The 64,431-nt window shown below is 36.2% G+C and overlaps 5 protein-coding genes across 5 annotated transcripts; 3 read left to right on the top strand and 2 right to left on the bottom strand.

Annotated features, from left to right (window-relative positions):
- Positions 1-18,619: 18,619 nt before the first annotated feature.
- On the top strand, positions 18,620-19,195 carry LOC132065993 (uncharacterized). The gene has a single exon (XM_059459402.1). It carries the CDS (start codon positions 18,620-18,622, stop codon positions 19,193-19,195), a length of 576 nt encoding a protein of 191 aa, XP_059315385.1.
- A 4,539-nt stretch (positions 19,196-23,734) lies between these two features.
- LOC132067166 (AP-1 complex subunit mu-2-like) lies at positions 23,735-31,398 on the bottom strand. The gene is made up of 11 exons (XM_059460315.1): positions 31,116-31,398; positions 30,053-30,193; positions 29,618-29,680; positions 29,339-29,515; positions 29,166-29,269; positions 26,265-26,372; positions 25,793-25,889; positions 25,599-25,696; positions 25,326-25,467; positions 25,099-25,221; positions 23,735-24,087 (listed from the first exon to the last, which is right to left on the bottom strand). The coding sequence occupies exons 1-11, from the start codon at positions 31,242-31,244 to the stop codon at positions 23,989-23,991; spliced, it is 1,281 nt and encodes a 426-aa protein (XP_059316298.1). The 5' UTR covers positions 31,245-31,398; the 3' UTR covers positions 23,735-23,988.
- Positions 31,399-40,621: 9,223 nt separating this feature from the next.
- Positions 40,622-44,123, top strand: LOC132067167 (peroxidase 2-like). Its single transcript, XM_059460316.1, has 2 exons — positions 40,622-41,367; positions 43,129-44,123. The coding sequence occupies exons 1-2, from the start codon at positions 40,666-40,668 to the stop codon at positions 43,873-43,875; spliced, it is 1,449 nt and encodes a 482-aa protein (XP_059316299.1). The 5' UTR covers positions 40,622-40,665; the 3' UTR covers positions 43,876-44,123.
- Positions 43,951-48,639, bottom strand: LOC132067168 (protein POOR HOMOLOGOUS SYNAPSIS 1). Its single transcript, XM_059460317.1, has 8 exons — positions 48,222-48,639; positions 46,285-46,401; positions 45,480-45,545; positions 45,260-45,363; positions 44,977-45,173; positions 44,841-44,893; positions 44,692-44,719; positions 43,951-44,388 (listed from the first exon to the last, which is right to left on the bottom strand). The coding sequence occupies exons 1-8, from the start codon at positions 48,477-48,479 to the stop codon at positions 44,330-44,332; spliced, it is 882 nt and encodes a 293-aa protein (XP_059316300.1). The 5' UTR covers positions 48,480-48,639; the 3' UTR covers positions 43,951-44,329.
- Positions 48,640-52,796: 4,157 nt separating this feature from the next.
- Positions 52,797-60,718, top strand: LOC132067169 (glutamate--glyoxylate aminotransferase 2-like). Its single transcript, XM_059460318.1, has 14 exons — positions 52,797-53,045; positions 54,420-54,616; positions 55,154-55,219; positions 55,300-55,417; positions 56,032-56,113; positions 56,203-56,290; positions 56,441-56,599; positions 57,034-57,207; positions 57,301-57,432; positions 58,234-58,299; positions 58,418-58,482; positions 59,276-59,367; positions 59,457-59,613; positions 60,485-60,718. Exons 2-14 carry the CDS (start codon positions 54,503-54,505, stop codon positions 60,612-60,614), a joined length of 1,443 nt encoding a protein of 480 aa, XP_059316301.1. The 5' UTR covers positions 52,797-53,045; positions 54,420-54,502; the 3' UTR covers positions 60,615-60,718.
- The last annotated feature ends 3,713 nt before the right edge of the window (positions 60,719-64,431 follow it).

Here is a 64,431-nt window from a genome sequence, read left to right on the forward strand (position 1 = left end):
AAAATAATATTTATAAAGTATACTTGATTAGTATGTTATATATTAATGATATCTTGAAATTTTAAGATAGTAAAAGTGAGTCATAATTCTTTTAGTTCAAAATATGTAGTCATGCTATTTTAAAAATCAATTATTCTAAGAAAGATAAATATTAGGAACATAATAAATAACTTAAGAATAAAAGAAGAAAATGAGACTTTATGAAATTACTCATTAGTTTTCCCTTAAATTAACTACCCTTTATACTAAAACTAAATCACTAGTTTCACTAAATTCATCTAAGTTAAGAAAACAAATAAGACAAAGTGTTAGCATACAAAAGAAATCAAAATGCACAAAATAAAATAGAGGGAAAGAAAATTTAAATGGATTGAGCCCGTTTTCCGAGATAAGATTTTACGCAAGGTTTCCGCAAATTCCTAAGCCCAATAAATTCATATCGTTGAATGTTATTTTCGGATTTGGGCTTGGCTCGAAGGATTTCCCTTTTTTCTTTCTTCGTGACGACGGAGGAGGGGTTGACACGGAGAGATCATGTTGGGCTTTTGGCCCACACCAAATAGCGGAAATGATATAGGTCGAACTCGTATGCGATGTTCATGCACAAATACAAAGGAAAAGGATTAGTATATGATCATAAATAAGAAACATATTCCAAAATTAGCTCAATATAAATAAAATTGAAACTCCTACGTGTTATTTGAACAAATCCAAATCATATTTGATATTGTTTGACTTAAGATACCATTGGCAAACTTTGGCCTAAAAAAATGATAGATCGAGTCATTAGTTTATTTCTAAAACACATCAATACAAGTATTTCAACGAATAGGATATGGCAACTTAGAATATCTAGTCCCATATTCGAACAACTTATAGAAGTTTAAAGGAGGAAAGATCATTTTGGGTTGGAAAGTATAAAGTAACGTAGCATATTCCATCCTAGTCTAACAAAGAGTCAAATTTCATAGAGATCAAACTAATGTTACATGCTTGGAGATTGAAGTTATGATTTGAAACTCAATTAAAATGCACGAAAACGAGATCATTATCGGTATACTAACATATGCTATGAACTAAAACGGGACAATGAAGTCATGAAAGCAAGGATCGATTTTGCTTAAATAATAAGAAATAAATAACATAAGTTCACATACTAGTCATATATTAACCAAACTTATCAAACCAAAATGTTGAGCATTTGGAATTTTCCCAAGTCATGCAAAGAAATGAAGACTTGAAGAACTAAGTAATCGTTTCTTAAAGACAATTTAGCATAACTATAACACGTTAATATTCTAATTTTGAATCTAACCAAATAAACATAAAGATAAGCATTTTGAGCTCACTAATGGCTTGGGACTATCCTAACAAATATGTGATGAACGAGAACTAAACACAAAACTAAACTCCTATTAATCAACAATATGATATCATTTAACTATGATAAGCTAAATCACGGCGAACAGAGAAGCAAGCAAAAGAGCCAAACATCATATGCTTACGTTTGGACCATTTTGAATTGAGCTTATCGAATAAAACACCATTTAGAATCCTTAAATTTAACTATATAGACATCAAACCAAAAACGGACATGGTAAATAAAACGGCGTACTAAGCATTCAACGAATACATTAACTTAAGCATCCGGATACCACATGGTATGTTAAATCATATAAAACATAGGCTATGTCGTATTACATTCTGATTAAGACCATTTGAATGGGATTAATGTATTTATGCATATACGGACTCTCGAATTCAAACATTATCAAAACGCAAAAAAATGACTCATTTGCAAATCCCATTTTTAAACCAACACACATTGACAAATGTTTATTCAAATGCGAAAATGCGAAACACAAAAACACTAAATTTCCACGTTGTTCTACATTATCGAATCCTATTTGACTTCAATCTAAACTTAATATAATCTTAAACACACAAAACGTAGACAAAACTAAGTTAAAATTAAAATATGAACAAAACAAACTAAAAATAGAAATTATGCGAAATTAAAGGTGAACGGAAATAAATAGATGAAAGCTTACTTTTTTGGACGTGCGGTGGACATACGAACATTTACGAATCAACTCAATCTCGAAACTTAAAAACATACCAAACTAGAACCGAACGACGAATACTTTAGTCAAAGCAAATCTAAAGTTCAGAGCGGGAATTTTCAAAAAAATCTTTCAAACATAGTGTTTTGAAGGTGCTAAGTGACGGCTAAAAGAAAACCTTACAAAATAATTTGATAGTGAGGTCTTGAAAATCTTCCGTTCTCCCTTCGAATCTCTGGACTTAAATGATATTTATAGGTGAAAACTAGGGTTTTGATTCAAAAATGAGCGGGATTTCAAGTGATATATCCGTTTGAATTTCGATTAAAATATGTTGTCTCTTACTTGAATTAATTTTCGAGAGAAAGTCATTTATCCTTGTGTTGACTCGATTCTTTGAGAGAGCATACTTGTATGGAAAGGGAGTAAACCGATTTTCTTCGGTCTGAAAGCATTCGTTGTGAATTTGCCGGATCTTCGTCGGGTAGAGAGAGAGTGAAGGAGAGAGAAGGCTATGTTGCACGAAAATGGATAGGCAAATTCTGAGAGAGGAAATGGAGTTTTAGCTCTAAAAATGGGAAGAGAGAGATGAGAGAGAGTTGAGAGGAATTAGAGAGAGAGGAGAGAAGGGAGGAGAGAAGAGGATGGTCGAGAGAGAGATTAGGTTTTAGGGGGAATATGGGGCTGATTGCGTTGGTGGGTCGGGTGAAGGCATGGGCTGTCCATTAAGGATTTGTTTGGGCTTAGAAAATGGGCATATTAATTTGGTTGAAAAGTTTAGTTGAAAATCCTCTTCCATATTAATTCCATTGGGCTTCTAATTTAATAACTAGTACAATATATACTATGTAAAGACGATTAATAATTAGTATATAGAAAATAAATGATTTAATAAAGTAAGTTAATTTAACGAGTACAAATCCGAAAAAATGAAATGATGACGAACCATTTTGAAAGTTGTGATGAAGCAATGCTAGTAACATCGATAGTAAAATAGTGAAAATTAATAATAGCGAAAATAAAGTGTTTAGTTCGTCAATAAATTTAGAAGCCCGAGGAAATAAATTAAATAAAGGAGGGACAAAATTGGGTGTCAACAGATGCCCCTCTTCGACCGGAGACGATGTAAGAGTTTTCGGGCGAAGAAGTTGACGTAATAGCCAATTTTGTTCCGACCAATAAATATGACTTGGAAGAACTTGAGAAACTATGGTTTAGGAGAGCTGGTGGAAATATTATGGGATGAAAATGAAAGATTATGGAAACCAAAAGGTGATTCGATGAGCCTATGAATCTCGGGTCTTGTGAGAATCAAAAGGAACGTATGTTTATAGTTCAAAAAATGTGGGTCGATACACCCATAAGTAGGACGCTACGCTTTTGCCCCAGTGTTGAATTATGGTGAGACTGGGATATAGGAAAGGACGCAAGATTGTGAAAGGAGTTGCTTGAGTAGAGTTTTAGCGGTGGATATGAAAGAGAAATTAACCTACGTAGCACGTGTTTGTGGACATAGGCGGAGTTGAGTTCGAGAGTAGATTCGTGACCCTTGCTTGTGAGTTTGGTATTCCTCTTTAGCAAGTTTGCCCCAGTTCACTGCGTAAGATAAAGTTCCACGTTGCGCTGTGTCTCTGTAAGTTGTACTTTCTGTCAAAGATTGAAATTCATGTCAAAATTAGTAATAAAGTAGAAAGTATAAAATTATAAAGAGTGTATCATGATAGTAAATATGAGTGTGAGAATGAGGATGAAGCCGTGTGGCTTATAATGAGGCAGTGTGGCCCAAATGTCGTCTCTGGTTGTCTTCAGGGACTTGAATGAATGCACGATGTTTATGCTGAATATCTCCAGTTGTATTTGAAGACTTCAATGATAATAAGGCCTCCCGTAGCCGTCGATCTTCGGGACTCGATGATATCTCCGGTTGTCTTCGGAGCCTTGATGATAATCCTGTAAGGTTCAAGATAAAGTTGTTAAAGTTGGTAAGTGAATGATAAAGTAGAGAGTAAGGTCATAGCGTAGCCGTCTGGCTTATGCATGTGAGGCTGTGTAGCCGAATGATGCCCCCGGTTGTCTTCGGAGACTTGATGATGATCCCTCCGGTTGTCTTCGGAGACTTAATGTTGATTCATGTGAGGATGTGTAGCCGAATGATGCCCCCGGTTGTCTTCGGAGACTTGATGATGATCTCTCCGGTTGTCTTCGGAGACTTAATGTTGATTCCTGCAAAATTCAGGGTAAAGTGGTTAAAGTAGGTAAAGTGAATGATAAAGTAGAGAGTAAAGTTATAGTGTAGCCGTCTGGCTTATGCATGTGAGGCTGTGTAGCCGAATGATGCCCCCGGTTGTCTTCGGTGACTTAATGATGATCCCTCCGGTTGTGTTCGGAGACTTCATGTTGATTCCTGCAAAGTTCAGAGTAAAGTGGTTAAAGTAGGTAAAGTGAATGATAAGAATGTAGATTCCAAAAAAGAGAGGGAAAGTGATAATATAGCCGTTTGGTGATGATGTTGACGGTATCGTGATAAGCCAAACGGCGACACGTAATCTGATTTAATTCATCTTCAATCTCGGTAACCTACAAAACGGTATAATTGTTAATAAAGTCATGAAGTCATTGTAATAAAGAATGAAAGTAGAGATGAAGTTGGAAGTAAAGCCGTTTGGCTTTTAAGGCGAGGCCTCTCGGCCATGTTTGATGGACTTGGTGTTGATCTCGCGATTTTAGGTTCACACTCAAAGAAAAATTCTTAGTTTGGGAGGGGGAAGTTGATTCATGTTGACTCGAAGCTTGACGTTGTTGGCACTCCATTCGTCTTGTTTGTTTGGATCTTGTGATCTCCGTTCAAGCCTCGGTAGATGAACAATAGTGAAACAATTGAAAGAAAGTATTTCATTTGAAAGGTAGGTATGTAAGTATATGTATAAGGAAATGTAACTATATGTATATAAGTTGTAAAATACATATATGCAAATGGATGTATGTAAGGAAAGATATATATGTAAATATATGTATATAAGTTGTAAAATATTTCTGCCAACCTCGGATCGTGACACAATTAAAAAGTCATTTGTCTATACTATTTCTGTACGGTAGCCTTAATCTTGTCGATGTCTAACTCATTTTTGTCTAATCTTTCAAAATATGCCCCGAGTTTTTCTCGAAGGGTGTACTAAACTTATGTTGTGGTGTGACCGAACCTTATATAGGTTGCCTACGTATCCCGCCAAAGGAATCAGGTCAGAACGTAGTTCGTAGGACACGTGGAAATGGTTTGAAATTTTCTAATAAAGGGACCGAACCCGATGTGGATTGCCTACGTATCCCACCAAGGGAATCAGGTCGGCGTAGTTCTGTTACGTAAATGGCTAAAGGTTTGTTGGATTTTATCTAAATGTGTTGACTCGTCTATTGATAGTCTACGAATCCCGCCGAGGGAATCGGGCCATGTATAGTTATTCTTAGGTAATAAGGATTTTGGATCTTTTGTTGTAATGCAACCGAACCCTATGTGGGCTGCCTACGTATCCCACCACGGGAATCAGGTCAGCGTAGTTCGTACATGTATTAAGGAAAGGTTGCAAACTAGGTTGTCTAACCTAATGTCGTACTTTGATTTCTTCTAGCTTTGAGGTTGGTGACATCACCTATCGGCTATTTCTTTTTTTCCAAATGGAATCTTGTCTTGTCCTCTAATTTCTTTGTTACTCTCTCGGGGTGTATGTTGTCTATTTGTTTATGTCACAATCATAGAGTTGGCAGATTTGATAAATAAAGTAGAAAATAATAATAGATGATTAAGGAAAATCGAAATGCATTCATAGTTTTTGCAATTTAAGCTTCCAAAAGATGAGGCAAAACAACAAAAGTTTTAGGGCACAATTTAAGCCTCGATTTTAAAATTGTGCTATCTCAAAAGTTCACTACATGTTCAATCTACCAAGATTCCCGGCGAACCAGGGACCGAGTACAAGTCCAATTCTTCAGAGTCTCTCCTGGTTCGGCACCCTGAATGGTCGGTGTCTCGGTGTTGTGAGTAGTTGTAGCAACAATCTTCACTGGTGCTTGTTTTTGGATTGTTCCCGCGGGAGCAGCAAAAGTTGATGTCATGATGGACTTTCCCAAATCTCCATCTTTTTCAACAGTGATCATGTTCACGTTGGCATTTTCATGAGCAGGTAGAGGGTTGTTGTCCACATTGGGCTGAGCTCCAGTAAGTTGGATCGCTCCTTCTTTGATTAAGGCTTCAATTTTGTTTTTGAGGCCGTAGCAATCCTCGGTGTCGTGCCCAGTAACTCCAGAATGATATGCACAACGTTTAGAACCATCAAACCATCTTGGAATGGGATCAGGAATTTTCCTTCGATCGGTTGTATCACACCTGCTGCTTTCAATCTTTCGAATAATTGAGCCAAGGGTTCAGCGAACCGAGTGTAATTACGGGTGTTTTTGGTGTCAGTGTTTGGACGAGTTTTGGGTGCGGTGTGTGGTCGATTTTGGTAAGTAGGAGCTTGAACAGGTCGATATGGACGTGGGTTTTGATGTGGAGGTGCTCGGGGTTGGTAGTAATTTGCTTGGGTATTGTAGACAGGGTAAGGAGATAGTGGAGTTTGGTAAGGTTCAACGTAATGGTAAGGGTAGAAAGGTGGTTGTGGATGGTTAAAGTATGTAGTGGCTTGGCTTGGCTTGGCTTATGTCCTTGGACATTCATGACTGCAGCGGCGTCTTCTTTCTTCTTTTTAAGCCCACTGATAGAACCAGATTGAATGGCTTTGTTTACAGCTTGTAAAGCGGTAAGATCTGAATTTTCCCGATTTGATGCCTTCTTCCAAGGCTTCTCCCATTCGGACAACTTCTGTGAATTTCTGTCCCATCATACCTATCATTTTCTCATAAAATATGCCAGCTTGGCATTCAATGAAAGTAGCGGTCATTTCTCTGTCATTCATCGGAGGTTGAACCCTGGCTGCTTCTGACCTCCAACGAAGTGCATACTCGCGGAACGACTCAGTGGACTTCTTGGTTAACTTAGTCATATAGACTCTGTCTGGTGTAATGTCAGTGTTGAAACTGAATCGGTCCATAAAGTCTTGGGCCATGTCACTCCAACCATGCCATTTACGAACGTCCTGTTGTGTATACCAATTAAGGGCTTCACCGGATAAGCTCCTGATGAATAGCTTCATCCTTATGTTCTGGTCTCTACCTACTCCAACCAGTTTGTCACAATAAGCCCTTAAGTGTGTATGAGGATCACCAGTTCCATCGAAAGTATCAAACTTTGGCGGTTTGTAGCCCACAGGTAAATCAACATCAGGCTGCACGCACAGATCCTCATATTCTACACTCTTAGTTCCCCTAGCAACTTGAAGGTTTCTCATTGCTTCTTTGAGACTGTGGATCTCTTTTAGCAACATATCGTCTGCCCTTGCTTTTGCTTCTTTCTCCATTTCCTCGTATTGATCTACTTCGGGTTGGAACCTGACTGTTACTGGGTTGGTATAGGCTTGTGTTTCCGCTGCATATACCGGAGGAACATATTGTGTGTTAGGAGTGGCAAAATGTGCCCTTGTATATCTTTGGGTTGGATAAGTTTGGACGGTTTGTTTTGGACTGGAGGTGGTGTGTTATAAGCGGTGTTTGTAGGTAGTTGGTTTGGTGGGTTTTGAGGAGTAGTTGTAGGTGGCGGATTAGTGTTGGTAGGTAATGGAATATAAGGAGTGTGAATTTGCGATTGATTTGGTGGGTTGACGGGTGGTGGATTAGGAGTAGCGTAGGTATTATAAGTAGGTGGTTGATTTTGCGGAGTAGTATAGACGGATGATGGATTTGGTGGAGGAAAGTTGTTGTTGGCGGGTGCAGTATTTTGTGGAGGAAAGTGTTCAGGGACTGGAGATTCAAGTGATGGAAAACGGGGTGGATTTGGTGCGACAGTTCTAGGTTCAGGAGGTGGACTTTGGAGTGTAACGGATAAGTTGGTCAGGTCCCTAACCCGATTTAGTTCGCTACGCAGGTCCTCAATTTCTTGAGTCAGGTGGGCGATATGCTCGTCATGTTGCATAGTAGTTCTGAGTTCAGAAGTCTCAGGAGGATCGCTAGAGATCACAATGTTTTCTAAACCAGTTGAAACGGATGCGGCTGGATCAGTCATGATGATTTCCTTTCCTTGCACAACCCAGGTACGTCGAGGTAATGATGACGTTTTTGATCTTGTACGGTAAGGATGGTCGGCCAGCTCGAGTGTCAACACGAATCAACTCTTTTGGGAATAATAAAAAATAAAGAAACACAATAGTGCAAGTGGTGTCAGTCTAGGTAAAGTCATGATTACGTAAAGTCAAGTAAGTCATGTAGCAAATAATTCATCAAATAAATTCAAACAAGTTGTCAAACAAATGTACATGGATACATCAAACAATAACGCGTCCTAATATGCATGTGACCTCTTTGTGCCAGAGGTAGGCCTAACGTTTGTTTGAAGGGTAAAGTGTGCCATAATACGTCATTCCATTGCTTTTGATTAATTAAACAAATTCTATTTCCCAAAATAAAGTACAAAATGTAATATTTATTACATATTAAATGAATACAACATAAAGTTTTCCTAATCTAAGTAAAGTAAATGCAATTTCCTATATCTAAACGTAAAGCTCCATTTTGTGGTGTCCTTGATCTCCGTCACTTGTTGTACTCCGATGCAGATCCATACCTGCCATAGAAATGTTAGTTGTTCCCTCCCTCCTAAAGTTTGATTAATTAAAGCAAATAGTCAATATTTAGGCACAGTTACCCTTCAAACATGCACATAAAGTATGATTTAGTGTCGCTTGGGGTCGTGAACCCACTTGGACGTTTGGGTAAAGTCATCTAATGGATTTAATACGCCAAGGGTATTAAACCTCCTAGGTCATGAGATGTATGCCCCTAATAACGGGATGGTTTAGCTCTACCTTAGGCTGACTAAGAGTTGACTTTCTATAACACAAGGTTCCCCCAAGTGGACAACTCGGGAGTGGAAAGTCCGTGGTCACGATTCGCACCGCCGATCGACTAAATCCACAAGATCAATCCGACTAAAAAGGTTTTTTAGTAGTGCACGGCCGCGAACCGCGAAACCGTTTTAAGTGTGTGAATTTGTGTGAATTTTCCAGGAGTGGAGGAAAATGAAACGGAATGACAATTTATCAAAGCAGTAACATTCAAACAGTTTATATCAAACAAGCAGTTAATAGCATGTGAAAACAGTCAATCAATAAAGTAACAAACAAACACACAAAGCCTATTTAAACTAAGTCCGTTATGGTTAGAACCTAAGTAATCCCCAGCGGAGTCGCCAAGCTGTCATACCCTATTTTAACCGGGGTCAAAATAGTTTACAACATCCGGGTAATTCCGGGGTTAATTAAAGTTAAGGAGTCGCCACCTAATTATTTACGGTGAATTAGGGCACCTAAGGTAATTAAAGTTATTATCTAAAGTTATTTTGTTTTTAAAGTCTATGAAACCAAAATTCTGAGTAAGGGTTCAACTAACCTAGAGGGAAGGTGTTAGGCATCCTCTAAGTTCCATTAATAATGGTTAATCCGACCAGACTTAAATCTAATTAGGCTAGGTGTAAATGTATTATTTTATAGCATTTAAGAAATAATTTGTAAGTATTTGCTAAAGTTTTAAAGGTAAATATATAAAAATGCTATTTAAAATAGGACTTGTAAAAAATATAAATAATACCTTTTAAGAAGAGGCTTAGCAAATTTGAATTTTAGGTAAAATTGTATTACTGTGATAATGCCAATTAAAATCTAGTTTTATTATAAATAGGGTACAGAGGACATGAGTTTCTTTTTTGTTGACTTTCTTTAGTTATTTTAGACTAAAGTATACCTAGCTGAATAAATCTTAAAAATAATGTTTATAAAGTATACTTGGATTAGTACTTATATATTAGGGACATCTTGAAAGTTTTAAGATAGTAAAAGTGAGTCATAATTCTTTTAGTTCAAAATATGTAGTCATGCTATTTTAAAAATCAATTATTCTAAGAAAGATAAATATTAGGAACATAATAAATAACTTTAAGAAAGAGGAAAATGAGACTTTATGAAATTACTCATTAGTTTTCCCTTAAATTAACTACCCTTTATACTAAAACTAAATCACTAGTTTCACTAGAATTCGATAAGTTAAGGAAACGAAATAAGACAAAGTGTTAGCCAAAAGAAATCAAAATACACAAAAGAATAAGATAAAAGAGAGGAAAGAAAATTAAATGGATCAATTTTCCGAGTAACTACTACGCGAATATTTAAATAAGCCCAATAAATTCATATCGTTTGAACATGAAATGTTATTGGGCTTGGCCAAATTACTAATTTTTTCCTTTTTCTTTGGAAAGGGAGGGTTGACACGGAGGAGATCATGTATTTTGGCCCAACACCAAAATGCGGAGAAACTAAGTCCGAGGACTCATGCGATGTTCATGCACAAATAACAAAGGAAAAGGATTAGTATATGATCAATAAATAAGAAACAAATTCCAAATCAATCAAGACACAATATAAAATAAAATTGATCCCACAGACAATGAACAACAATGTTTTGATATTGTTTGACTTTTATGACCATTGGCAAACTTTGAACTGCTATGATAGATCGAGTCACTTAGTTTATTTCTAAAACACATCAATATTTACAAGTATTCCGAATAGACAGGATTCAACTATCTAGTCCCATATTCGAACAACTAACGCATTTGTTTAAAGGAGAGATCATTTTGGGTTGGAAAGTATAACATATAAAGCGTGCATTCCTTCCTAGTCTAACCCAAGTTTTCCGAATCAAACTAATGTTAGCATGCTTGAGTTAGTTATGATGCTTGAATCTCATACCCGAGCATTCCGGTGTTCATTATCGGTATACTAACATATGCTATGAACTAAAATTGTACAGTCATGAGTCAAGGATCGATTTTGCTCACATAATAAGAAAGTAAATAACATAAGTTCACATACTAGTCATATATTATTCCACTATCAAACCAACAAAGCATTTACGGGCAACATATGCATGACTTGAATAACAATAGCGTTAAAGACAATTTAGCATAAACAGATTAATATTCTAATGGGCGACAACTAGACCAAATAAACATAAAGAAAGCATTTTGAGCTCACTAATGGCTTGGGACTATCCTAACAAATATGTGATGAACGAGAACTAAACACAAACTAAACATGCTCATTCATCCCGGCAAGCACATCATTAACTATGATAGCTAAACACGGCGAACCTGACCAAGCAAGCAAAAGAGCCAAACATCATAGCCAGATGGACCTTGAGTTGAGCTCGAATATAACAATCCATTTTTATCCTTAAATTTAACTAATACATCAAACAGTGTAAGCATATCATCGATAGCCTCAAACAGACTTAAGCATCCGGATACCACATGGTATGTTAACATTTATACATTCGTTCGATTTTCTTATGACATTTGAATGGGATGGAAACATGCTAGCATATACGAAATCGACAACACATTATCGAAAATATACCGATCGACATTTGAGCATTTAAGGGGGGTTTCAACACACATTGACAAATGGATTCACAATCTTTACAAACACAAGAAACACTAAATTTCCACGTTGTTCTACATTATCGAATCCTAGACTTCAATCTACAGCTAATATCATCGATTAAATCAGACAAAACAAAGATAGACAAAACTAAGTTACGAAATTAAAATATGAACAAAACAAACTAAAAATAGAAATTATGCTTTGGATTAAAGGTGAACGGAAATAAATAGACGAAAGCTTACTTTTTGTGGGTGATAATAACAAGGCATCGAGATTTTCTATTACGAATCAACTCTCTCTCGTTATGAACGGATCCGAAACTAGAGTCGACTGAGTTCGAATACTTTGGTCGTGGCTAAAGTTCACCGAAGAAAGGAAAATCTTTGCAAGAATATAGAGTGTTTTAGAAGGTGCTAAGTGACGAAAAAAAAAACCTTACAACAATAATTTGATAGTGAGACTCTGGTAAATCTTCCGTCCCTCTCCCTTCGGCTATGGACTTAAGATGATATTTATAGGTGAAAATTAGGGTTTTGTCATTCAAAAATGAGCGGGATTTCAAGTGATATATCCGTTTGAATTTCGATTAAATCGCTGTCTCTTACCAATCAATTTTCAGAAAGGCATTTCGTCTTTGTTTGACTTTGCCTAAGAGATGGACTTGTATGGAAAGGGAGGAGCAGGTCCGGTGAGAAAGCAAATGAAATTTGCCTTTTTGTCGGGTAGAGAGAGAGTGAAGGAGAGAGAAGGCTACGTTGCACGAAAATGGATAGGCAAAATCTGCCATGGTTGAAAGAGGAAATGGGTTTTAGCTCAAAGGGGAAAGAGATGAGGGAGAGAGTTGAGAGGAATTAGAGAGAGAGGGCGTGAAGAAAAGGTGTGCGGATGGTTGAGGGCATTAGGTTTAGGGGGAATAGGGGCTGAAAGGTATTGCGTTGGGCTGGGTCGGGTGAAGGCATGGGCTGGTCACGGCTGATTTGTTTTGGACTTAGAAATGGGCTGCTCATTTGGGCTGGGTAGTTTAGTTGAAAATCCTCTTCCATATTAATTCCATTGGGCTTCTAATTTAATAACTAGTACAATATATACTATGTAAAGACGATTAATAATTAGTATATAGAAAATAAATGATTTAATAAAGTGAAGTTAATTTAACGAGTACAAATCTTAAAAATGAAATGACGACGAACCATTTTGAAAGTTGTGATGAAGCAATGCTAGTAACATCGATAGTAAAATAATGAAAATTAATAATAGCGAAAATAAAGTGTTTAGTTCGTCAATAAATTTTGAAGCCCGCAGAAATAAATAGGAATAAAGGAGGGACAAAATTGGGTGTCAACACTATGACAACGTAACATGCCTTCGCCATCAATAGAGAATGACTTAAGGACCCCATTTTGCACTCAATTTCGCAATCTAGCAAGACGGGGATCTTCATATTGGCAAGCCATGACTTGCCCCCACTAAGGACGATTGTGCCACCATACCTGCAAGTAACCTGCCCTGTACTGTATGATCAATCCGAACTCTGCGGTTGGCCAATGCCTAAATATCCTTAGCCATAGGTCATTCTTCAGCAGTAAATCGGTCCAAGCTACCCATAGACTTTCTACTCAAGGCGTCTGCCACCACCTTCGCCTTACCAGGATGATACAAAATAGTAAGATCATAATCTTTAAGTAACTCTAACCACCGTCGCTGTCTCAAATTCAAATCTCTTTGCTTGAATATGTATTGCAAACACTTGTGATCAGTATAGATTTCGCACGGTTCACCATAAAGATAGTGACGCCAGATCTTGAGTGCAAATACAATTGTGGCCAATTCTAAGTCATGAGTCGGATAATTCTTCTCATGTTTCTTTAGTTATCGAGACGCATAAGCTACCACTTTGCCATTCTGCATCAAGACACAACCCAACCCGACTCGAGATGCATCACAATAAATGATAAAACCACCCTCATCGATGAGTAAGGTCAAAATCGGAGCCGTAGTCAATGCAGTCTTTAATTTCTGAAAGCTTTCTGAACATTCATCTGACCACTGGAATACCACACCTTTCTGAGTTAAACGTGTCAATGGAGCAGCTATCTTCGAGAAACCCTCCACAAACCTTCTGTAATATCCAGCTAGTCTCACAAGTTCACGTATCTGTCGCGGGGAGTAGTGGGTTGAGGCCAATCTCGAACTCGCTTCAATTTTCTTTGGATGAACTTGAATCCCATCTCGGGACACCACATGTCCTATAAAGGAAACTGTGCTCAACCAGAACTCACATTTTGAGAACTTGGCATAAAGCTTTCATTCCTTAAGTGTCTGTAGCACAATTCTCAAGTGTTGTCCATGCTCAGCCTCACTCCGAGAGTAGACCAAAATATCATCAATGAACACAATCACAAAATGGTCTAAGTATGGCTTGAATACCTTGTTCATGAGGTCTATAAATGCTGCGGGGGCATTACTCAGCCCGAATGACATCACCAAAAATTCGAAGTGCCCATATCTTGTCCGAAAATCTGTCTTGGAGATGTCCTCAGTCTTGATTCTCAGCTGATGATAACCTGATCTCAAGTCGATTTTGGAAAAATGAGTAGCACCCTTTAGCTGATCAAACAAATCATCAATACGAGGCAATGGATACTTATTCTTGATTGTCGCCTTGTTCAGTTGCCTGTAGTCAACGCACATTCTCATCGTGCCATCTTTCTTTTTCACAAATAACACAGGTGCACCCCAAGGCGATACACTAGGCCTGATGAAACCCTTATCAAGTAGCTCTTGGAGTTGAGCTTTCAGTTCCCTTAACTCAGCTGGAGCCATATGATATGGAGGAATAAAGATAGGCTGGGTCCCTGAGACTAAATCAATGCTGAACTCGATTTCTCTTATCGGGGCTAGGCCGAGTAAATCTTCGGGAAACACATCCGCAAATTCGCGAACAACAGGCACACTATCAATAGTAACATTGTCCGCTCGAGTATCATGAACGGTGGCAATAAAACCCAAACACCCATGATTAATCATTCGGCGTGCCTTTACATAAGATATTATTTTTCCTTGAGTCACAGGAGTCATGCCTTTCCACACTAAAGGTTCTCCAGGAAAATTAAAACGTATAAGCTTAGCATAACAATCAACCGATGCATAGCATGATGCCAAACAATCCATGCCCATAATCACATCGAAAGCGAACATCGATAACACACATAGATCAACTACAGTGTCCCTGCCCTGAACAGATATCACACAATCTCTATAAACTCTATCCACTAATATACTCTCCCCCATTGGGGTTTCTACCACATATTGCACATCAATAGACTCAACTCCCCGTTCTAAGAATATAGCAAAAGAAGGAGATACATACGAATACGTAGAACTAGGATCAATAAGAGCATATGCACCACGAGAACCGATAGTAATAATACCTTTGACTACTGCATTAGATGCCTCGACATCCTGTCTGGTCATAGCAAAGAATCTGGGCGGTCCACCCCCTCCCTAAGCAACCTGTACACCCTGTCGACCCTATCCACGAGTACCCGTGAGCGCCCCTAGCCGGGCCGAATCCGACCCCGTGTGGCCGTAGTAGTTCCCTGCGGTTATGTAGTAGCTCGCTCGATTAGCACCAGAATTTCCTTTAGGACAGTATTTAGTAATATGTCCTTTTTCACCATAGGTAAAACAAGCCCCATCTGCCCCAAATCAATGACCATTGTGATTTTTACCACAGTCAGAACACCTCGGATGATAACCTGACTGATAGGAGCTGCTACCCTTCCTCTGCATCTGTTGCTGGCCCTGTCTAGCTGAAAAGCCACTAAAAGACTGCACCACTGATTCTGACTGAGTAGGTCTGGACTGCCCACGATTTCCCCCAGATGGAGCACCATTAAACCCACCCGTGTTAAGTGACTTTTTGCTTTCATGCTCAATTTTGTCCATCTCTAGATAGGACTCGTAACGGAGAGCAGTGTCAACTACATTTGAATAGGTACCATATCGCACATCTCGTACTACAGGACCACGATAGCAATGCTCAAGTCCATCCACGAATCGTCTCACCTTCTCTCTCTGATCCTCAACCAAAGAAGGCACATACCTGCATAAATCTGTAAACTTGGCCTCATACTCTGTAATGGTCATAGTTCCCCGTGTGCAGTTATCGAACCGACGTCTCATGTCATCTTTCTTGCTTAATGGAATAAACTTGTCCTTAAACAATGCTAAAAATTCCGACCAAGTAATAGTGTGGTAAACTCGTTATTGTTCTACCTTCCGAATCGAAATCTACCAAGACTCTGGCAGACCTTTCGAGAATAAGAAAGTGGCAAATTCCACACCACGAGTCTCCTTCAGCCCCAACGTAGTCAATATGTTTTCACGAAACGATCAATGAATTTCGAGGTTCAATAGAAGTTGGTGCGAAGCATCAAACTCTGGTGGCTTAAGATCCATGAAATTCTTAAACTCCTTGGATTGCCCTGTAGACTAGACGACCTGTTAAGGTTAGACTTGGCAAATTCTTAAAGACTAAAAATGGAGTTTATATTTTTTTACAAATGGTTTCCACAAATTAGGTGGCGACTCTGAAAATTTGCAAAACCAGAAGAAACATAGTCATAAGTTGTGAACTAGTTTTAATCTGTTAAAAATAGGGCATAACGGGGCCGGCCGGCTCAAGACCACCGATTCTCGCCAAGACACGCCGCCCCCAACACATGGACCAGGCAGACAAAACATATTTTTAAAACGGGTTTTGAAAAGCAAGTACCCAAAGCTTAAAGTCTCACTTACCTCAAATTTACAATTCAAGCACACTTCCCAATAATTCAAAACTGCGTTCTCGAGTCTCTGGATTGCCTCAAACTATGCAAAAACGGATTTAGAATGGTCAAAACCCTTAGGGTAAACCACTTCTATATTTTTAGAGGCTTAAACGGTTAAAGTCAAATTTTAAAGGACAAAAACGCCCTCTGGTCAATGTGTTCAAAACCCAACAAGGCATATGTTTTCGGGAAGGCCTTAATGAGAGGATTCCAACGATATATAGAAATCTAAAATCCGACAATATTTGCCCTTTCAAATTAATGATTTGATTGAAGAGCCCTAGAGCTAAACTTTCTCAATTCCTCAAAATATCCCCATGTTTTCACTATAAAGATTCACCCATAATTATGTAATAAACTTAAATAAAAGATTAGAGTCATTACCTTGATGATTTGTGATGAAAGGTCTTATTTTTATACCCTCTTTTCCCTTCTTTTTCTCCCTGTCTTTTCTTTTCTTCTACTGCTTTTTCCTTTCTCTGTTGCTCGTCCTTTTCTTTTTGTTCCTTTCAGATAGGTGTCATGTCTGATGGCTTAGACCATCAGACTTTTAAAGCCCTATTTTTTTTCCTTTTCCTTTTTAGGCTTGGCCCACTAAATTTCTTCTTTTCAATTTTCTTTTTTAATGCTAATTTCTTTTCTTTTTAATTCCTTTTAGCTAAAATTACCAAATAAACCCTTATTTAAAAATTGGGTTATTATAATATTTGATCCCAAACTTTGCTAGCATCTATGCTTCCTAGACATATAAATTTAGAATAAAGAGATTATAGTATAATTGTTAAGGGAAACACCGTAATCATGAACATGATATTGCATGAGTTGGCCACATTGTATTGTACTGTCGATTTTTTTTTTTCATTTAAAACAAAAGTAACCAAAACTTGATTGAAGGCCTTAGTACTTTTAGATTATGATCAGTACTTTTAGATTATGATCATTCTTATTATGACTTATTAATTGGCAATATTTATGTTAATATGATTTCATTATCTTTTTGGTTGATTATTTTAGTATAATGTCATACTCATCTCACATTTTTTGTTATCTTCTTAAGAAGCACCTAGATAGTTGTATTTTACTAGGACTAAAGAAATATTTGAAGCACAAGTCATATGTTTTGTATGAAGACTTTACAGGAAAAAAAACCAACTCTGTTGGTTTGATTTGATTTATAAATTTAAAAGCATAATTCATTTGATTTGGTATTTGAAAACTCTGTGCCAATTCGACCTATGTACACCCCCTACTCGTGGGATAAGCCAATACGGTGCTCTTTCAATCCCTTTTTATTTGATCTATGACTTTATGCTTCCATTTTTAGGTTTTTTTCTTTTTTAAGTTAGTGTCCCTTGTGTGTTATTTCTTCCATACATTTGATTATACTGATGCCTTCCTTTCATCCGATACAACCATGATCATAATTACCAACCATTCAATGTATTGAAAGCAATGGTTCGTGATTCATGATGGGATCCAAACTGTTATTGTTGAGAATCAGGAGAATCACCATCTGCATTCTCACCCTATACACACTAATCAGAAAGCATACGATGAAGGTAATGAAGGAGTTCAAAGTTTGATTGAAAAACATCTAGAAGATGAACAAGGTGTATGTCCTAAAACTTGACTCAACTTAATTATGTATATTGGGTCGTTGGTGATACATTGGGAGATTTGGGTTTCAGTTGAAGAGAAATAAACTTGGGCCCATTACAAATACACATTTCTGGCCCAAGTCTGTATGTTCTACAAGGAAGAAAGATCAGCCCAAGTCACTGAAATCATCACAACCATCCAAAGTTGACAAAATGACATACACCACACGATCAAATAAACTTGATCAACAAGCACACCTAGATAGTGATGGAAAGATTTCATTCCAAAGTTTATTATGGAACAACCAATAGAATTTAGACAAATATGGTATAGGATCATTTATTATTCTTTTATTTTTATTCAATAGTGATGTATATATAGCATAGCATTGCAATGAAATGGTCATCCGGAAAATTTCACAAATCAGTCTATTTTTTCTTCAAATTTCTACATGGTATCAGAGCATTCTAAAAAACCGCTGATCTTTTCACCCTAATTTTCTTCTTCTCACACTATCTCCTAAACCTCATTTCACTTCATTCTCATGGCTATTACACCAGAAACCACTGGATCTGAGACAAACACTGGAAATGGAAGTTCTGTTGCTTTGGACCAAACTAGTCCTTACTTTCTACATCCATCAGATTCACCTCGGATGACACTTGTGCTAACACCTTTTGATGGATCTGGATATGGTGCTTGGAGAAGATCAGTTCTCATTGCACTCTCTGCCAAAAACAAGCTCAGTTACATTGAATCTTTTTCTCCTATACCTAGATCTGATTCAGCTGAGTTCAAATTGTGGAGTAGATGCAATGACCTGGTCACTTCCTGGCTGCTGAATTCTCTCTTAAAAAAAATAGCAGGAAGTGTTATCTACTCCAAATCAGCTAAGGATCTGTGGAAGGACCTTGAAGATAGATTTGGACAACCAAATGGTGCTATGCTTTATCACCTGCAGAAACAACTTGCAGATTTAGTCCAAGGGTCATATGATACTGTAGGTTACTACACAAAAATGAACAAGATCTGGGATGAACTTGACACTTTGTATACCAAAGTGACTTGTTCTTGTGCTTGCAACTGTGGAGGAAATGACAAAATGAACAAATCACTTTGAATATGAAAGGCTGGTCCAATTTCTCATGGGGTTGAATGATGTGTATGCACCATGTAGAAGCAATATTCGAATGATGTCACCACTTCCTAGTGTGAATCTTGCATACTCCCTTTTAATGCAAGATGAGAAACAAAGGGAAAATTACATGAACGCTAACTACCCTGGAAACTCTAGTTCCTTCCTTGCTACTCAAAACTACCCTATGGGACATAAATCATATGCTATTGATTTCAAGGGTAAGAAAAATCTTGTTTGCTCAAACTGTAAGGAACCAGGTCACACTGTGGATAAGTGTTACAGAATCATTGGTTTTCTAGCTGATTTTAAATTCACTCAGAACACCAAGTCACAAGTTATGAGGAGCAATGCAGCTATTTCAGGAACTAGTCAACAAGTCACTTAGAGCACCCGTATCTTACATGATCAAATGATGCAAATTTTCCAAAACATGCAAAGAATCACTCAAGATGTATCATCAGATGTGCATGCTAATGTGGTAGAGTGTGCTGGTAACATATTCAGTAATCCAGTAGCCTATCTTTCACTTGTCAATTCTAGTTCTTGGATAACAGATTCAGGGGCTTCAGAACATATGTCCTTTCACCCTAATTTTTTCACTACTCTAACACCTTTGATTTCACATGTGTTTATTAAATTACCTAACTCTTTTAGGGTCAAGGTGACACATGCAGGGACTATGACTCTTATTCTAGATTTAGTATTGAAAAATGTTCTTCTGGTTCCTTCTTTCAGAATAAACCTAATTTCTGTCCACAAATTCTGCAAGCAACTTTCATGTATTCTAAGTTTTTCTTTTTCTCTATGTTTTATGCAGGACCCTTCAGTGAAGACCCCTCTGGTTCTTGGTGAAGCAAGAGATGGAGTTTATCTACTGTCCTCTAACATCAATCAGCCCAAGCGTTTCTTTAAACCTAGTGTTTCTCTAAGTCAATGTATTTCAGTAAGCTCTCAATTTGATGTGCATTTGTGGCACATTAGATTGGGACACGTGCCTTTCAATTCACTGAAAAAGTTTAGTTTCATTTCTTCTTCTCAATATGTTGATTGTCCCTGTCAAATCTGTCCATTAGCAAGGCAAACAAAGTTACCTTTTCCTATCAGTTCCATTAAGACTAAAAGCATATTTGAACTAATTCATATTGACACTTGGGGGCCATATAAAACTTCCACCTATAATGGTTACAAATATTTTTTGACCATTGTAGATGATTTTAGTAGGGCTACTTGGACTTATCTCCTAAGCACTAAGAGCAATGCTTTTTCTATGTTAAAATATTTCATGGCTATGATAGAAAGACAATCTGGGGCTAAAATCAAGTGCATAAGATCTGATAATGCTGAATTAGAAGGGGGGGGGGGGGGAGCTATGAATTTTTCGCTTCTCAGGGTATTGTGCATCAAACTTCTTATGTTGCAACCCCTCAACAAAAAAGAATCGTTGAGAGGAAGCATAGACACTTACTAGAAACATCAAGGGCCTATTGCATCAATCTAAATTACCCCTTTGCTATTGGGGAGAGTGTGTTCTTACTTCTACTTTTCTAATAAACAGATTTCCCTTTTCTCCCCTCAAAGGAAAAACACCCTATAAGTGTTTTTTGGTCATCCTCCCAATTATTCTTACCTTAGAAGTTTTGGTTGCCTATGCTATGTGTCCACTCCTACACAACACAAAGCCACATTTGAACCTTGAGCTTTACCATGTGTTTTCCTAGGCTATCCACATGGAAAGAAAGGTTATAAGGTCATGGATTTGAAATCTAGAAGGATATTTGTATCAAGAGATGTCCAATTCCATGAACACTCTTATCCTTTTTCTACGCCTGAGTCAACTACTTCACTCAAACAAACCAATCCTATCACTGAAAATGATATATTACTCGTCTTTATTCCTCTTCTGCAGTCCACAACTCCTGATCAACCAATTCACCCTTTAAATGACTTTCCTGAACCTACTAAAGCACCTTCACCACCTGCCATTGATCCTTTGCCACCTAATGTTGATCAACCTTTTCCTAATGATGTAGAACCTATGCATGATCCCCAGAATTTACCAGCTTCACCTGCTTCAGGAAGACCAGAGAGGTTCTACAGACGGCCTGCTTACTTAGATGACTATCACTGCAATTCAGTTTATCTAACTGATCTAGACTCTAGTTCTTTTGCTACTGATCTAACAGCTCCTACTTACCCTTTTACCGCATTGTCTCTTTCTAATCAACATTTACTCACTTCTATTTCCTCTATCACTGAACCAACAAATTTTGCTTAAGCTAACATGAATCCAGGATGGCAAAAGGCTATGTCAACAGAAATTGAGGCCTTAGAAACAAATAACACATGGAAATGGTTTATTTGCCACCTAGTAGAAGGGTTTTACCCTGCAAATGGGTGTTTAAGGTTAGGCAAAGATCAGATGGTTCAATTGAAAGATTGAAGGCTAGATTAGTGGTTAGAGGAGATGTACAAAGAGAGGGAATTGATTTTACTGAGACCTATTCTCCTGTTGTCAAGATGACAACTATTAGGTGCATACTAGCAATAGCAGTGAAGAAAGGATGGAGGGTATCTCAACTTGATGTAAACAATGCCTTCTTGCATGGAGATTTGCAAGGAGAAGTTTACATGAGATTGCCTCCAGGAATGGTTTCTACTCATCCTAATCAAGTTTGCGGACTTAGAAAATCACTTTATGGCCTGAGGCAGGCATCTAGACAATGGTATGCAAGGCTTGCAACAACCTTGCATTTCAAAGGATATTCATCATCACTCAATGACTATTCTCTCTTTTTCAAAAATTCAGAAGGATCAATTTCAATTTTAGGTGTTTATGTGGATGACATAATTTTAACAAGAATCAAAGCTTTTCTACATCAAGAATTTCAAATCAAGGATTTGGGGACTTACATTATTTTCTTGGTCTTGAGATTGCTCGAGAACCATATGGTCTGATTGTAAACCAAAGAAAGTTCACTCTTGAACTATTGTCTGAGTTCAATTGTGAGCATTTGAAGGCAGTATCATCTCCTTTAGATCCCACAATCAAGTTATCTGCAGAACAAGGAGAGTTATTAACGGATTCTACAATTTACAGAAGATTGATTGGTAAATTAAACTACCTTGCCCATACGCGACCGGATCTTAGTTTGTTGTTCAACACTTGTCTCAATTCATCCAATCCCTTAAAGTTCTACACTTTAATGTTGCTTTGCGTGTTCTCCGATATTTGAGGTTGGATTCGGGTCAAGGGTTATTCATGCGAGCAGATGAATGTTTATCCTTTTTAGCCTTCTGCGAGTGTGGATTCTCGACGGTCGATTAGCGAGTTTTACATCAGTTTGGAAGGATCCCCTATTTCATGGAAGTCCAAGAAACAGGTCTCCGTTTCACTTTCGTCCGCCGAGGCAGAATACCGTTCCATGCGCCGCATTGTCGCCGAACTTACTTGGCTCAACCGGATTCTTGCAGATCTATCAGTACCTCCGCCTTTACCCATTCCGCTTCACTCTGATAGCTTAGCTGCATTGCACATAGCCCAAAATCCCGTTTTTCACGAGGACGAAGCATGTTGAATTGGACTACCACTTCGTCCGCCAACAGTTCCTCTCCGGCCTAATCTCTCTCAATTTTGTACCCTCTTCCTCTCAACTCGCTGATATCTTCACTAAATCCTTATCTGGACCTTCCCATCACTTCATTCTCTCTAAGTTGGGAGTTTTTCCTTTCCCCTCCAACTTGCGAGGGGGTGTTGAGAATCATAAGAATCACCATCTCCATTCTCACCCTATACACACTGATCAGAAAGCATACGGTGAAGGTATAGAAGGAGTTCAAAGTTTGGTTGAAAAACATCTAGAAGATGAACAAGGTGTATGTCCTAAAACTTGACTCAATTGTTTATATTGAGTATATTGGGCCGTTGGTGATGATTGGGAGATTTGGGTTTCAGCTGAAGAGAAACAAACGTGGGCCCATTACGAATACACATTTCTAGCCCAAATTTGTATGTTCTACTAGGAATAAAGATCAGCCCAAGTTACTGAAATCATCACAACCATCCAAAGTTGACAAAATGACATACTCCACACGATCAAATAAACTTGATCAACAAGCACAAGTAGATAGTGATGGAAAGATTCCATTCCAAAGTTTGTTATGGAACAACCAATAGAATTTAGACAAATATTGTATAGGATCATTTATTATTCTTTTATTTTTATTCAATAGTGATGTATATATAGGCATAGCATTGCAATGAAATGATCATCCAGAAAATTTCACAAATCAGTCTATTTTTTCTTCAAATTTCTACAGTTATAAATAAAGCAACTCAACGACTTTCTATAAGCAAATGTTATCATCTTTCAAAGACCTTGAAATATAAAAATGAAATTCCCACCATTATCTATCACAATAAAGGCCAATGTTGTTAACATCAATTGTTTTATCCAATGCTAAAAACACAGAGCTAACATGAATAATGGCACAAAATGACGGAGCCATACAAGCAGTAGGAAGTAGGGAATATGCCTTCAAGAAATATTTGATATGAGACTAATCGTCAAAAGTTTATGATACAAGAAAATGAACACCATCACATGTAAGAGTCAAATACAATAAACGACAAAACCGGCACCAGAAAATATTTTGCTTAACATCCAGTATGAACGAGCAGTTTCTTTTTGCGCAGCAGCTCAAAATTTTAGAACTTGTGAGTTATCTGAGGCCTTCTAACAAACTCAATTGGCTGGAAACAACATCTGCGCTTGACCTTATATTAGTCTTAACTCATATTCACCAGCCATAGTAATATATCTCACCCACGGCAGAGCCTGATAGCCACTTTTCTCAATAATCTTCAAGTAGCGAACCTGACATGCATTGAACAATCCATATTGTTACAATGTTAAGAACAAGCTGTATCAGCTTAAAGAACAGATAAAAACAAAAATATACTTAAGTTCCCATATAAAAGAAACTCTCCCAACACTGAACAAAGGAGAAGAGTCATAGAAGGCAAGATATACTATGGATGACAATGTGATCAACAAACAGCAGAGCCAAATTAGATCTGAAGAAAAGTTCGATCCCTGGAGATTGCTACTTCCTGTTCTTTATGAAGGCATGTGGGGGACTCTGAGTGCCTAACTGGATCCACATATTAGTCAGTACTGTTGGACCCATATCTTACAAACTCGTCTCCACTTAAATCGCTTATAGTTATTAAGCTGGTTAATTGCAGTATTACAGCTTATACCTGTATCAGAAAAATGGACCATGTTCGCCCATGGGTAATTAGACTTTAGTATATGCAGCTACTGCACATCAAGAGATAACAATCAGCTATCCATTGGCCCCTCTTCCAGCACAGAACCCCCGCCCTGCCTCTCTTGTCTTATTGCTTTCTGTCAAGCACTACCAAAAGTAGCCACTAGCAAGGAGAATAATTCAAAGGAGTTTAACTAAATGGTCATTTTGTGTTCTGTTCTACCAGTTCTAAGTTTCTTCCAATGTGCCTCTACAGCAAGAACTGAACACATCACCTCCTTATCCCCTATATGCCTTTAGATGTACAATAACCCCTAATTCCCAATACCATTTGAAGTGTCAATCCTTACAATAATTGCCCGTTCTAATTCCTATTGCCATCTGACTACCCTCCAACCTTTCCAGCCTGCGAACCAATCAAGTACATAGAGTTAACAGCTCATCCGAGACTAATAGTGGTTCTTAATCTGATAGACCAAGCAAGGATATCAGAATGGGCCTAGAGATTACAAAAATCAAGGGAAAAAAAGACTTGGAAGTCTACGACTGAGTAAAACCAATGCTTTTAAGGGCTTTCTAAAACTTTAGTACAACTAATGCCTTTCAGGCCTTACCTGTATGCCAGAAACTGTAAAATAAGGTATTTCAAATTTCACACGTATAGGAGCTTTTCTCTCAGGAACTGATTCTTCTGCTGAAATACTGGGAAGAGTAAACTCCGCTCTCAACATATATTCCTGAAAAAGCAATGGCAATACATATAGGCAAATCTCAAAGAGAGAACAAACAGAAAAGTCAAACTATGAGTTAAGTCTTCAACTATGATCAAGTCTACACTAACCTTACCACCTGGAAAAGATTTTATTTTCCAGATCAGTGCATCTTTTTCAGGTGCATAAGTAGATGATCCCATTGTTGTTCGGACATTTGGATTTGTAGCATCCGTTGCCACGGGTAACTCAATTTCAACATTAGTTGCAGTACTGAAATTATCGAAGAAAATCATAACTGGACATGGAAAACTTTGTTATAACATAATGAATGCAATCCATAGTACAAAGTAAATGATACATCTAATTAGTTGAAATTTTCACTGTATACTTAATACACATACCTTCGTTCCTTGAACTGGCTCCGTGCTTTAACAACAATTTCCATACGGCTCCTAGAATGCCTTTCGATTTGAGCTTCTACCCATATGAGCGGCTTTACCTGAGAACAATTACCATCAAGGATTTAAACTATTTTGCTAAAGAACTTCTACAAGGGAACTAAAAGTTTTACCGACACAGCAAGCTCATAAATTACCTGAGTACCGAGTCTGTAGGTCATAAGATCAAAAGCTCCATCTGGAGGTATGAATGATATAGTGCGATCATTTTCGAATCGGGCCAAGCGAACACACCTAATTAAGAAGCAAAATTAGTAGAAGAGAAAGAGAAGGGCAATAAGAGAGAGAACTGGGTTGCTGTCTGAAACTGGTCAGGATATATATCAAAGCCTTCATGATTTATCATTTGACAAATTGTGTGGGAGGTATAGGTTTGCTGGTTCAACAACTGTATGCTTTACTTGATTCCTTTTAAAGTGATAGGTTTGCCTTTTCCAGGACTTCATTCCTATACAACTCTCAACCCCCCAGGTTCCGCTATTTGGTAAAGCATTTTCATCTTTGAAAAACGCGATATGCAGTAAATAAATGACCAACCCACATTCTATTTGACAGGAGAGACCAGTATATCATAATCCCACAAGAAGAAGTAAGTGAACATTTTCATACTGATGAAACTTGATATCATCTAGATCAATGGCCTTCCCCTTCGTAGTTCGCCCTTGTGCTTCCAGCAACATTCTATCGTTAAGACCAAGCTTACACTCAGGCATGCCACTGCAAAAAAGAAACAATAAGACTCATATTCAGATAACAGCCTCTCTATATACAGTAGGGTAATACCACCAATTCACTCGAGGAGACTGATGAACATGACTTTCAAGTAGTGGAACTAAGCGTTTTCTGAATCAACATGGAAAAAGTCCCAGACATTCAACTTTTACCCCAAAAAAACCCAGATATTCAAATTGAAGATAAGATAGTGACACTACAATAGATGCAGAATAAAGAGCACACTAGCTCAACAGAAACTGAAAATCCAGGCAAGGGCAAAGAGCAAATCACTCCAACAACTAGATCACATTTATTATTATCATTATCATTATTATATCGATGAATTAATAAATATTATTGATGTTTGGGCAAAAAAAGCCTGTACACAAGAAGTATACCAAAAAGTAGAAAACCTACAAGAAAATATGATTCTTTTTACGTACGACACCCAATCTTCTATACATAAAGGAACCTCATGGGTACACCAAAAGAAAATAAGTGATAACAGGTTATTCCTCATTTGTACAAAATTCACACCTTCAAAAGCTCTCATATTTCTTTCCATCCAACCAACCCACATAAGCGCTAGTAGAGCAACGTTCCAAGACCTACGTCTTCTCGTCCACCTACCACAACTCAAACTGGACATGACTTCTTTCAGTGTCTGGCATCACCCAACTGATTCAAACCAACCAAGAATTTCCAACCATAACCTCAAAGCTACCCGAGAATGTATGAGATGGTTGACATCTTTTCAGAGCCCTTACACATGAAGCCCCAACTAATGTACGTAACCTTTCTCTTCCTCGAACTCTCAGCCGTCAAAATCACCCCCATTGTTGCAAGCCAAGTGAAAAAACGGGCTTTTCTTGATACCTTTGGGATCCAAATCAAACTCTATGGTACATTAACCTCCTCCCTAATCAGAAGCTTCTAGTAATATGGCTTAACAGAAAAAACTCCATTTTCCCCACCCCCCACCCTCCAACGCCATACATCGTGCCTATCTTCTAAATGTACTTTGTTTGAATTAAAAAATTAACTAGGAGGGCCAAAACCGGCCCTTACGTAGTGCAACCACCAATAAAATAGTTAAGCATTGGATCTATATGCTTATTGGGACATGTCAATTATAAAGCTCCTCACATGGTGCCCCATAGACATCTTTGGGTGGATAGGAGGCATGCCAACAAGTGCAACAGGTTGATTGTTGTTGTGGGTGCTTCTGAATATTTATTCATCGCTAAGTTTTGCCCAGCTCTCTACCTTCATTAGGGGTATCAAATGAGTGAGTTGGGCTACATCTGAGCAGGTTAAAGTAAGTTGAATCAATAAATGGGTTGGGCTATATAACCCACCAAATGTTCACTTGGGTTAATAGGCCGGTCAATTTGGGATAAACAATGAGTCATACCTGCTCAACTCAAAAGCTTTTTTCGATTGTTTGTTCCTTTATAGTTTGTTTAATTACCAACTCAAACTAATAAAACTTTTTCTTTATTTATCATGACTATTTCAAACAAACCACAGATAATTTTTAAATTTTTCTATGTTTGGATAAGTTTTTTTCAAAGCAATTTGGGCTACATATGCAACCCAAATTGGCCCAAGTTTTTTTTTTTTTTTTTTAATTGGTAAAGGTATCCTATGGAAGAGTTTAAGAGAGATAGCCACATTACAAATCTTTAACGAGCGCAAAAAAATGAAAATGACCTAGGTCATTTGCAATTTCCATGTTACACCAAAAGGCAGTAAGCAAATGCACCTAGACTTAATGCTAATGATGGATTCCTTTTAGTTTTCAGAACTTCTTGTGTTCCTTTGTTTCTAGATGATCCACCATGTGACTAAGGGCAGTGCATTCTAGGTGTCAGCTTTTCCTTTCCCAGTCCTTTCATGCGCTAGCTTTACAGCTTTTAGATGGACTAACTTGGGCTGTGCCCAAAATTTCCCGCCAACCAACATATACCCAGCCCGATCCGTCCAAGTATGGCGGGCTATCCTTTTATGAGCTAACTTTGACACCCCTAACCTTCATCTACAACTCTGTGACCATTGAAGCAGTCAACTTGTCCAACTAAGTAGAGGGCTCTCTATCTAGAGAGAGAGATATACGTGGAAGCTTGCTTAGAGCCCGACCCCTAGGTTACTGTAATCTTATTTAATTGTAAGGTTAGAGCAAAGAAGAACCAGTCCAGGGTGGTCATATAAAAATCAAACACACACCTAGGACATGGGTATGCAATGAAATGCTAAAAATGCCTAACTTTGCCAGGAAGATTTTAGTAACTAACTTATACTTGGCACTTTGCAGACTCTGATGGTCAAATTAGCTTGTACAAAAAGCAATTCTATTGGTGATGGCGAAATTCTGTGTGACGTGTAAAAAAAAAATCGATGACATTCAGGAAAAAAAAAATTACTTGGCGAGCTCTTTACATCTACATTCAGTGAAAAGAAGGAACAAGTTGTGTGTGAAACTTTAATCTTTACATTACTAGCACAAAAGGAGGTAGCAAGTCAAAATTCTTTAATAACCTATATACATGAATGCGCAATGCATGATTCCCAATTTTGTGAATCATGTTTCTGATAATGCTATCTGACACTAACTAAGGAATGTAAATTCTTGCAGTTGGATTTCTTGGAATCTTAAATTAACCAAAGGGATAGGATAAAAAGGAAAAAGAAACCCAAACAGAGGTAAAAATTAGTAGTATTAATTTTCCTTATGAGGCATGCCAGATGGTAGGTTCAGTAAAAATTGAAAAAGAATATCGAATGCAAAGAGCAAACCTCAAGTATGTCCTCATCTTCAGCGCACCAACAACATCCGACCTCACTATTTGCCCGTTGCTGTTTACAAGTATATTAACACTCTCCACGACATCCAAAAACACCTGAAAGAACAAGTTCCATATAGCCCAATGAAGAAAAAAAAATTATCTTAAATAAACATGTATACCTACTTCATTCTTCTTGTAGCGTATTCCTTCACTACGCCAGGACACAGCATTTGTAACTGCCATTGGAGGCCTTTGTGTAACCTCCATCCTATATGCATCAGTTTTTATAAACTCACTGAGAATTTTTGCTTCAGTATACTGAGGATAACCAAAGTCCATCATTTCATCAAGTAGCTCATACTGCAAAAAGCAAAAAACATCAGCTCAGTCCAAAAGAGCCAATATGATTATAATTATTTATCAAACTTTTGATCTTAAAGAGACATGAAATATTCCTCATACCACTACAACAAAGTTATCGCGAAGGGATTCCTCCTCTAACTCTTCAAAATAATGCTTGAATACCTGCCAGAAAGGTAAAAGAAGAAAATGATAAATCTGCCCAAGTTCCCACTAACAAAACCATTAGTCCCACTGTTCCATCTAATACGGTAGTGTTACAATTTGAGGAGTCAAACAAAAATCTCTTTACCGTGATTTTTTCTTCCATTTTAAGAATATTTTTAATTAAAAAAAATACTGTGACGTATTATATTTTATATAGTTATAATATGTAAATTTTACTTTAAAAATTGCAGATAATGACGTCCAATTGAGCCCAAAAGTTGAATGGATTGACCCTACTCTGAAGTCCGCCATTTTCTTCTAACCGAGGGCGCAATTGATTTCGGATTAACACAGTTAGAGGACACATCCTCAAATATCAACGTAACTTACATCTACCACACGGTGTAGAAACAGAAGGAGACTAGCGGCATTACAGTTCTGCCTCGATGCCGTCATGAGATACACGTTGTTATGCTGTATAAACATATAGGTCACACCATCGTCATATGCGACAGGATCTTGAGGATCACCCTGCAACGGATCAAATCACATAACAATCAAATGAAGCTCCTACTAAGTCAAAACAACTCAACTTCCTCGAAAATAAACAAAAATGTAGATCATAAAAAGACATCCACATCGAACAAAAAGTACTAAAAAGTTAATGAGATTTGTTCTTTTCAAGTAGAGCAGTTCAACATAATTATGAATCAAATATAAGTCCTTCAACCTATGCGTGCACAGAATTGCTTAAGATTTGAAACTCTAAATTTCAAACACGTGAAATAATCAAAAGAAATTCTAATACCTTCTTCATTCTATTTAGCTAAATTGCAAATTTCAATTTAAATTATCAATTTACGCCAATTTCCACTCTCCTGAACTCAAACTTAACTCCAATTTCAAACTGAAGCCATTTATAAAAGCATCAACTTCTGAATAACACCGTGGACAATAAGTGTTATTAAATTTGAATCCACAAGAAATTCGGATTATACTGAATTAAAGGTATACTAATCCAAATAAATATTGTAGATTAATATAATAGAATTAATTATTTAAGTCTAATAAATATGAATTTAATTAAAAAAAATTGAGTTAATCTAATCCAATTTAGCTTCAAAATTTAGTCAAAAGATCACATAAATTCAACTCCAATTTCACACTTTAGCCATTTATAACCACATCAACTTCTAAAATCTTCAATCAAATGTATCAATGTTCTTCCGTTTCCACATTTAATATAATTACGAATCAAATATAAGTCCTTCAACCTATAGTTGCACAAAATTGCTTTAGATTTGAAGCTTTAAATTTGAAACACGTAAAATCATCAAAAGAAATTGTAAATCAAACTATGAAATTACGAGTCTCGTGAACTCAAATTCCACAGTTTAACCATTTATAAACTTATATATCAATTTTAACTCAAAGTAAGAGTAAAAGTAGGTACCTCTTTTTCAATGAGCTTAGTGAAGAACCGCTCAGCTTGTAGGGAAGTGACGTCACCACGGTAATCACGCCAGACGAGCACTCGGCCTTTGATGTCCAGTAGGAACAGCGCTGACGCCGCCCCCGCCATCTTATGTATGTATCTACGGATCGGAAAAGCTGTAGAGTTAATTGTTAGCTCTCTATTGATCCATTTTTACAAGATTTTGAGATCGAAATTGGAGTTTCCATCAAGTCATGTGCTTGCCGGTGCAAATAATATTCGGGTCAAATGCTCCAATTTTTGCTAGTAAACCCACCCAAATGTATCCTAAACTATCATTGTTTTATAATTTGTGTTTAATAAATGTATAATTAGAAAATGTATCATTGCTGAATAATTCTGCTTAATATATGTATAATTAATGTATCCTTATTATTATAAACATATTATACACGTTTTGGGATATTTCTTGAAGGCTCAAATTAACGTATACTTACTAATTATACATGTTTTGAGATATTTTTTGAACGCTTCAATATGAATTTTTGACTTTTTGTAGTGAACCTTTTAGTGATGATTTTTTGATCTTTTGTGGCGACTTAAAGTCTGATTTTATTTATTTATTTATTTGTAGTGGATGGGTTATTGAACTAGCGCTTGTGCAATACTTTGGACCGAACGATCAACTCAGGGTTATGATGGCCATTGTGTGTCTTTTCCCTTTTTGTAAACGGGCAATTCGCAGAATTGCCCTTCTTTTGGGGTGGTCTTTAAATTTTGTCCCTCATATTTGAAATGTTTAAAATTTCTTTCTAACACCCATAGGTTCCGGAGTTCGAACCCACGCGCGATCAAAATTTTAAAAAAAAATTCACAAAGCGATTTAAATTTAGCTATATGGCCAACGACCGACATACTTTGTTAAGGAATTACCAAAGTTATGGGACCCGATGCATACTTATGCACCATAATGGGACTTGGCATAAGTATCTCGGATCCGATAACTTTGATAATTCCTTCACAAAAGTTATCACGATCCCATAAAAGTTTGGATAAAGTGGATCCCCTACTATGTCAAGAGTAGGATTTGACCAATTTGTGAAGGAATTATCAAAAGACAAATTATTAAGTTCTTGGAGAATCTGGTCAACTGAAATAAATATTTGAGTGATAAGTCATAGCATGTTTTGTTACCGATTATCCCGTGTTTAAGTGGTTCAAAATATTCATCATTCTTGTGGAAGCTTGCTAGGTGTATCACGTGGAGGACCTAAAGTTTTTAGACATTGTGGATAGCAATTAGGTGTGATGAAGACCATCTATAGCTAGCTTACTTACACGTAATTATTGTGAAGCTTTATCTAAGATTTACTTCTTGACGGGAATAAACATGCTCTTGTCTTTGGTGGAAATGGTACAGGATCATCTTTGGTGCAAACGCAATTCATGATGAGGTTGTATGGATAAAGTGGATCGTATACTATGTTAATATTGTTAAGTTTGGATATTGGATGGTTATTTTAATTCTTGGATGGGCATGTAGTTAAAAATTATATGAAAAAGCTTGATTTTTTTGCTTGAATACTTATGCCTTATGGTGTTTCAACATTGCATAAGTATGCTACCAATGTGATTGTGCTTATATAACTTTGATAATTCATTCACAAAGTTATGCCGGTGTTATGTGCAAGTGTTGTGATGAAGAAACTTTGCCCATTAAAAATAGCCGGATAACTTTGTGAAGAATTATCAAAGTTATGCACGGACCGTGCATACTTATGCCAAGTCTGCCCATAAGGCATGAGTATGTCGAGTCGGCATAACTTTGGTAATTCCTTAACAAAAGTATGCTTGTCCAAAGATACACGCGAAATTTAAACTTTGCCTTGCGAATTTTTTTAAATTTTTGCTTGCGCGTGGGTTCGAACTTCCCTGGAACCTATGGGTGTTAAAAAGGGGCAAATTTTAAAGATTTCAAATATGAGGGGTAAAATTTAAAGACCACCCCAAAAGAAGGGCACTCCGCGCAAAAAAATGTTTGTAAACAAGCTATTGTTGTTGGGCTTTTATGGTCTCCTCTGTTCAAATAAATTGGAAAAAATTAATAAAATAGCCACTTTTCAGTCAAGTTTCAGAGTTCTATTTGTCGAACTTGAAATTTCTAGATAATAGTTATTTTTTAAAAAGAATAACTGAAAAGCGGCTAGTAGCATTACTTTTGTAATAATTTGGATGATTTTGTCAAATAGTCGTTTTTACTATTGTTAATTGAAAATCAGTCCCCACGTCAAAACTAATTGAAATTAAGTACTCTTTAGTAAGATACTGTTGGATTTTGAGTTTGGATCATGGGTCACCTGTGTGGACTGATCCGATCTGACCTGTTTAGAAGAGATAAATCTACAGGAAGTTACTAAGAATTACCCTACACTATAACTCCCACACTATTTGTACATGGGATGTAATCATTCAGGAAAAAACTTCCTGTAACTGCTTCCTTTTTTAAAAGGAAAAAAGAACTCTATTCTCCTAAAACTACAACAGATTCTCTTCTTCTAAAATCCCCCCAAAGAACATACAGACAAAAACAATATCTAGTCATGAACAGAACTACGTGTCCTAGAGAGACGAAGTTGATCTTGAGCAATTATTTTTGTTTTCTATTCTCTTCTTTCTTTCACGAAAAACAGTTATGTTTCGGATAGACGTTTGCTCTTCTTGATTGTATTCTTTTCTTCTTAAATTATATTAAGAATGAAAACGAGAGTTTCAAGAATACATTGTCAGTGTCTCGTGAATATGCTGTATTTATGTGACAACTGTTTTTTATTAAGTGTGAGAAGTGAATTATCTTTTTGGAGATGGGTAGAAAACAGATTAGATTTTGTGACTTCGTTGTTTTGACTCTGAGTTCTTATGGGACTCAAAATCTTGTCACTATTTTTACGGTTTTTTAAGTCACAACATAGAGGCCTCACAACTATTATATGTTGGCTTGACATATTAGATTTTTTCTCATTCTTTGAGAAAAAGAGTAACTATTGAACCCAAATGTGAGGCATAATTATGACACCGCAAATAACTATTTTTGTTGGATAAACTTTTGCGTTCAAATTTCTTTTGTTATTTGTATGAAACCTGTTTTTTTAATGATTGTGGTGTGCATAAAAGAAAAGAGAAGTCATGATGATTCTATGATCAATATTATCATTTTGTAGAAATTTGATTTTTCTACAGTTTTTTTTTTTTTTTTTAAAAAAAAAGTACTGAAAATTGCTTTTTGTGTGTCATACGTTTGAAATTTCGACATAAATATATTTTTCATAATCTACTTGTTCAGAGCTTTCCATTAATATTATCCATTAAAAACTATATATTATCCATTAAAAACTGGCTAAAACGGGTGAGATGAATTTTTGAAGTTATGATGAATTGTAATAGTTTTCTGAAAAATTGTGTTCTGTAATTTGATTTTTGAAAATTACATGTTTAGATTTACAGAGTGTGGTATATAATTTCAGAAAGTACTCGTTATAGGATTTCCGTTGATATATTATTCATGTTAAACTGACTTAAAACGAGTGAGATATGATTTTTTGAAGTTATATGAACAATGAAGTGAAAGGATTTACGCCAAGTCTTATTCGTCCTATTAGTAATTAAATTTGTTTAGCCTTATGACTCTTAAACAGAATTTTGTCTTATACAAGTAATTGTGACATATGTTGTCACATTGAATGATATTGTCATTCTTATTTTTTCCTTGTTCCTCTTTCAGACATGGCTGGACAGGGACAAGCTCGAAGTACTCCAAATGGAAGTTTTCGAATTCGAGCAAAGGGACATCGTAGAAGAGTGCGTCATCGTACGATGTATTCCCGAAGTCATAAGGAATGATGTCCCGAGGGAGATGAGAGATTTGTTAAGGGATCAAAGGGCTATACGAAGGAAGGAGAGAAGAAATCCAGGGAGTTTAATATTTTCAAAATGTCTCCAAATGCTTCAGTGCCCGAACAAGTTCACCTTTTTCAGTTAAAATGAGTTGCACTAACTAATTTTATTGTAATCACAGATCGAGAAGCTTTAGCAATTTTAACAGCCTCTCTCTGAGAACCTTGGGGTGATAAATTAATTGATATTTATCACGAGCTTCGGGCAAGTCAACCTTTATAGTGTATGTTCGAATACTTGAGCTTATGTCCTTGCGGACTTGTAATTTTTTATTATGAATTTATTTTCAATATATAGCATTACATTGTTTGACTCTCCTTCCTTTATATTCTGTTTATTTTTTTAAAATGGGTTGAGACTTAATTGAAAGTCATTTAATATAATACACACTAAGAATTATTTTCATTTTGATTAAACGTTTGGAATGTAGATGATGATCGGAAACTACGTGATGTTTTGATTCTACACTAAACATGAAAGACATCATTGTGGGAATTAATTTACTTGAGTTTATATACCACATGTACATTGTGAGAATTAATTTACTTGAATGTATATACCACATGCATTATTGATGAGTAAACTTGTTTAATTGTGTCATTTAAAAGATATAGCATCTAAAAGCATCATTGCTGACTTAAACAAGGGTGAGAAACTAAGCACTGAGATATACAACATCTAGAGTCGTAAGATGTGATATATTACGAGAGCAAGATGCTCTACGAACTTGGGGTTGTGCTGCATATGTAAAGATCGTTTTGGCAGGTTTGGAAAACTGAGTCCAAAAGTGAAGAAATGTATCTTTATAAGATGCTCCGAACGCTCCAAAGGGTATGTGTTTGTTGGTGAATTGGAGGATGGAAGTATTACTGAAATTGAATCATGAGATGTACATTTCTAGAAAATGATTTTCCAAGGCACAATTGGTGGCTTGGAAAAGGTGTCATTCTTTTGGGAGTACTACAAGGCACGATTGGTGGCAAAAGTTTTTACTCAAAAAGCAAAGTTGGAATAGATTATGAGGAAATCTTTTCACTAGTTGTGAAGTTTACCTCAATTCATTGACTTTTGACTATTGTTGCATGCTTGGATCTAGAATTAGACCAAATGAACATGAAGACAGATTTTCTCAATGGAGAACTAAACGAGAAAATCTACATGGAACAACCTGTAGGTTTTGTCGTTAAAGGCCAAGAAATGAAAGTTTGTAAAATGAAAAGATCTATTTATGGCCTTAAGCAGTCTTCAAGGAAGTGGTATTTGAGATTTCATAAGGAGGTGATTTCATATGATTTCATCATGGTCGATGAAAACCATTGCTTCTATGTGAAGAAGTCCAACTAAATTTTTGTAATTCTTTCTCTCTACGTGGATGATATTTTATTGGTTGGAAATCATTTGGAGTATCTGAAAACTATCAAGTCATGGCTTTCAAGGTCATTTGACATGAAGGATAAGCAGACTATATACTTGGAGTTAAGATCCAAAGAATTTTTTTCAAAAAGTTTTTGAGTTTATCTCAGGAAACTTATATAAAGAAAATTATGTAATGCTTCCGAATGAATAGTTGCAAATCCATGGATACTCCTATAGCGATAGGTGAAAATTTAAGCCTTGAAATGTGTCCAAAGATTGAAAAATAAAAGGAAGACATGTCTCGAGTTCCATATTCAAGTGATGTCTGGAGCTTGAGGTACGTTATGATGTGTACTCACTTAGACATTTGTTATGCCGTACGTCTGGTTAGTAGGTACCAATCCAATCCTGCAAGAGATCCTTGGAACGCATTGAAGAGTATTTTCCGAGATCTAAAGGAAACTACAAATTATTCACTATGCTATAATGGATTTGATTTACTCCTGAGAGGTTACACAGACGTTGATTGGGCTGGTGACGGAAATGATAGAAAATAGACCATCGGCTATGCTTTCATATTTAATGTGGTGTTATTTCATGTAAAAGTAAGAAACAAACTTGTACAACCCTCATAAAATGTAATCTGCTGTGAATTACATATGTATAATTTTACTTAACCTCCAAGAGGTATTTACAGTTGCACATCCTTTTACTAGAAAATATGAAGGATTGTTGTGGGCAGTTAAAGTAGATGCGTGTAATAGTAAATGTTGAGATTTTCATACTCATCATGGGTTCTCTTTGTCATCAAATGCAAGCATCTTATTTTTCCTTCTGTTTTGGTCTTTTGGTGAGACAAACGAGTATAGAAGATATATACGAATGCTAGCTTTTTGAATAAGATTTTTTATTTTTTTATTTTTTTATTTTTATAATGCTGAGTTTTGTTGTTTTAGGGAAATTTGTCTTCACGAAAGTAGTTGCAGTGATAACTTGATATCATGGCAATTTGTTTGATTACATTAGGAAAAGGGATGTCCGAGTTACAATAAATTTGTCGATATTTAAAAACAACAAATTAACAAATAAAAATATTCAAGAAAAAATAGTACAAACCGTTCGCTAAGCATGGGCTTAATTCTTCTAGTCTGAAAGATATATAGGAATGTTAGCTTTTTGAATAAGATTTTTTATTTTTTTATTTTATACTAATGATTCTTTATCATAAATATGAGCAAGAAAAATTCATAACATGTATGTAACTTTTTATATGAAAATTTGTCCCAGTTTAGAAAATTCTTGAATCGATAAACATGCAATCAAGTGATCATATATCATCAAATTTTACTGTGTTCCTTGCTCTACATTAAACGTGGGTGACCATGCATTTTGTCCAACTTTCATTTGATTTATTAATACTTTCAATATATACATATTTTCTTCTTATAATTCTTCATTCATTTTTATGAGACAACATTCAGTGTCATGGAGTCAAGTTGTTCAGAAATTGGTCTATGACTAAGCAGATTTATTAAATATTTCTTTAAATAAAGTTACATGAAAATTTCCTTATAATTCTCAAGCATGACCTTGAATTTCTTCGAAATTGAAAAGCAAATAATGGAGTTTGAGATTTTTAGTTTGTCGACCTATACTTTTGTTGTTGAAAGTGAGCCTTCGTCCACAAGTTTATCAAGAGTGGTCAGACAAAGATAGCTCGGCTACATAGTAATAATAAGGTAAAAATCATAACTAAAATTGAAAACTCTCAAAGGAAATGACATCAAGTTCCTTGAATTGTGCATAGAACTTCAACTTCTTTCCATGGGGACATACAACACCCAACCCACATCAAGGAACCGTGGATGTTGACCCAAAAAAGGATTTAGCTTTTCTACATCACCAATTTTAGATGAAAGAAGATCTACAATAACTGATAAAGTATCAAATTGTTGTACCGTATAAGTAACTACAGCCTTTTCTCCACATCCACACAAGAGATGGATGGTAATTTCATCTCCAACTATATAACTTCTCTCTTCTCCTCCAACGTTCCAAGCTTGGCCGCTATAAATTTGTCGCGAAACATTAGCAAATGTGTCGCTAGGCTGCAACGTATAAACTGTATCGTAGAAGTATCCAATGGTACCGTTAACATATTTGCAAGAACAAGGTACTGTGACTAGGTAGTCTTGTTTCCCTCCCGATTGACTAATTGGCTTTATGTGTGATCTGTTGACAAAGTAAAATGTCGCGATTTGGTCTTCATTGAGACCATTGTGCTGGTAAAGCAAAGAGTTGCAGCTCTTGATTTGATCCGAGCAAGGAAAAGGGTAAATTTGAGACAATTGAGTTGTTAAGGGCAAGCCGAAATATTTCGCAAAGTTCCTTAACTTGGTGTAAACAATTGAGGAAAAGAGTAATGGAACAACTAGGGCTTTAAGGCAAAGGTAAAGAAAATCTTGTATGCAAACTTAAGAAGGTGTCTGCAAAGTAAGCGGGATTTATGGGAACCGACTAAACCTTCGAATCCGCGACTAAAAAGATTTTCGATAAACATCATCACTTTATATGTGGATGATATGTTAATTGTAGAAAAATGCTTCCGACTAGTTGAAGAAACGGATTGGTTTGACTTGGGTTTGGTGGGCATAATGAAGATGAAAAGAAGCTTTATTTGTCACGAGAAAAGTACATAATTGGTTTGGTTTTGGTTTTAACTAAAAAAAGTCAAACCTTATTCCTGAACCAAAACCAACCCGACATTACATGTATTCAATTTTAAAATATTTTATACATAAAAATATTTATTTTTAAAGTATTCTATAAATATTTCTTAAATTTTTTCGAATTTTTTTATCTATTATCATATTATTCCGTAAGAACAAAACACATTGACGTCGGAATCATTGGATTCGTGAGCAAGTGGAGAACGAATCATTTCGAATCAATAACGAGTTTTATATCCTATGAATGTTAGTAACTCAAATAGAGTCCAAACCAAAACCAACTCAACACTAATCCTAACAAAAGAAATTCAATTTATCACTAGAAATGACAATAATGTTGGTGGGATTTCTAATAACTTTAGTTCTTGCATAATTGATTTAGAGAGGTATTCCGCAAAAAAATACAAATTAAGTTTTTCTTTTGTTGTGTCTATATAATTAATACTTATTTTAGCATGACTTAGTATTTTTAGATTATGGTCATTTTCTTTTATGGCTTGTTAATTAGCAATATTTATTTTAACCGATTATATTAGCTTTTGTTGAATATTTTAATACAATGTCATCACTCTTCTCACATTTTGTGTTATTTTCTTAAGAAACACCTTAATTATATAATTGTATAGCTTACTAGGACTAAAGAAATATTTAAAGGAAATAAAAGTTATATGTTTTGTATCAAGACTATTCCGAAAAAAAAACATCACCAATTTTAGAAAAATCTACAATAACTGAAAACAAATTGTTGTACTGTATAAGTAACCCAGAAAATCCCGAAGGATTGAAAAACTATATAACTTCCTCTTCTCCTCCAACGTTCCAATTTTATTGGTTTGCGTCGCTAGGCTGCTGTATAAATTTTAAAACCCGAACATATTTGCAGAGCTAATACTGTGACTAGGTAGTCTTGTTTGGTGACTTTTTAAAAAATCCGAACCAACCATTGTGCTGGTAAAGCAAAGAGTTGCAGCTCTTGATTTGACGTCACGCAAATTCCTTAACGATGTAAACAATTGAGGAAAGAGTAAAACTAGAGGTACTAGTAATGCATACCGAGAAGCCATAGCTATTGCTTTGATGTCTTTTCTTGTGAGATTTTGAAGAATAAGAAGTTGCATCTCCTTATATATATTACTCCTAGAAAAGGAATGTGCGTGATTTTTCGAATGCAACGAGACCTTAGCTTGTTTTTATACAATTTTTTTTGGCTGCACTATGCAGGCCAAATAATAAAACCTATATATAAACATCAAAATTAACGCAAACACATACTAAAAGTTATATCACTTGTTCTCCTAGCAACTAGGAAAAAGAGAAAAGTAAGAAAACATGAAGTAGTTAGATAGGCTAGAAAGGCCCCCCTTATTTTGAGGGGTGAGATTATTAGTCCAACCAAAAATTAAATAACTACCTAAAGACTTTAACGTTTACGGGCTATTAACAATGATAGCCTCAAGTTCTTCCCTCTCAAAAGTCTACAGGCTTATAAATGCCAAATATTTTTCATCAATAACCATCAATGCTCTGGAAGGATGGCAGCGAAGGCGAGGATTTTCGCTGGTTTCTTTCTTATTTGCATTATCCTCCCTTCGCTGGCCTCAGCATTTGTAGATCATCTTCCTGAAGTTCAACTAGCAAACGAGTCTGATAAAAATGATGTGCCGATCCATGTTAATAATGTAGCTCATGTGAGTGAAAAGGTGAAAAAACTTAAAAAGGCATTAAAGAAAAAGGCAAAGGAACAACATGATCTGTGGGAAAAAATTCTTGATAATGAGATCACTGAAGAAAGCCAACCTGAAGAAGAGGCTGCACCTGTAACTCCAACGCCTGTGCCTGTCGATCCAACACCTACACCTACACCTGTGCCTGTTGATCCAACACCTACACCTAACCCTGTGCCAGTTAATCAAACACCTACAAATGTGCCTGAAGTATATCCGGGAGCAACTCAAACGCCTGTGACAATAGGATATGGGGGCGCACCTCTAACACCTAGTCCATCAGACCCACAAACAGCTGTGCCTGTACAGCCAGCTCCTCAACAGGACCATCCAACACCAAAAGAAATTAAAGAGCATCGCAAACGTGCCGGATTGGAAGTGGGATTTTACGATGAAACTTGCCCAAATGCTGAGAAAATTATTAAGGCAGGCATGGTAAGAGCTTTTGCGAATGATTCCAGCATTGCTGCTCCAATTCCCCGCCTTCTGTTGCATGATTGCTTCGTCAATGTAAGTCTTCAGTCCTTACCTCAGTATGCAAATTCTACAATAATCTTTACAGGAAACTCTAACAAACATACATGGTTAACCTCAAATTTTCTTTACAAGCTTTATCAGTGGCAAATCTAGAATTTTCATTCAGGGTGTTCGGAAAAAACAACTGAATCACTTGAGCTAGTGTTTTGTATTTGTTCAGGGTGTTCAAAAATATATGTACATAAACACAGAAAATTTACTCTAAATATACACTATAATTTTTTGCCCAGGGTGTTCGGGTGAACACCCTGGGCAATGGCTGCATCCGCCCCTGCTTTATATCTTTTGGTGGTTGAGATCGTTTGGGTTGGTTTCATTGTCGAGAGAAATGTGCAACTTGGGAGAAAAAAATGTACTGCTTGATACTATACTCCACACAATTAGCAACAGAAAATTTTCACAGAAAGTATTCTTGCAAGAATTATAGGAAAAGGCTGACTAACTCCACTAAGGGTGTGTTCGGTATGAAGGAAAATGTTTTCCCGGAAAATAAGTGAATTTCTACTTATTTTCTCATGTTCGTTTGGGTAGCGGAAAATAAGTGAATTTCTTACTTATTTTCTCATGTTCGTTTGATTGGTAGAAAAAAATATTTTTCGAGAAAAATACCCACAAGCCCCACAACTCCACCCCAATCCCACCCGCCCCCCCCCCCCCCCCCCCCCCCCGCACTCCCAATTTTTTTTTTTAAGTATTTAATTTTTTTCTAGATTTTCTAAACCGTCACATCCTCCTCCCCCTCCGGTGTGGACCCATACCACACCAACCCCCACAACCACCCACCCCCCACCCTTAATTTTTTTGGAGGGGGTGGTGGGCTATCGGGAAAGGGTGCGTGGGGGGCGGGGCAAAAAACCAAAAAAAAATTCAAAACTTTTTTTTTTCAAAACAAAATTAATTTTTTTTTTTGGGGGGGGGGGGGGGGGGTGGGGGTGAGGTGGGGTGGGGTGATGCAAAAAACCAAAAAAAAATTCAAAACTTTTTTTTCAAAACAAAATTAATTTTTTTTGGAAGGGGGTGGGGTGGGGTGGTGCAAAAAAAAAAAATTCAAAACTTTTTTTTCAAAACAAAATTATTTTTTTTTTGGGAAGGGGTGGGGTGGGGGTGGGTGGGGCAGGCGTGGGGTGAGGTGGTGCAAAACACAAAAAAAAAAAAATTCAAAACATTTTTTTCAAAACAAAATTAATTTTTTTTTGGAGGGTGTGGGGTAGGAGTGGGGTGGGGTGGTGCAAAAAACAAAAGCAAAAATTCAAAACTTTTTTTTCAAAACAAAATTAATTTTTTTTTTTTTTTGGAGGGGGTTGGGGTGGGGCAGGGATGGGTGGGGTGAGGATGGGGTGGGGTTGGGAGTGGCGTAGGGGTGGGGTTTGATTGCGGGTGGGGGTGGGAGTGGTTGGGCGGTGAGTTGGGTGGTTATGGAATACACTTATGAGGTTTTCCTACTTTTATTAAAGTCATTTTAAAAAACTTTTTTTAATTTCTTTTTTCCTAAGAAAATGTTTTTCAAAATTTTTGACCGAACGAACATGGAAAAATTGAAAAACATTTTCCGAAAAATATTTTCCTCCATACCTAACACACCCTACATCTTGAATTTTTTTCTTCTGTATTCACCAAACATTTACAACTTCCCTTTTACACCACTTTCTTTCTCAGGAAATAGGTTTTCCCATGCTTTCTTGACAACCAAAAGAAACCTCAAGTCTAATGAAAATCCACTTATGTAATGCACAGGGATGTGATGCGTCACTATTCTTAGACCAGACACCAAGTGGTGCAAGGGTAGAGAAGCTCGCTAACTCCAATGGTCCAACAGTTAGGGGATTTGACCTCATTGACGAGATCAAGGTCGAGCTTGAGGCCGAATGCCCTGGCATAGTCTCATGCGCTGATCTTTTGGCATATTTGTCAAGGGATGCCTTTGTTGTATCAGGTGTCCCTCACTACGACGTTCCTGGTGGACGTCGTGATGGAATGGAATCCCTTGAAGCAAATGTTCTCGGCAACCTCCCACTTCCTGATTTTACAGTGGATACGATGATTGAACTGTTTAAAAAGAAAGGCCTGAATGAAGAGGATTTGGTAGTCCTAATTGGTGCCCACTCCATTGGAGTAGCCCATTGTTTCAGCTTCCTTTACAGATTGGATACTCCGCAGAAGGCTGCTTTGGTAGATACAAGGCTCGCTGGAGTTATGAGATTCACATGTACAAACCCAATGAGTACAATAGCTTTTGATACCACCACACAGTACAAGATGGATTCCATTTACTACAAGCAGCTGGCGGGGAAGAGAGGATTACTTGAATCAGATGTGCTTTTGAGTGAAGATCCCAGAACAAAGGACTATATCCAGAAGTTTGGCGAAGATGAAATGGGCTGGTTCAATAAGTTGGGCAAGGCCATGAACAAGTTGGCTTCAATACAAGTGCTCACAGGAGACCAGGGGCAGATCAGGAAACAATGCCGGGCTGTCAACTGAAAACTGGATATAAGTCTCTAACATGCATCAAAATATTGAATTGGTTCTTCACTTCTTATCTTCTCCACCCCCCCACCCCCCCCCCTCTCCCCCCCCCCCCCCTCTTAATTTACCAAGTTTTACTTTGAAGCTCATAGGACTAATATAACATACAGATGGAGCATGAGAGGTGTAGGTTGCTCATCTGCAACAAATTAAACATTATGTACAAAGCAAATTTTTGTCTGAAATGAAATCACAATTTTGTACTTTTCCATTCTACTTGAGATAGCTAATCGAATTGCTTCAAACTGACAATGCAGGGAAAAAGCGTCCTGTACAAATTACAACTGCTTGCTTTGTTTTGATGTAGTTTATGAGCAAATTGCGAAACAAAATGAAAGGAACTCCCGCGTTTGAAGAAGTAAAAGGAAACCAAGCTATGATTTGTGTATATGTCAACCTCTTGGTGCAGCTACAGTACTGTATTATCTCCCAATTCACGGAAGATTTTATCAACTTTGACTAGCATATCTGTCAATATCAGGAATTATTCGGATTAGTACTCTAAATCAGTGAAACCAGATCTGCATGTGTCTGCTTCATTAAACCGTGAGTTATTGTATTTACAACTTGTGTAGAAATTACTTAGGAACAATTTTTACCATGGTCTAAATAGTGGTCAACTTCAAGAATAGTGATTTGAAGGCTTTCCGATCCAGTAAAAGGAAGTAATAATTAAGTTAAAAAAAACAAAAAAAAGGAAGAACTATCAAAGTGATGTGCATGCTCCACCATCAAAACCTGGAAATGGGGCATTAGTATTTAAAGACATACCTAGGAATGAAGAGTCCTCTAGATATTTCTGCAAGACAATCAAGCAGGTGGATCATGCAATGTAACACAGTTCACTCTAAGTATGAGCCAGCCAGCCATTTAAAATTTTCAGAAAGCAGAATGTTAGTTGATCGAAACAGAAATAATACCGCAATTTGGTCTTTAAGGTCAACCTCCTTCGTCATACTTGACTGTGCAGCAGCTGCGATCGTTAACAATTATTAATGGTGTTAGTTTTGATCAGAAAGTAGAGAACTTCATGACAAGTTAACTGATGTGAACCACCTTGATCAACTTCAGGGCAGCAGTTCATCAAGAAGGATGTGAAACTGGGAGGAAAAGCTGAAACAATATCCTCAGCTTCGCGACTTAGTTTCATTTCCTCTGTATGCAAATCTTGAGAAAATTCAGGTGCCAAGGTCAGGGGCATATGATGAGGAGTAGAGTCACCTGAAGCTGCACATCCCCATCCTATGTTGTCCCTGAGAAAATCATACCTTCAGTAAATTATACTTTAATAACGTAAAATGGTATGTTCAACACATCTTGAGATGGGAGGATGCGTCACCAGTGTGAAGCTCCATCCAAAGGAATAAACTCAGATTGAGAAGATAATACTGAATCAAAGTCATCACATCGAAGAGCTTGAGGGCTTGCATTGTCCAACTTTTCCTAAGAATGTCACATATGAAAAGCATGGGAAGGAAGAAAGCTGTATATTTTTTACGAAACAAAACCCACTGTCTGAAAAAAACTCAAGATAAAGCAACTCAGAGCGATTTAAGTACCTTTAAAACATTCATGAAATTTTCTATCTCGTAGATTGTCAAAAACCGCAGGACAAATTTCTGAATCTGCAAAAACAAAAGGCCAATTGAAGTCTACATTTATGGGGTTATCCGTAGAACCTTCACACATAATTCCCGGTATAAGGATTAGGAGATAAGAAGCCTCGACCATCATCATATCCACTTTGAGCTGTCCAATATGACAAAGCCTCAATAGAATAATATCCTAAATTTGCAAGTTAAAGCACACATTACAGCTAGGAAGCTTGAGTGAACATTTGGACGCCTATAACAGTTTCGTGAACTGAACTGCCCAGGATATGTGCTTGACTACTTTCTGAAGAACTGTCTATTATCTTAAGTACCAAATGGTAGAGAGCTTGGATAAAATGCAATACTCAAGTTACAGAGTCTAAATCTGAGATGGTTCAAATTCTAAAGCGAAGGATATCACCACTCCCATGTTATTGTATTGAAACTTCAAGTTATGCACCTAAAGAGACCTGCTGAGGAAAATTATCTTACTAGAATAACTAATAGACGTGGTAAACTAGCTAATTCAAGTTTATTCCATGCAATACTTCACAAATATTTGCCTTTCTCCTTTGCTTTTTTTTAACTTCATCCATTGCTCACTTCACTTCTTTGAGGTTTTACTTCTCTATAGCACTTTCATCTTAATGCTATTCTTAATCTCATTATTTCTCTACAGTATAATTTTCCTAGAAAGAAGAAGTTTCAGCTGAAATGAATAGGGGTTTAAAGACTTAAAACTCGCTATGACTTCAAGAAGGCTTATGCTCACCTGGCCAACAGAATCCCTATAACTAACGAGGACAGCTCTACTTCCCCTTGCTGGAAAACCAGATACACATGAGACCTGAGGCCACGAGAACATCAACCGTGAAATGTAATGCTCTTCCTGCAAGAAGTAAATAATCAAACCAGAAAAAAGTCAGAAGCATGGGACTTCTCTGTCAGCTTCTCAGGCAGAAAACTTGCTACTGTCACATTGTTTTAAGAGTTTAGGAACCACAGCAAGTGACATCCTTTTGCTTGCAGAACTATGAGACGGCTATGAAAAAGCAGAACTGATGATGCACAAGACTAATGCTCGTGCTCTGTGTGAAAAGCTCTTCAAGCTGTGTAAGACCAGTTTATCTCACAAGGTGCAACAACTATGTCACATCTTATGCTACCAAACAGAGAACTAGTTACCAAGAAATCACTAGGCCACCATTGTGTAAGGAAAAACTGGCATTGCTTCCGGATTTCTCTGTGCCCGTGATATTTTCAGGATCAGCTATAAGACCCGTTTGGAATAATTTTCCACTCTATTTGAAAATCAGTGTTTGATCATGAAAATTTTAAATCCAACTTGAAGTTGTCTTTCAAATTTGGAAAACAGCTTATAACATGTTTTCCAACTCACTTTTCACTTTTAAAGTTGTATTTAAGTATATTGAAGCACCAACACTATTCCAAATATTCTTTGAAAAGGGTATCCCCACTCACAACTTCATCTTCAACTCCAAGCCCATAAATTCCAAATAAAGTGAAAAATATTTAGAATCTATGATAAATTTCCCTCCTGGGAAAAGACACCTTGTTGGTTTGCCGATAATGACACGAAGAAATTGCTTTGATTAAAGCAATTGCGGTGATTATCTTGGCCACTTTTAAACAAATCCAGAACACAACTTTTGCATTCAAAAAAATCAATACCAGTTCTCCAACACAGTTAAAGTGAGATCACTCAGTGTAAACAATTTCAAGCAAAAATTGACTCTGCAACACTAAGCTACATGAAGTTTTAAAAAAACAATCAACCATAAATATCACAACCATGGAAAATAACATTGGAACTCGAAAATTATGCATGTTTATTTTCGAATTAAACTAGATCCTTCAGAATTCATCAAATCATAAGATCTGAGAATCAACAAATTCAAACTAAAATTAGCTTCTGCTATATTAACTAAAAGCTTTCATTAATTTTTTTTTTTAAAAAAATTTGCATCATAAATTCACAATCAGCAACAACTAACATTCAAATTCAGAAGTCATGCCTTTTCATTTCGATTTCAACATCATCAGCAAACACATTCTATCAATCCAAAAAAGAAACACGAAAACAAAACTAAAGCAGCGAGAATGATATGAAATCATAAAATCAAGTATTTCCAAACTAAATCTAACTATGAAATCAAAGTCACATCAAATTGAAACAAAATTTCACTTCACAAAGTTCACAATCAATGGAAAATAAAATTCAAATTGTAATTTATACGTTTTCTAATCCAACTTCATCCTTGAGTAACTCAGTCGACAAATATATCAATCCAAAAGGAGAATCGTAAACTTAACTGTAAATCACAGCCACATCAAATTAAAACAAAAAATTACATCACAAATTCACAAACAGTAAAAAAAAAAAAATGACATTCAAATTGTAATATGTAGCGTTTTCTGATTCAAATTCATCAGTCAGCCGACAAATATATCAATGCAAAAAGGAGAATAGTAAGTGCTCACAAGGATTCTGTCACAGACAGCGAGGACGAGGATGAAACAGCGACAATCAGATCAAATCATAAAATCACTTATTAAACTTGACTATGAAATTCAAAGCCACATCAAGTTGAAAACAAAAATTTAACATCAGAAATTCACAAACAGGGGAAAATAACATTAAAATTGTAATTTGTACGTTTATATGAATGGAAAAAGGAGAATTCTCACAAGGATTCGATGACGGAGAGAGAGGACGAGAATGAAACCCCCAAAGGTATTGGTGCTACGGAGTTTGAGAGAAAGGAGAGAGGAAGATGAGATCCATTTGCCGCCTTTACGGAGAGAGACCAGAGACGAGTACTGAGGAGGAAAAGCTGGACACTGAATGAAACGAGCGTATTCAACTTCCCACTCCTCCTTTGTTACGCTCGTCATTGACATTGATGACGCTATTGGTGCTGCCCCTGAATATTCTGATCCCGCCATTTTTTCAAAATTCTACTTTCCACTTCTTTGTTGCTTGCACCATATACCAAGGGGCTTTATAAGCTTACAATTTTAGATTGTGCTGAAAGCAACACTATTATGTTGCGTTGGATTTTCAGATGAAGAAGCTACCATCAAAATCCAATTCAAATAAGCTCGTATTGGATTTTTTTAAGTTCGGTTTTGGGTTAATGTGTTCGGATTTTCGGTTTCAACTTTTGAGGCTTTAAGACAAGCTTATTAGTAACAAAATTCACGTGCCTAGTTACCAAGTTACGTGTCTTAGTATAATATGAGACCGAATAATAGCAAAGAGTTGTTACCGCTGAACCAAAAGGTATCAAGTCAAATAGTTTAGTTCTACATTATTCCTTATGTTTCATTGGAAGCTGCCTTATTCTTAAAGTAGTGAATTAAACTACTACCTCCGTCTCAAAATATTTTTTCCTATTTTACCCTTGTATTAATTAGCAACATTAAAGAGGTTCTCATTATTGATGGAGTAAACATTTATTGAGAAGAGATTAAATGATGAAATATGTTAAGGGTAAAATAGTCAAATTACTACCCTTATAAATGCTTTCTTAATGGGCGTGTAAATGAAAAGTACGACAAATATTTTGAGACGGAGGGAGTACAACTTTACAAACTCTATTATATTTAATTTGGTAGAAAATTTTATATTGAAATTAAAATTATAATGGGCAGGGCCATGAGGTACTAATCTATTGGACCTATGGAGTAATTAGTATTGAGCACATATATTATAATGGGTAGGGCTAATATAAGGTATAAAATTTCGAATTTTTGGATATCCATAACTCCGAAGTACTAAATCCAATATCCAATCCGAAATTCCAAAATTTTAAAAATAAAATTTAAAGTCCAATCCATAATCAAAAAATCCAAACTATTCTATCCAAAGAATTCAGAATTCGGGTTGGCCCAAACTATGCCCACCTTATTATTAATATTCACCTCATCTCAATCTATGTGACATAGTTGAAATTTCGAGAGTCAATCAAGTTTTTCTTTGACCGATTTGCCTTTCAAATATTTTAAGTTGGTAATTATTGTGATTTATAGTACCTTTTACGTAGTTTCTAAAAATATAAGTTTTATTTCAAAAATAAAATAAAATAAAGCTTCCATGACCAAATTCCAATCAAAATTTAGAAACTTGAAACTCGAAATTCCAACCGTGCCACATAAATTGAGACAAAGAGAGTATTATTTTTATTCTAAAAAAAAAAAAGATAAAAGAAAGAAAGTACAGATGTGCAACCTTTTAAAGATTACTTTTCCCCTTTCAAATTATTTATGCTTTGACAAAATTTAAAATGTAATTTAAGAAGAATTATAATTTAAAATATCTTTTATATAATTTTTGAGTTTTAAATTTTAAAATATTGAGTTAATTTAATTTAATTTTAAAAATTAGTTGAATGAACTTTCGAAAAAGGAAAAAGCGACACTTATTTTGAAACGGAAGGAATAATGTTTAAAAGACCTTTTACCTTGACCAATGATTTTTCAATGCATGTGTGCTTACAAGTTATTATACCCCATTCACTAAACTAAAGATTCTATATTTTGTATTCTTCTATAATTCAAGTTAACTAAAGGTGTATTCGGCATGGAATACATTTTTCAATAAGTGATTTATTTATTTAATTTTCTAATGTTTGGTAAGTAAATATAAATTTAGTCAAACATTATTATGGTGGAGTTAGATGGAGCGTTGAGGGTGAGAGGAAGACGAAGAATACATTTAGCGCACATAAATGATGAAAAAAGCCTATAGGGAACCAAATTCAACTAGAAATACGATAAAAGAGATTGTTATGATAAATTCATTAAAAGAAAGAAGAATCTTTGCTGTATTATAAATTTTTAATAGTTCACTTCCTCAAAATTTTAAGATGCGAATTAATGAAACTATTATAGCAAAACAACGCCATTGTAGGGTGCCAAAATAGTACTTCCCTCAGTCCCTCAAATCCCTTTTAAGTGATTTTTAAAGAGTTGACACACTCTTAAGAAAGTCAATTAATAATATTAATTAAGTGAGTTACTTTATTTAAGAAAAAAACATTTATCTATCCTTCAAAACTTGTTAACACTTTGTTTAATCATTTATTAGATAAGTGTAATCCTTAACAGAAAAAAAACATTGTTACCTCTTAGTTTCTTAAAAAACACTTATTTTAAACCAAATAAAAAAGTTTAAAAATTACTTAAAAGGGATCCGAAAGAGTGTGTAAAAAATTACTCCGTACTTATTTTGAACCAAATAAAAAAGGTTAAAAATTACTTAAAAGGGACCGAAAGAGTATATTGCATTGGTGACTCTCCTACTATAGGGGCTGTTGAGAAGTTTCTAAGATCAAATTGGAATTTCAAAGTAAAACCTCAGATTTTCTTCCACAGTGATGACCATTGTTATCGGATTCAGTACTATGGAAGAAAAACAGGAGCTACTACATTCAGGTCCACAATCCCTTGGAAGTAAGCTAGTAGTTATGAAGTCCTGGACCTCAAATTTCAATGTTTATGATTAAGTGCTTCAAATTGTGCCATTGTGGGTGCAACTGCCCAATCTAGCTCCCTCTTAATTGTTGGGGCATGAAGTCCTTAAGCAATATAGGTTAGGGAGTACTCTTGGAACCTTTTTGTTTGCTGATCAGAGACGGACCAACGTGGAAGGATCGGAGTGCACGTTCACTCCCACCCTTCAGAAAAAATTATGTATATATATATGTGTGTATATACCTTGAACAATTAATATATATTTAATTGTGCGGCTCTAACAAACGAAAGTGTTTTTGGGGCAAAAGACGTTGGTTGCAAACCATCGCTTCCCTTACGTCACCCCCGATCGAACCGAATGTCAATTTTAATTATTTTTTGAGCCTATTTTTAGGAAAACAATAAAGTTAAATGAGCTCGCCTGCATTCAAACACTATGACTGTCACACACGTATTGCATAGCCTTAGCCACTTTGTTAGCCATCTCTTTCATTTGCTTCACCGTGATTAAATTTATTTATTACACATATTTGACCTATATACTTGTATTTTTGTCATTCTTGCTTTGTGGACCGGTCCGACACAAGATTATCCTCAAATACTATTAAAATTTTTTGTTGGCGTTTATGTTAAGATAATAGTCTTGCATGTCATCTTAAAATCACAGTCGTCGCTGTTCTTGATGACTGTACAACAAACATGGCCAGGATCTTTTTTGCAAGGATTTTAGTGAAAATGGATGTAACAAGACAAGTCCAAAAGAGTTATTAAGCTACAAATACTTTTATGTGTGCAACTAACTAAAGTTCTTTTTTTTTTTTTTTTTTAACTGTAAATATACACTAAGTTACTACAGGAAAAAGGGAAAGAAACTTCAACAGTGCAAAATGAAGTTTTTTGCACGGATTACCTTTAAACGCACTAGTCTTTAATTTTGTCCCTCATATATGTGGTCTTTCATTTTTATCTTTGTTGCTGCATTTAATGAATATATCCAAACCTGCTTCGCTCGGCATTAGTTATGTAGTATTTATCTTTGAAAACTGAAGTTTTGCCTCGCCCGGCACAAGTTCGGTGGCAATTAAGTTTATGCGCATAAGTTGTGTATTAACTTTCAGATTATGTTGAGTGTTGAAAGTTTCTTGTGTTCGGCATAACTTAGGCTATTATGATACATATGCCGAGCGAAATGTAAACTTTGCCGATTAAAATCTATACTTTTGCCGCGCCAAAAGTGCTGAAGGACAAAAATTAAGGCCCACAAATTTGAAGTGCCAAAAAATTAAAAACCACCCGGAAATAGGGATATTTGGGCGAATGATCCGTTCACAATTCAGTAAACACTGATACGGGCTTATAAGATAATTGCATTTAGAAGTCTTTTAGGCTCTTGAACATTGCGGAAGTTGAGGCCCCATCCCAATAGCTAACCTCTTACAAACCAAAATTAACACCTTGGGTTGGGCCTAATAAAATCCAACAAAGTTGAAGTTCAATTAAATGCAAGCACTTGTAACAGTGCCAGTCGCTGTAATGGTTACCACATGCAGCCCACATTCGACCTATTATTTAATTTCCTTTTGTCTTTATATACACGCACCCCAAATTTCAATTCAATTTTTTTATTTGAATATAATTTTTTAATCATGATTGTGAAGTTTTTGGCCTTTTTTCTTTATAGTTGAAAAAACTTATGTTGTCGTTGGCAAAATGAGGGCGATATGTATATATCAAGAACCAAAACCACAACTCTAAAGTTTGAAGCAGCACCACGATTTGCTTTATCTCCAAACTTGTGATTCAATATGTTGCAAAAATCTAATGTTCAGATTAATCCAATCTACCGATTGTTCAGTGGCTGTGGTTTCACCTTGGAATTTATGTCTTGACACTTGGCCACATATACACAAATAATAATATATAATTATCCCCCATTTGCCTCACACATAAAAAAAAAGAATTGCACTTCTTATTTTCACATCACCAGACTGACTTCTGAGTTCTGAACAAGGCTTCACACAACACTTGGCTCTAACTGTAAGTGATCCCCCTTTTCTAGTGCTTATTAAAGTTGTTTTTTTCATTTATTTAAAATATAACCCATTTCATGAAACTTAATTAAAAAGAGTCAACTTGGATTCTATAAGGGAGAGTCCAATACTTTTAAACTTGGTAACAAATTTTATGCTTTATTTGATAAATGGGTATCTGAAGATTTTGTTTATGTTTGTGATTCTGCATATTCTTTGTGTGTTATAATGATTTTTAATTGGATCCAAAAATAATGCTTACGTACAAATATTTTATCTTTCTTCTGCTATGTATGATGGAGTTTTTTTGTCATCTTTCTTGATTTCCTACTGTTACGAATATGTGATTGACATCTCAGTCGTTCATATCCTATACTTATGCATAACGCAGCTTTTGTTTAGGTGATTTTCTTGGCTAGCATTTGTTTACTTCAACAATTTGTTATATTCTATCTTTTTTAAATAACGGCGGTGTTGAGGCCAGTTTGCATGCACCTTGACTATTCCACCGGATACCTGCTACCTCCCACTAGCAGGCACAGCCATAATTTGAAATTTATGGGTTGAGGACTTTAGCCTTTTTAAGTTGTTGGGTTCTAAATTAATAACTTGTACATATATTCAATGGAATTTTTAAGCCAAATACATGGTTTGGACCAAACTACTAGGTTCAGGAGGGGCGGAGCCAAGTAGGTGGAAGGGGTTCATCCAAACCCCCTTTGGCAAAAAATTAATATACAAGGTTAAAATTATTTTTTATGTATATATAGTAGATGTTGAATCAACCTGGTTTTTTTCGTCTGTTTACTTTTTTATATTTTGAACCCGCTTATTGAAAATCCCACCACTGGGTTAGGGCGAACCCGTGCCCACTAGCATATATACCGGGTAACTGCTCACAGAGGCTTTTGCAACTACTTTATTAACTACTAGGTCACACACTTGGCTGCGAGTTTGTTAAATTCTACAAACGGTCTTTGTTATGATTACTGTCAATGCAGATTTTGATTTGGGTGTATGTGGTCACGTACATTGTTGATTTTCTAGTTCCCAGCTCATACTATTTACAGTTTTTTTTTTTTTTTTCAATTTCTAATGTTGCTAAAATCACAAGCATGACCTTACTGATAGATTGTCCAAATCACGTTATATGCAATTGGATTGCCACTTTTCTTGTGCATAATATGTTTGATTGCGTTTGGGGGTTTTATATATGGAAGTTGTGGTTTTATAATCAATGAACTGAGCATTCTGGTCGGCACAGTAGCAAGTGATTTGCTTAATCTTCTTATACTTTCTGTTTTTTTTTCCGCCATTACATTTTGTTGCTTTCCAGTCATTGTTCCTTCTTAGTGCTTATAGTTTCTTCATATAATTGTAGATTTTGAGCCAAGCAGCTAGACTGCGAGTACGGGCATCACTTTGCTTGGAACTTGAACTAAGGGAAAACTCTAATTTCTTATAATGTCTAAGCCATTAGACTATGATAATCTGAATGAAAATGTCAAGAAGACCCAATATGCTGTCAGAGGGGAGCTGTACCTTCGAGCTTCTGAGCTTCAGAAGGAAGGAAAAAAGGTATAAGTTGTCAAATACTCCGTAGTTCTTGTTTTTTCCTGTTAGAGATTTTGCCTGGTGACATTTTATAGCTTGTCATGTACTGATAGGGACTAGATACTTTTAAAATAGATATTATTGTCCATTTACCCTCGTTGAGTCACTCATAGTTCAATATTCCAGCATGCACTAGGAATGTTGTCTATCAGACCTTTATAATCATGAAATTATAGGCAAAATTTACGCAGTTTGCAAGATTTGAAGCATTGAAGGAGTCATCCGTATAGAGCCTAGATTGTTACCAAAACCTGTTTGAATCTATGAACATGCATAAGAATTTACAATTCCTCATCTAAATAATCATGAGAAAGTACATGCTCTTCTGATGTGATGCCACAATTGAACAATTTATACAATAATAGTGATTAATCTATTCCAGAGTTCTATGACCAGGAAGAATTTTGTAAATCCTAATGTTCTGTGGAATCGTTTGAATGAAGACCATGTAATTCATTCCAAGCTCGTTTATACTATCTCATTATTCTTCTTATTCTGCAGATCATCTTCACAAATGTTGGTAACCCCCATGCCCTTGGACAGAAGCCACTGACATTTCCACGCCAGGTTTGTTGCAGTTGCTGAATGCCTGTTTTTAAGATGCTTGAGGTTTGGTACATGTAAAAACATTGGACTATATATTTCAGGTCATTGCTCTGTGTCAAGCTCCATTTTTACTGGATGATCCAAATGTGGGACTCATATTCCCCGCTGATGCAATTGCAAGGGCTAAACAGTTGCTTGCAATGACTTCTGGAGGTCTAGGTACCCTTTCGCAGATAACCTTTAATTGTTATATATGCTCCTCCTTGTGCTGTGTCCCTCTTTCTCCTGCCAAACAAAAACACAAACAAGAAATTGTTTTTGCTTTCATGTCATAATTATTCTTTTCTTCGTTTTTTTATTTTTTATGTTTTAATGATTTTCATATTCTTGCTTCACCATTTACTCATTTTTCCTGATTATAGTTTCTTTGTTATGTTCGTGACATCATGATCTATAGTCTTCTTGATAAGAAGTCTTGGTGTTATTTCATGTGAAAGTCTTTAGTCACTGTAATTTCTTATATCCTAAAGGGCTACTAACTTTTTATCCCTTCGGATGGGGTGGGAGGTGAGAGTTGGTAGATTGTAACTTGGGAACTGGTGAAATTAGGGCTTATGCATTTAATCCTTTCTCAGTGTCTAAAGCTAAATTAGACCACAGACACTTGACCGTCTAGCTGAAGTCCCGTCTTTTGGGCTGTATCCATCACTAACTACTGGTCTGTGTTCTTTTTATGACACTTGATTCCGAGCAACACATATTATTTTGGCCTAGTTTCGCGACAGTGTATTTTAGAGAGGGAATGATGCATTCTATATTTGCTGGTCAAGCAGGTGCTTATAGTGATTCCCGTGGAATTCCTGGTGTAAGGAAGCTAGTTGCAGAATTCATTGAGAGACGTGATGGATATCCAAGGTTAGATTGCTCTTTCCATTTTACTTGGTCTGGTTTGATGTCCTCAAAATTTGATTCTTGAACTGACATCTAGTTATTTTGTTTGACAGTGATCCAGAACTCATATTTCTCACAGATGGTGCTAGCAAAGGAGTGATGCAGATCTTGAACAGTGTCATTCGTGGCCCAAGTGATGGGGTAACTGATAATTTGATATGAATAGCACAGATTTTCCTCTTCATATTTTCTTCCTTGTTTTTAACTTAGACAATTCCTTCTTTTAGCACCTCCAGGTTTTATCTTTTACAGGTATTATCATATTCTTAATGAGTGCATATTTGTTGCTAGATATTGGTCCCTGTTCCCCAGTATCCACTATACTCTGCTTCAATACAATTATTAGGGGGTTCTCTTGTTCCTTACTACCTTGAAGAGACTGCAAACTGGGGTCTTGATATCAATGACCTTTGCCAATCAGTTGAACAGGCACGATACAAGGGAATAACTGTGAGTATGCTGAACTTCTGCTTTCCATTTACATTCAGAAAAATATCGTCTCATGTGAATGTGAATTCTGAGTATGGTTCACTAAAGTCAGTTTTATTAGCAACTTTAGGGTTGGTGAACGTTAAGCCTTCTTTGTCTGTACACCTAAGTCACCCTCCCCATCCCCCTTGTGACTCCCAAAGAAGGAAAAGAACGGAAAATAAGAGAGACAGCACACATGTAGGACTGAATACTACAAACGTTTTCAGAAACTGGCAAAACTTAAAAAGCTATTCAATGGGCACTGGTCCCTTTACCCAAGATACATTTGGATGGCTCAAATAATAGCTGAATTACTTTTCCGCTTTTAATGTCCTAAAGCATTCTGTCCTCTGTGTTTAATTAGGCATGTCTAACATTAATCTGTACATATTTTATTTCTTTGTTTCTGCTAGGTACGAGCTATGGTGATTATAAACCCTGGGAATCCCACTGGACAATGTCTTAGTGTGGCAAATATTAAGCAAATAATTCAATACTGTCACCAAGAAAATTTACTATTACTTGGAGACGAAGTGTATCAGCAAAACATTTACCAAGATGAGCGCCCTTTCATAAGTGCAAGAAAGGTATATGTGCAAATTTTCTGACTGCAGAATTTATTAGCCAACCAGTATCTTAGATCCTACATACTCATTTCATGTTATTCACGAAATATGAAGGTTTTATTGGATATGGGCCCACCCATAAGCAAGGAGCTTCAGCTTGTTTCGTTTCACACTGTCTCCAAAGGATATTGGGGTGAATGTGGACAGCGTGGAGGATACTTTGAGATGACCAACATTCATCCAAGGGTTTGTCTTTCGCTTCCAATTCAAACTGTAGCGATAGGAATACACTTGATATTTCTTTCTTTTAGAAAGTGCTTATTCCTCAGTGCCACGTTGTATATCATGGTTTACATTGATAAAACTCTTGTGGTGATGGTGAAACATGTAGTGATCTCATGGATTAGCTAAGAAAACTGTCTAAAAGAGAACATAAAGGAACTATTAGCATTCTCAAAATAAAAATAGAAATAAATAAATAAATAAAAAGGGAACAGAAAGGAAACAGATGATCCATATGTGAGATAGCAACTAGTTGGAATTAAGACTTAGTTGTTGTTGTTGTTGTTGTTGTTGTTACACTTATGGTTCAGTGTTTGGCAGGAGCTTTTCAACTCTAGTTAAAAACTTGTATGCCAGTGTAAAGATAAGTGTCATTAGAATATCCCTAGCCCTAGATAACCCCAATGCCTTGAAACAACAGAGATTACTAGTGTTGGAACCAGAAAGGCCCGAATAAGGGAGAGTAGATAGAGATGATTCATATAGCCATAACTAGTTTATGATTGAGACGTGGTTTGTCAATTGATTAGAATAATTTGAAAGAGATTAGGGGATCTTGTAAGTGGACCATTTAGTACTATTCACAATAGTTTAGTTTTCTAAGAAAAGGAAACTATTCAAAATGTTTATCTTGTGAAACTTGTGGTCATATTTTATTCTGACAATGTAAGTTTTTCTTGGATTTGGACTTTACACAGTTTTTCTGGTATTGGACTCTTATGTACCTAAGACAGAACCTTTCCTTTTTCACATTTGATATTGCAGGCTGTTGAAGAAATATACAAGGTTGCTTCAATATCACTCAGTCCAAATGTACCTGGACAGATATTTGTAAGTCAATTTTTACTTGTCTCCTCCGGATAATAATATTGTGCTTTACATTGAGCAACATCATTTTTCAATACCAATCCACTTTGTTAGTAATGTCCTGTTCTTTTGTATCTTACAGATGGGGCTCATGGTGAACCCACCCAAACCTGGAGATATCTCATATGACCAATTTGTTAGAGAGAGGTATGACTGCTGCCATCAGCCCATGAAATTCTTCACTTTCTTCTAATAATTGAAAAATTGGTGCAACAAAAAAAGAACTTTTTTCTCTTCGATGGGATCTTTGATATGAACTTTGAAACTATGTGCCCCCTGAGTATCTTCTATATTTGAACTAGAAATCTGGAAGTACGTCACAGGTTTGACTCTGCACAGGTAAAAGCCTTGTATTTAAGTAGAGAAGGGTAGAAGGGTGGGTCCATTATCTATCGAGTTTCAAACCTTGTGCTACAGGCCCTTGGGAATTTCTCGGCAATAAAATTATAAAAAAAATAATAATAAAAAAAAAGTACAAAGAAGAGGAAGCTTAAAGCTATAAATACATCTATGACTTTGTCACCCATTTAAGCAGAACCATTGGAATTGCTGTGGTCGTTCGAATTTTATTAAAAGAATGCACTTCTCTCCAACATAACTCCCAGAATAACCTAAGTAGGGGTCTTGATCATTGCGCGGCTCTCATGTTTTCTCCTAATGTTCTGGTCAGGTACAGTGAATACAAGTAGCTGGGGGGGTTAAAGTCACACGCATCCTAAATCATAATTCAATCTTTTCCTTTTTTCTTCTCTTTTTGAAAAAAAAATTGGATTTATACCAATATCTGTCTACACTCTACTGTGATCAAGCATTTGAATCACTTATAAATTTCTTAACTTCTTTTTCTCTCTCTTTTTTTTTTTTTTTTTAATAATTTCTGTTATCTTTCCACACACTCTCTCAATCTTTAATGATGAATATTAGTTTATTCTGATTGCAGTAAGGGTGTCCTCGAGTCATTAAGGAAGAGGGCACGCATGATGACTGATGGTTTCAACAGCTGCAGAAATGTTGTTTGTAATTTCACAGAAGGCAAGTCAACAGTTCCCTATAATCATCAGTGAGTTATTCAGTGAAATGCCAAATGAGTTCCCTTTAACTATGTGAGGAAATGATTTCAGGTGCAATGTATTCCTTCCCACAAATACGATTGCCTCCTAGAGCAATTGAGGCTGCAAAGAAGCTTGGGAAAGTTCCCGACGTTTTCTACTGTCTGAGGCTGTTGGAAGCTACTGGCATCTCGACTGTCCCTGGTTCGGGTTTTGGTCAAAAGGAAGGGTGAGTTTATTACTCCTTCTGTTTCTTAATAAGTGGTGCTTTTAGCTGTTCATTTTGGTTCGAAATAAGTGGTGCTTCGCAAAATCAAGAAGGCTTTAATTTTTTTCTTTCAATTTTACCCTTAATTTATAAATGGAGTTTTACATAACCAATAAACCGTTAAAGAGCTACTTCTTTTTCAAGGCATTTGATTAAGGTAAGTTAGTAAAAACAGTTTTGACTTTCTAGGAGTGAGTAGTTTTCTTAAGGGGTGTGCCCAAGCTAAAAACACCATTTATTATAAACCGGAGGGAGTACTGTCATATTGCTGCTCCTTTCACAAACCTTTTCAATGCCAAAATACCCTTAATATGCATTTCCATTGTTATTAAAAGCCATCGCTTCGTCACTTAAAGTGATGAAGCGATGCCAAGTGAAGGATCATCGCTTTATATGCTCTTAAGATAAATATGTTTGACGCGTAAATTGATCCCAAGAGGAATGGTCGATTTTTTGAATCTCAACTAAAGTCAGATTAATATCGATATTATTGCATAGCGGACATAGAAATTTGTTATTTTAATAAAGAAGTCTGATTATTATAGTATTAAATTCGTATATACACAGTATTTTTAATTTTCCGAAACTGTGTGCTTCACTTTAAAGAAGCATATACATTTTGATTTTAGAAACACCGTTGATTCATACCTCAATATTCTCAAAAACTCCGTCTCCCCTTCCCTCGGGTTACTTTTCTTTAATCCATTGTGAGGCCTCAGTTGTTTTTGGTTTTGAGGAGGGGGGTATGCGTGGGAATTAAGATGTTACTACTATTTTTGAAACGCGTTAAGATAGCTTATTGTGGGATTCATTGAGTTTGTCAACAATGTAGGGTGTTCCACCTAAGGACAACCATCTTGCCAGCCGAAGAGGACATGCCTGCAATTATGGAAAGTTTCAAAAAGTTCAACGATGAATTCATGGAGCAATATGAAGACCACAGAGGCTATTCCAGGATGTAATGAAAGATGGTTGGAGTATTTATTGTATATGTTTTCTTTTACAACTACTGCAATTCTCATAAACTCTTTTCACAAACAAATTATTGTACACTACTTGACCGTGATCTCTTCTGTTCCCCCCCTCTTTTTAGCCTTCATTTATGTTATATATGACTTACTAGATTTACTACGTGGGTGTATATATTTGCCTCATAAGTATTCCTTTTCCCTTCTGCATTTAATTTTATTTTTAATTAGTAAATCAGGCCATATTATATTAAAACTGAAACACAAGAGAGGGATGGGTGGGGATATTATTGCAACCCTTTTTAAATTATGTAAGTCGACTGCTAAGTTAGATGGTCGACTTCCCTGCAAGTCTTATAAACTTCGTTAGTAGACACATAAAGATAAGTAATGTGATGCAGAAATAAATGAACACAAAGATTTTTATACTGGTTCGGATCACTGGTGTGGTGTCTAATTTAGTCCCCTTGGGTTACAAGGTTTTCCTTAGAGCCGTATGGTAAGTTGATTACAGAGATGGTTGAACTTGAACCGTGATTCCAATTTGGACAATTTCCAATTGTCCTCTAGTGACAGCCTCGACCTGTACAACTATCTATCCTCTCTTTTCTTTTTCTAACACTACAAGACTTTAATAGACTATAGTGCTTTTTACAAGATGGAGAGTAAACATATTTTGCTCAAGTGAAGTTGTGATCTTCTTCGTCTCGCGAGGTCTTCTTTTACAGTTGGCTGCTTCAAGTCTTGATAGAAGGCAATAAATCAATCTTTCCATTCGATTGATCCTAATTGGCTCGCTCTAAGGTAACCTAAGGGAGTTTGTCCTCAATTAGGGATTTGAAGTGATGTGCTAATTGATCTTCTATCTTCCTTGGTATCTTCTTTCCTTCGATGGTTCATAGCTTGAGATCTTCACTGGTTGATTGATTGACTTTCGTCATCTCTTGGTAGATCTTGTGCTAGCTGTCTGCAACCTGCTTACTTGATTTCCATTTGGTTGATCCTAATTGATCTTCTTAAGGTTGTTCCTTCACGTCTTGGAGATTTGCTATCCATGTTTTCCTTATCTATCTCTGTGATTAAGGATTCTTAATAGGATATCTTCCTTCTTTCCATCTGGATGTGTCTGCCGCATTCTCTTCCTTTATGATAGTAATAATGACATCATTAAAACATTAACACATGTGAATAATCAGGGTTAACAAAAACCTTGTTGACTTTAAATGTTGATGGTTATCAATTTTAACGGAGTCCTTCCAAGACTTTTTTGTTTAGAAACGAGATGAAATTCAAATCATCGTCCTTAAGAAATCAAATAAAAAGGTTTCTTGACAGGGATACTACTTCACATTCGTATCTAGAATCCAAAAGCAATCCAAATCCCACCCTTTTTTTTTTGTTGTCATAAATCCCAACTTATATACGGAATAATGAAAAATGACAATCATCTAATATTAGGTGAAATAGATGTATTTGCAGTCAAAAGCTCTTGTATGGCTAATGTTACACGATGTTAAATATTCACCTGTAACATTACTCCCAAAATTATATTGCTACGATTTACTGATTTTTATTTAATAAACAAAATTATACAGAGACTTCCTTGATATGGAAATTATGTTTGAACAATCTTGTTGGATGTTGGGTTGTGGGTCGCACCAATTGGCTGACCCGACCCGATGAAAGAGATAAGTTTAAATGTAACTTCCCAGAGAAGTTACCATATTGTTACAGAAACTGCTCCTCTAAAATAGAGGCAAAAACTAAACGTGGTTTTCAACTTCTTTAATATTTTAGAGAAGTGGTACTTCTGAAACTGGTCTTCTTCTAAAAAAATAGAGAAAAGTTTTCTCCAATTTTCTTCCAACATTACACACAAAAGAAGAAAGACATTTAGTTTGTGAATATTAGCTTTGTTTCCTAGTGATTCAAAGTTCGACTTGGGGAGATTCTTTTGGTGGCAAGTTCAACGATTTCCGCTGCGCTAAAAGGTACGCAATGTTGTTCTTGCCCCGTGATTTATCCAACAATGATATCAGAGCCAAGTTTTTTATTCGCTTCTAGTCTGAATAATTCTTTCTTAAATAATATGGATGAAAGAAAATAGCCATTCTCAAAAGACTAGCAGTTTCGTTGCAATTTTGTTTTGCTTCTGCAGCTCCGTGAAAAGAGACGGCAATTGCTATCTCATGAAAAGCAAATCAAGCGTCTGACTTGGCTTTGCAGGACACTTGTTTTTCTTAATTAAAAGGCATTATGTGAAGTTTTAGTATGTCTCTCGACTTTGATAATAATTAGTTTTCACATGCCTTTAATGGTGACGGTTTACATGATAAAACGTGATTAGCGCCATTGCGGCTATTTCGGTTTACAGTTTGCTAAGGCAAATTACAGATTCACTTAAAGTTACTTGTTTTTTCCATGTTGGTCACGTCTCTTCTAAAGAACTGGTGACCCTAGACTTTTAAAGAAAAGTGCTTTGGTGATTCTTGCTATTTTTTTTTTTTAAAGTAATTCACTGTGAAAAGGGACTTGTAGTCCTATGCTATAGAGAGATTTTCTTTGGAAAAACTTGATGACAAGTATTGTTGATATGTCTTCAATTGTGTAGAATTACCCAACATTTTTTTTATATACAAAATTGCAAAGTTCTAAAAGTTGTAAAATTGAAATATTAGTTAGCAGACATGGCTTTGTAGTCATTTTTAGTGGAGACAATGCAATATGAGTCTCAATCAAATTGTCTAGTTATGATTTTTTGAAGATAGGCCGAAAACTGTGACAGTTTTTTTTTTTTTTATGAAAAACTGCTTTTGAAATTTAATTTCTGGAAATTGCTTATTATGAATTAAAATTTGTGGTATATATTTTCAGAATCTACTCGTTACAGTCTTTCAGTTGATATATTACTCATTAAAAACGGATTTAAAACTAGTAAGATATGATTTTTTGAACTTATGTTTGAAAATTATGACGCTTTTATGAAAAACTGCTTACGAAAATTAATTTAAAATTGCTTATTATGAATTACAATGTGTGATATATATTTTCAGAATCTACTCGTTACAAGCTTTCCGTTGATATATTAACCATTAAAAATGGACTTAAAACGAGAGAGTTATGAAGTGTTGAAGTTATGTTAAGTAAAATAAAATAGAAAATAATTTTATTTTTTTATAACCTCCTAATAGCCATGCCATTATATTGGTATATGATCCTTAAACGTATTTTTGTCTTCTACGAGTAATGTGGCATGTGTTGTCATATTGAATGATATGTCCATTCTTATTGTTTCATTGTTCCCATTTCAGACATGGCTCGAGAGGGACAAGCTCGAAGTACTCCAAGTGGGAGTTCCCGAATCGAGCAAGGAGACAATGTAGAAGAGTACGTCGTCGTGGGACACATTTCCGTGGACGTGAAGTCATAAAGAATAATGTTCCGAGGGCGACGCAAAATCTACTAAGGGATCAAAGGGCTATACGAAAGGAAGGAGAGAAGAAATTCAAAGAGTTTAAAGCTTTTAAGATGTCTCCTATTACTTCAGTGCCTGAACATATTGAACTTTTTCGGTTGCAACGAGAAGAACTGGTTAATTTTATTGAAATCTCGGATTGGGAAGCTTTAGCAATTTTAGTAGATTCCCTCCGAGAGCCTTGGAGCGGTATTTTAATTAATATTTATCACGATTTCTTTCCAAGTCAACCTTTTGAGGTGTATGTTCAAGAACTTGAAGTGGAGTGGGAGATTATGAACTTGTAATTTGAATTGTGAATTTCTTTTCAATATATGGTTATGTTGTTTAACTTTT

This window comes from Lycium ferocissimum, chromosome 8, assembly GCF_029784015.1.
Source record: "Lycium ferocissimum isolate CSIRO_LF1 chromosome 8, AGI_CSIRO_Lferr_CH_V1, whole genome shotgun sequence".
NCBI lineage: Eukaryota > Viridiplantae > Streptophyta > Magnoliopsida > Solanales > Solanaceae > Lycium > Lycium ferocissimum.

Bases quoted from the DNA above. Each gene is read 5' to 3' on its own strand.
- LOC132065993 (XM_059459402.1), top strand. From the start codon at position 18,620: ATGGCTATTACACCAGAAACCACTGGATCTGAGACAAACACTGGAAAT.
- LOC132067166 (XM_059460315.1), bottom strand. From the start codon at position 31,244: ATGGCGGGGGCGGCGTCAGCGCTGTTCCTACTGGACATCAAAGGCCGA. The intron at 25,890-26,264 runs GTATGAAAATGT...CTTCTTAATTAG, and splicing joins GATGATATCAAGTTTCATCA to GTGTGTTCGCTTGGCCCGAT. The intron at 25,468-25,598 runs GTATGTGTATTA...CGATAATTTCAG, and splicing joins AGCCAGTTCAAGGAACGAAG to TACTGCAACTAATGTTGAAA.
- LOC132067167 (XM_059460316.1), top strand. From the start codon at position 40,666: ATGGCAGCGAAGGCGAGGATTTTCGCTGGTTTCTTTCTTATTTGCATT. The intron at 41,368-43,128 runs GTAAGTCTTCAG...TGTAATGCACAG, and splicing joins TGCATGATTGCTTCGTCAAT to GGATGTGATGCGTCACTATT.
- LOC132067168 (XM_059460317.1), bottom strand. From the start codon at position 48,479: ATGGCGGGATCAGAATATTCAGGGGCAGCACCAATAGCGTCATCAATG. The intron at 45,546-46,284 runs GTGAGCATAAGC...TTGTTTTTGCAG, and splicing joins ATAGGGATTCTGTTGGCCAG to ATTCAGAAATTTGTCCTGCG. The intron at 44,894-44,976 runs GTGGTTCACATC...TAACGATCGCAG, and splicing joins CTGCCCTGAAGTTGATCAAG to CTGCTGCACAGTCAAGTATG.
- LOC132067169 (XM_059460318.1), top strand. From the start codon at position 54,503: ATGTCTAAGCCATTAGACTATGATAATCTGAATGAAAATGTCAAGAAG. The intron at 56,291-56,440 runs GTAACTGATAAT...ATTTGTTGCTAG, and splicing joins TTCGTGGCCCAAGTGATGGG to ATATTGGTCCCTGTTCCCCA. The intron at 59,614-60,484 runs GTGAGTTTATTA...TCAACAATGTAG, and splicing joins GGTTTTGGTCAAAAGGAAGG to GGTGTTCCACCTAAGGACAA.